The sequence below is a fragment of the Nicotiana sylvestris genome, chromosome 1, assembly GCF_000393655.2.
Source record: "Nicotiana sylvestris chromosome 1, ASM39365v2, whole genome shotgun sequence".
NCBI classification, from domain to species: Eukaryota; Viridiplantae; Streptophyta; class Magnoliopsida; order Solanales; family Solanaceae; genus Nicotiana; species Nicotiana sylvestris.
The window spans coordinates 113,716,855-113,788,943 of record NC_091057.1 but is presented as its reverse complement, the minus strand read 5'-3'; the positions used below and the strand labels follow the sequence as shown (position 1 = coordinate 113,788,943).

Sequence of the window (72,089 nt, the reverse complement as noted above, 5' to 3'; positions counted from 1 at the left end):
ATAAGGCAGAGGGGGCAGGCCTATTTTGGGGGGTTATATATAGAGTCATTTTTAGACAGAAGAGGAAGTTTTTTGGACAGAGTATAAGGGGCTGGTTTTGGGAGCAAAAAATCAGTTCTTTTTCAAGATTTTGGGTCTGGTCTGGCTTTTCATTTGGGCAAATTTTAGAAGAGAAAAAAAGCAAGTCTGAAAATAGGGAGTTTCTGAGAGTTCTTTTGAAAGGCAGTCTGGTTTAGTGTGGTCAAAACTTCCATAAGGTTTTTTTTTGGTTTAGTTTTGAGGGTAGTGTGGTACAGTCAGGTCTGTTTGGGTATCTGCTGTTTTGTTGTTCTACAATTCATTTCGGGGTAAAATTTAAGTGTGTTGAGTTCACTTCTGGGTTGAGACTGGTTTGTTGTTGCTATTTGAGTTCTGGTTGCTGATACCTGTTGAAAACTGTTGCTGATTCCTGTTGCTGTTGCTGTTTGACTGACCCCCTCATTTTTGGTTTATACTTCAACTTCCAGGTATATATTTTGAGCCTATGTCGATGTAGCTCCATCTGTTGGAAACATGAAATGAAACTGAAGTTGAATATCTGTCGTAGTTCTATTTTGATAATTTTGTTATGTTAGGTAGTTCTCTGTATAGTGATTGAGTGCCTATTGTAATAAAAATAGGGCTATTTTGAATGGTGAATCTAGGATTGTTAGCTTAAGGATTGTTAAACTAATTAGAGAAGTGTGTTGAATCCGGAGTTAGCAGTTTATTTTGGTCTAGCTGTTGTTATAAATGTAGTGCAATTTGGATATGTATGAGGAATAGTTTTGCAATTGGACATTGAATTAATAATCAACAGACGCTAGGGCGATAAGCAGTTCTAATAGTCTTCAGTAATCCATTTCTAAATTCATGATTCCTTTAAGTATTGAGTGTTGGTTTAATATTGTTAGTTTGAGTTAGTAATTACTGTTGCTCAAATCCAATCATGCTTCCCGTCGGATTTCCCTTTATAGTGATAATTAGGAACGCACTAATAGATAAGCAAGTGAGGTAATCTTCATAATCATCGAGTGCATGTTGAATAATTTGTAGCATCTCAGTGTATGTGTATTTAACTCGAATTAAAACTTGGTCTGATTTAACAATTAAAGGCTTAACAGTCTACTAAGCGGACAGTTTGGGGCTTCAGTGTCCTTCTCAGACAGCCCAGACTTCATACTCGTAGCAACTTGTCAAGGCAGGTTGGCCATTTCGTTCCTAGGCAGACCCTGAGGCCCCAAAACCGCTGAGAGTTTGACTTAGTTGGAAGTCATAGGTTCAAAAGTAATAGCTCCTAAATAATGCTAATTGATTAGGATTTTTCTTTATTCTTAGAGACCAATAAATAGAAAATCAAAGTCGCTTTAGGATATCCTTGAATAAAAATGAGATGAGCCTCGCTGAATAAAAAATACAAAAATTGCGGGGCCCTAAATAAATATTTGTTTTAAAATACTTAGACTTAGGGACGGGCCGTTTAGCGAATTTCACGGCCTTCCCCAAAAGATAATAACGCGCAAGTCACTTCCGGCGCGCTTTAAATAATTTACTCTCTTAAACTCGGGTGCACATTTATGTGACCCAAATCCAAATCTCCACAAAGTCGAAATGTGTCGCTAATCACAGGTACATTGATTGTGACGTGGTTCAAGATGCATTTCCACGACGTTGCAAATTCCTTTTAAAAATAATGAATGAGACGAGCCTCGACAAACAAAAATACACAAGCTGCGGGGCCCTCTATACGTGTTGGTAAAATTACTTAGACTTCGGGATGGGCCGTTTAGCAAAATTTCACGGCCCTACCCAAAATAATGATATGCTAGTCGTTTTAGGCGCGTATTTAATAATGTTATCTTCTTAAACTCGGGTGCATATATATGTGACCCAAATCCAAATCTCAACAGAGTTGAAATATGTCAATAACCACGGTTGCATTGATGTGACGTGGTTCGAAATGTATTTTCACGATGTTGCAATTCTCGGTAAAAAAATAATAATAATAATAATAAAAGCGGTACACAGTTAAAATTTGCACATAGGTTCAACATGTATTAAAATCAGATAAATAAGCCGAATATGACAGTTGAGCGACCGTGCTAGAACCACGGAACTCGGGAATGCCTAACACCTTCTCCCGGGTTAACAGAATTCCTTACTTGGATTTCTGGTTCGCGGACTGTAATACAGAGTCAATCTTTTCCTCGATTCGGGATTCAACCGGTGACTTGGGACACCATAAATCTCCTAAGTGGCGACTCTGAAATAAATAAATAAATCTCGTTTCGATTGTCCTTTAATTGAAAAAACTCCCTCTGCGCCTTTGCGGGCGCAGGATGAAAAAGGAGGTGTGACAGCTCTGGCGACTCTGCTGGGGACTGTAACCCAGAATCTCTAGTTCAGGGTTCATGAATTTGAGCTTGGAATAATTGTTATAATTGGCTTTGTTTATTATCTTATTTTTACATGTTTGGGCCTAATGTGCTAAATTCCGCTTTTACCGCTTTGATATTGTCTGAACTGTATATAAACTGTGCCGAAACCCTTCTCTTCTTACCTCCGGGGATGTGCTTGTTGGTTGAGACTCCCTATTCTGTTAGTGTCATACCCTGAAATAAGAAAGAGGCCAGACAAGTTACAAAGCCGGACGATCTCGCGGGTCCCCGGTACGTAGCCCCATCCTCGACTCGAGTTGTCCGCTCGGGTACACAGTCTAGAACAAATACCCAGGTTACGAATCTAGAATAACTCAGCTTCATGCCGGATCCCTAGTAGGAACATTTGTTTGCATCATGTGCATTTGACTTTGGAGGCTCAATACAGGGGTTGGGTTTGTCTAGGACAGGTGTACCAAAACGACAAAAGACCATCCTGATGCATCCAACTTGCTACCTGTGCATTTGTTTGTTTCGGACTCGCATGCTAACCGACTTTTGAATACTTTGAGGAAAGAGATATAGAGGTAGTTAATCGACTGTTTTGAAAAAAATCAATGTCCAAATAGCGTCGAAACTCTGTCGTATTTTTGAGAAAATGAAAAAAAAGAAAAAAAGAAAAAAAAGGGGTTTTGTTTATGAGAAATGGTTTTATTTGTCATTGGAAAGAGTCTTGTTTTCAAAAGAAGTTTGTTTTATCTGCTCGAACTACGCCGGTTTGATTCTCACAGGGTGCGGGATACGTAGGCAACCCTTATCGGGTCCAACCTCCCTTTTACAAAAATGTCAAAATCTTTGTCATAAATAAGTCGAGTGACGCCATTCTTGCTTAAAATAAGCCGAATGTCCCCAAAAGGGCACCGGAAGACTATTTTCGCAAGAACAGCCGCCCTAAGTCATTTTTTTAAATGGTTTGCGGGCACAGTCTTAAAATCTTCCTCCCGGAAGCGCTGAAAGGCCGTGTTTTCAACCGGGTCTTTTTATTTCAATTTGAAAAAAAAAGAAGAGAAAACAGTCAACAATAAATCGAGTAACGTCGTTTTTGGCAAAAATAGCCGAATGTTCCCGAAAGGGACGCCGGAAGGCTGACTTTGCGTAAACGGCCACTTTTAGTCATTTCTGGACTTTTGACCGGTTGACTCACCTAGCTTAAAATCTTTGTTCCCGAAGTGCTGAAAAGCCGTGTGCGGAACCGGGTCTTCCTTTTAATCGGTGAAAAATTAAAAATAGTCAATTTGTTGGGTAAAATAAATTTTATTTTTTTAATCACCTTAATAAATGTGCAGGATGAGCACGATGCAAAACAAACCTTTTTCAATAATAACTAAAATCCCTTTCAAGTTGCGGCTATGGTGGGATGATTTAGGTGGTGAAGGGCAAGATGAGGTCAAGAAATATCTAAAAGGTCTTACTGGTTTATTGCAAATCCAGTCTCGGGGGGATATCATAAGAGCTTTGGTCACTTGTTGTGACCCGACACACAATGTCTTCCACTTCTCCGATTTTGAACTCACTCCGACTTTGGAGGAAATAGCCGGGTACATCAAAAATGTTGAAGTTCCGTTGAGGCAAAAATACCTGGTTGCTCCAAGAGCTGTCACTGTGCATCGGTTTTTAGATTCGTTAAAGATACCCAGGAAGTTCCATAACCCAGATTTAGCCGCAGGTTTTTGTAATCCGTGCTTTATATACGACAGATACGGTCATGTCGGAGGATTCAACAACCCGGGTAACAAGTTATGCAGCAAAAGTAACCATCAGAAGTGGGACGAGCATAGACGAGTGGCTTTTATGATAACCTTTTTGGGCCTTTTGGTATTTCCAAGGAAAGACAGAAACATTGATCTGAAAATAGCCGGGGTCATCAGTACCTTGCTCACTCAAGATGAAAACACTCTTGCGCCTATGATAGTATCTGATATCTTCCGAGCTCTCACAGCCTGCAAAGCCAGAGGGAACTTTTTCGAGGGGTGTAACTTGTTGTTACAAATATGGATGACTGAGCATCTCTGCCACCGTTCCCAGCTCATGAGTTATGGTTCCTCGAAGAAAGCTTGCATAGAAGAGTTCTACACAAGAATCAAGGGGGTCAGTCTACCCGAGGGAGTTACGACGTGGACATCATTCTTTCGGACCCTCACCGCCAGCCAAATACAATGGACACTAGGATGGTTGCCCGTTGACGAGGTCATCCATATGCCGGCAGCTAGGACCTACTTTTTATTGATGGGGCTCAAGAGCATTCAGTCTTATGCGCCATATTGAGTTTTGAGACAACTCGGGAGATGCCAAACAGTGCCACAGGAGGAAGATCTTAGTGCTCAAGTAATTGAGATTAGCCCTGATGGATAATTCCCTGAAGCAAGAGTCCGTCAGATCTGGAGTGAATGCCAATATTTAAAAGCAAATACTTGCGTGCAGGATCAGGCCAAAGGCGAAGTGGCGCCAGGATACCTTGCTTGGTACATGACGGAACTTGAGCACGAAAGGCCAACTAAAAGACCCCATCTTCAGGAATTCGTCAAGGCGTCGCAAGAACAGTGGGATTGGCTGGCTAAAGAGCACAAATACAGGGTTACAATAGGCAAGTTGGAGAAGCAAGTTATAGATTTGAAATTTAAGAAAGATTTGCATATCGTTGTAGATGAGGGAGAAAAGAGAAAACTAGCTCAAGAAAATGAGGCGTTGAAAGCCCAAATCCGACAAATGAGGAGAGATGCTGACAAACAACAAAGGTGTCGGTCAGGTGAGCGGTTAATAAAAGGGTTAAAAAAGGAAATCGGCAAGTGCCGGGATGATTTGAAGAAATCTGAGGATACCATAGCACAACTCTGGGCACAATGGGCAAAGAGAACGAAAGAGCGCACACAGTACTTATAGCAGGCAAGGAAAGATCATGAAAAGAGCATTGTCAGTCTAAAAAGGAAGGTGACCACCCTAGAGAACGAGGCGGCTAAACAAGCCAAGGCTTTTGAAACTGAGAGTAAACACTGCTATAATCTGATGGAAGATGAAATACAGTAGTTACGGAAACAACATCTGCATGATTCTCGGGTTTTGAAGGCTAGAGGGGATCAAATAGAATGCCTACTCCTAGAGAAAGACCGAACCAGGAACAAGATTCTGACTATTGCTCGTGCTATCACCAGGAAATGTCGGGAGCGTGAAAACATGACCCGTACTACCTTATTCTCGGCGGTGATGATATTTGTGAAGCAAATCATGTATGAATTGGAACAGCTAGAAAGGAACCTTACACCTAAACCTGTGGCGAGGCCGAATGACGCCCCACAGGCACCCAAATTTGAAACTTTAATGTGTTCATAGTTTGAGTCTGTATTTTCCTTGTCTTCAGAGTCTGTTGTCCGTCGGAGTTTGTATTTCCCTTTTTGGCATAAAGTCTGTAGTCTGTATCAAGTCTGTCAATTTCCTTTCAAAAATGTTTTGCCTTGTAATAAAACGTTTTGCTAGTAAAGGTTGAAAAATCCAAAAATGGTGTCTTTATTTTCCGCACTTGTGGCAGAACTACGCACGGTCTGATTTATGCGGGGACATGATACGTAGGCAATCTACATAAGATTCGACCACCATTAAAAAGGAAAAGAGAAAAAGGCTAAGTGAATAAAAGAAAGGAAAAGAAAGAAATAAAAAGAGAGATAAAGAAAGTTTCGGAAACACTTAAACGAGGCACAAACAAAGTAAGCCAGAATGACGCATGCAGTCGAAGCAAAGACATGTTAGAAATGGTTAAACTACCTAGGAACATTGTATCCCCCAACGTGAAATTGCAATATGTGTTAAACTCTAACGCTAACAAGTTTGTTGTTTATTCTAGAGATTTCGAACCAGTTAGTTTGTTAGAACGTTCTGGCAGATTACCATTACCAAACAAGATCCAAAGGGCCCGTACTAAAAAATATGACTAGTTCAGACCAAAGTGTCGAGGATGAAAGGACGGAGAATCAAATACTGAAGGAGGAAATAGATAAGATGAGACGGGAGATGAAAGAAATGCAGTTGGCTTTAGCTAGGGTACAAAAAGCGCCTGGCCCTCCCGTTACTCCCACTCTCCCACCAGGACACACGCCGGAATACCCTGCCCCCAGCCCTTCGACAAGCTTCCCCAGTCACCAATACTATCAGGGAAGAAATGCCTATGATCCCCAAGCTTCACAACCCAATCAGAACTCTCCTCCACCAAATGTTCCTGTTTTCATGGCACCCCCACCAGCCACGCTGCAAAGATCATCCAGCGAGCTGTTGTTTCAGGCTCACGATAACCAATATTACCCCCCTAAACTAACCTTCAAAGCACCCGAGCCTCATACTTATAATACTCACTTCGAGATACCGATAGAGGCTGAAAAGCCGGCTAAGAGCCCAGAGCAAGACGAAGTGCTTCGAAAATTTAAAAGCCTGGAGCAGTCTTTCAGGAATATCCATGGGTTAGGCAACCAAGTCAGTGTGGCCTACAAAGATCTGTGCACATTCCCCGACATTCAACTGCCGGCAAGGTTCAAGATGCCAAAGTTTGATCTATACGAGGGGCACAGTGATCCAATGGCACATCTGCGAGGGTTTTGCAGCAAGATGAGAGGAGCAGGTGGTAAAGATGAGCTGCTAATAGCTTACTTTAGTCAAAGTCTAAGCGGTCTGCACTGGAATGGTACACAAGACAAGATCCGAGCAGGTGGTACACCTGGGACGATCTAACACAAGCATTCGCAGGTCACTTCCAGTATAACCTTAAGATCGTCCCTGACCGTCTCACATTGCTGAAACTTGAGAAGAAGCCGGGAGAGAGCTTTAGAGAATTTGGGTTCCGGTGAAAAGAACAGGCAGCAAGAGTTGATCCTCCGATGAGAGAGGGGGAAATGGTGGACTACTTTCTACAGACTCTAGAGCCAACTTACTTTGGTCACTTGGTGACGTCAGTTGGCAAATATTTCAACGAAGTAGTAAAACTGGGTGGTATTATTGAAGAAGTACTTAAGTCCAACAAAATCCTGAGCTATTCGGCGATTAAAGCAACCACACAGGCCATCCAGAGTGACACGAGAGGTGCGCTCGGAAAGATGAAAAGGGAAGATGTCGCAACAGTCGAGACAAGTACTTGGTCCAGATCCAGAGGTTCCCCCCTCACTACCAACTTAGACCCCATCACTCAAATTACCCACACATTCCATATGGCCTTCCACTGCCCTACTACCCACCACAAGAGCCACATTTCTCTGTCCATCACGCCCAAACTTATACCCAGCCTCCGGCTCGCCCACAATGGCGTGCGCTGGCTCCCCAGAATACATATCCATCTCCACAAAATATATATCCACCCCCACAAAATGCATATCCACCTCCACAAAATACATATCCACCACCAAGGGCCTACAGGAATCCTTTTGGACCAGGTTTCCGTGGGAGTCAGACTTCCAGGAATGAAAGGGTGTAGAGGCAGAGAACATTCACTCCACTGGGAGAAACCTATACTACTCTGTTTCACAAATTGAGGCAGTTAGGCCTATTGAGTCCTGTGGAGCCCAAATTGCCAAATCCCCTCCCCAAAAATCTGGACCACTCGGTAAGCTGTGAATATTGTTCGGGGGCTCCCGGGCATGATACTGAGAAGTGTTGGAAGTTGAAGACTGTCATACAAGATCTTATTGACACAAATAGGATCGAGGTCCAGGAGCCAGAGGCACCTAACAACAATCAGAACCCGTTGTCGGCACACCATGAAACCCACATGATCGAACTAGTGCACGAAGGAGGGAAACTCAAGAAGCCCTCACAAGTGGTAATGATGATCCGTGCCAGTCCAAAGGAAAAGTTAATCAGTGGAAAAGCGGTAGTATAATCGGAAAGGGTAGAAGGCGAGCCAGTGGTGGTGATAGGGAAGAGTTCGTCTGATGTTGCCAAGAATCCAGAGCCGGTCAAAGTAACGGTGTAAGGGATATCAAGCAAGCCAGTAGCCGTGAAGGAGGCATGCATAGGACCAGTTGTTATCAGGCCAGTAATGCAGTTGCCGATAACAAGTTAGAAAGTTGTGCCATGGAGTTACAGTCAAGTGACGGTGATGCATAAGGGGAAGGAGGTTGTGGAAGAAGTATGCGAGGCCCAGGAGTTAACTCGTTCGGGAAGGTGTTTTGCTCCCGCAGAATTGAGAAGGGCCAATCCAATAACAATAAAAAAGCCAGTGACGGAGGAAGAAGCAGAGGAGTTTTTGAAGAAGATGAAGGCGCAAGATTACTCCATTGTGGAGCAGTTGAGGAAGACCCCGACACACATCTCATTGTTATCTTTGTTGATCCATTCATATGAGCATCGCCAGGTATTGATGAAACTCCTGAACGAAGCCCATGTTCTGGATAAGATCTCTGTGAACCATCTGGAGAAAATAGCAAACAAGATTTTTGAGGTCAACAGGGTAACTTTTTCAGACAATGAGTTGCCCGTGGAAGGTACAGAACATAATAGGGCCCTCTATTTGACTGTGAAGTGTGAAGACTCGGTAGTCACCCGAGTACTGATTGATAATGGCTCCAGTGCCAATATATGTCCTTTGGTCACATTGAACAAACTGAAGGTCGATGGTGACCTGATTCACAAGAACAACATCTATGTTCGAGGGTTTGATGGTGGTGGTACAGACACAGTAGGTGACATCATACTTGAGTTAACAATTGGTCCAGTTGAGTTCACCATGGAGTTTCAAGTGTTAGATGTGGTGGTGTCGTATAATCTTCTGTTGGGATGACCCTGGATCCACGCCGCCAAAGCAGTGCCTTCTACATTACATCAGATGGTCAAATTTGAATAGGATAGGCAAGAGATCATAGTACATGAGGAAGACAATGCAAACACTGTAAGTGATGCCATCGTGCCCTTCATAGAGACTGATGATGATAAGGGACCGTGGGTTTACCAGGTGTTCGATACGGTTTCAGTGGGTAAAATTTCTGAAGGCGAGGACCTTCCACTTCCCAGGATCGCAGCTGCGACTGTCATGGTAGCCTCAAAGATGTTGAAGAACGGGTTTGTACCAGGCAAATGTTTAGGGGCTGATCTTCAAGGTATTGTTCAGCCGGTTTCTTTGCCCAAAAATCTGGACACCTTTGGGTTGGGGTTCAAGCCTACAGCGGCGGATGTGAGACGAGCCCGCAAGTTGAAGAAAAGAGTCTGGGTCCTTCCCAAGCCAATCCCACGCCTGTCCAGATCTTTTGTCAGGCCAAGCATCAAAAAGCAATTGCTGTCCAAAAGTTCTCGGACCACTGATTGGGTCGGATGAAGATTTGAATGAAGGCTTTGAAAAGCTGTTCACTGATGTCAACATGATAGAAGCTGGAGAAGGTTCCAGTAAAGCAGACATACAGTTTGTGGGGCATATGACCAATATCAATAATTGGATGACTACTCCTCTTCCTACTCGAAGGGAGTCTTGGTAGTGGGCTCTGATTTTTCTTTCTTGTCTTTGGATTATTCCAGGGTTGTAATCCAGATTTATTTTTATTGTGTTCATCAAAGTGTGAAACCTTGTTATCCCGTAATTCAATAAAATAAAAAAGTTTCTTCTTCATTCCTTATTTTATTTTAATTTTGGTTTTCTTCTTTTCGTTTTCTGTACAGTTCTCTTTATACTGGTCTTAATAACATGGCGTGCATAAGGAATTCTCAGCCCAGTCTTAAAAATCAATCTGATTCCGAAATGATAGTTCAAGAAGTAGATTGCGATTACGAATCAGAGTATGATGATGAAGATGAAGCGTTCGAAGAAATTAGTAAGGAGTTAATTTACTTCAAAGAAAAACCCAAACCCAATCTGAATGACACAGAAGCCGTCAATGTAGGGGACACAGACAATATCCGAGAGACTAAAATAAGTGTCCACATCGAGCCAAAAATCCGGGAAGAGTTAATCAAAACACTCATTGAGTACAAATATGTTTTTGCGTGGTCATATGACGACATGCCAGGGTTAAGCACTGATTTAGTGGTCCACAAATTGCCCACTGATCCAGCGTTCCCTCCCGTCAAGCAAAAGTTTAGGAAATTCAAAACTGATATAAGTGTGAAGATTAAAGAAGAGGTTACCAAACAGTTGGATGCAAAGGTTATCCGGGTCACCCGATATCCTATTTGGTTGGCTAATGTCGTTCCTGTGCCAAAGAAGGATGGCAAGATCAGAGTATGCATTGATTACCGCAATCTCAACAAAGCAAGTCCGAAGGATAACTTCCCACTGCCCAATATCCATATTTTGATCGATAATTGCGCCAAGCATGAGATCGGATCTTTTGTGGATTGCTATGCCGGGTATCATCGGGTTCTAATGGATGAAGACGATGCAGAAAAGACGACATTCATCACACCCTGGGGAACTTATTGCTACCGGGTAATGCCATTTGGTTTAAAGAATGCTGGGGCAACCTATATAAGGGCAATGACTAATGTGTTTCACGATATGATACACAAGGAGATTGAGGTATATGTAGATGATGTGATCATAAAATCAAAGCATCCGTCCGACCACGTCAGGGATTTGAGGAAATTCTTCCAGAGGCTTCGTAGGTACAACCTCAAGCTCAACCTCGCCAAGTGTGCATTTGGTGTTCCATCCGGAAAACTGTTGGGATTCATAGTCAGTCGGCGAGGCATCGAGTTGGACCCATCAAAGATCAAAGCCATACAAGATTTTCCCCCTCCGAGGAACAAGACGGAAGTGATGAGTCTGTTAGGAAGGCTGAACTACATCAGCAGGTTTATTGCTCAGCTCACGACAACTTATGAGCCTATTTTCAAGTTGTTGAGGAAGGACGCTGCAATCAAGTGGACTGATGAGTGCCAAGAAGCGTTTGACAAGATAAAAGGTTACTTGACAAACCCATCTGTGCTGGTTCCGCTAGAACCAGGGAGGCCTTTGATTCTTTACTTGACAGTTTTGGAAAATTTATTTGGATGTGTACTGGGGTAGCATGACGTCACCGGCAGGAAGGAGCAGGACATCTATTATCTTAGCAAGAAGTTCACAGCTTATGAGGTTAAGTACACTCACCTGAAAAGGACATGTTGCGCCTTAACTTGGGTGGCACAGAAGTTGAAACATTATTTGTCATCCTACACTACTTACCTCATTTCACGCTTGGATCCATTGAAGTATATCTTTCAAAAGCCTATGCCGACAGGCAGACTTGCAAAATGGCAGATTTTGCTCACAGAGTTTGACATAATCTATGTGACTCGGACTGGGATGAAAGCTCAGGCATTGGCCGATCATTTGGCCAAGAACCCAGTCGATGAAGAGTATGAGCCACTGAGGACTTATTTTCCCGATGAAGAGGCGATGCACATTGATGAACTAGAACAGGCCGAAAAACTAGGTTGGAAGCTCTTCTTTGATGGAGCCGCGAATGCGAAAGGAGTTGGAATAGGAGCGGTACTTATATTTGAAACAGGACACCATTATCCTGTTACGGCTCTGCTACGTTTCTATTATACCAATAACATGGCTGAATATGAGGCATGCATTTTAGGTTTAAGGTTAGCTGCAGACATGGATGTCCAGGACGTCTTGGTCTTGGGAGACTCGGACCTCCTGGTGCATCAGATTCAGGGTGAATGGGAAACAAGGGATTTGAAGCTCATACCATATCGACAATGTTTGCACGATCTGAGCAAGCGATTTCGATCAGTGGAGTTCAGACACATCCCAAGAGTTCATAATGAGGTTGCCGATGCTTTGGCCACTTTAGCATCGATGTTGCATCACCCAGACAAAATTCATGTTGACCTATTGCATATTCAAGTTCATGATCATCATGCTTATTGCAACATGATAGAGGAAGAAATGGATGGCAAACCATGGTTTTATGATGTCAAGGAATACCTCAGGATGGGGATATACCCGGAACAGGCCACTAGAGATCAAAAGAGAGCCATTCGGCGATTGGCAAATGGATTCTTCCTCAGTGGAGGAGTGTTGTACAAAAGAACCCCAGATTTGGGATTACTGAGATGTATACATGCCAGTCAAGCCACGACAGTTATGACAGAGGTACATGCTGGAATTTGTGGGCCACATATGAGCAGATATGTGTTGGCAAAGAAGATTCTTCGAGCAGGATACTATTGGCTCACTATGGAGCGTGATTGTATCAATTTCATGCGAAAATGTCATCAGTGTCAGATACACGGAGATTTGATTCATTCTCCGCCGACAGAATTGCATACAATGTAGCACCATGGCCATTTGTCGCTTGGGGTATGGATGTCATTGGACCTATTGAACCGGCGGCTACCAACGGTCATAGGTTCATTCTGGTAACCATCGACTATTTCACCAAATGGGTTGAAGCTAAGACTTTCAAGTCGGTAACCAAGAAGGCAGTGGTAGATTTTGTTCATTCCCATATCATCTGTAGATTCGGAATCCCATATCATCTGTGATCATCACAGATAATGGTGCTAATCTTAACAGCAATTTGATAAAAGAGGTATGTCAGCAGTTTAATATTACACACCGTAATTCCACACCATATCGTCCCAAGGCGAATGGAGCAGTTGAGGCAGCCAACAAGAACATAAAGAAGATACCGAGGAAGATGGTAGAAGGATCCAGACAATGTCATGAAAAATTACCATTTGCATTGTTGGGTTATCGCACTACTGTCCGTACTTCAGTAGGTGCAACTCCTTATTTGTTAGTATACGGAACTGAAGCAGTAATACCGGCGGAAGTTGAAATTCTATCCCTTCGGATTATCGCTGAGGCTGATATTGATGATGATGAATGGGCCAAAGCCCGATTGGAGCAGTTGAACTTGATTGATGAAAGAAAATTGGCAGCAGTATGCCATGACCAACTGTATCAAAGGAGAATGGCAAGAGCCTACAACAAGAAGGTGCACCCCAGAAAATTTGAAGTAGGACAGCAGGTGCTGAAACGAATCTTGCCACATCAGGCCGAAGCAAAAGGCAAGTTCGCCCCGAACTGGCAAGGGCCATTCATTATAACCAGAGTGTTGTCCAATTGCGCTTTTTGTTTAACAGATATCGAAGGGAGATGCGTCGACATGGCTATCAATTCTGACGCAGTTAAGAGATATTATATATGATTTCTTTTAATTGTAATTATTGTTTGTTTATTTGTACTTGGCATTTATCGGAGAATGAAATGAATTCTTTCTTCTATCCAAACACTTTAACCTTTGCTTCCCCTTTTGAGCCTTATTTATTCTTTCATACCCCTCTTTTGGAATCAGTAATGAAAATGAAAGAAAAAGAGAAGAGAAAAATAATGATAATAAAGACAAAAGAAAAGTCACAAGAAAAACAAAGGAATTGGGAACTACGTTTGACCTGATTCCTCAAAAAAGGATACGTAGGCGCCTCATGGCTCGGTCATAGCGTAACATAGTGTGCATAGTGTAACATAGTGTAACAAAAAACAAAAATCCCCAAGCAAGAAAAACTAGGGCAAAAGTTTGTGATTATAATGTGGGGAAAGAAAGTTGATTCCAAGAGTTGTAATGTTTTACCCATAAAAATTATTTTGAACCTTTTGATACCCCTTTTCCTTTTAGCCATACACAAAAAACCATATTGATGTCCAAAAAAGACCTCCCGATCAGCCTCCAAGAAGTGCCAAGTCAAGCAAACGGAAGTCGGAAATGAAACTCTGATCCCCAGCAGAGAAAAGGATCGTAAACTGGAAATGAATTGATAGCCGAAAAGAATCCCCGGCAGAGAGAGTCATATCGGCAGCACTCCGATCCCCAGCTGAAAATAAAATAAAATGAGAGAGTCTTATCGGTGAAAACCTTCACAGGCACCATAAGGCGACGGAAGATGAGAAAAATAAAACGAGAGAGTCTTATCGGTGAAAACCTTCACAGGCACCATAAGACGACGAGAGTTGAGAGAAATGAGAGAGTCTTATTAGTGAAACCCCCCCGAAGGGCACTATGAGGCGACAAGGCAAGATTGGCGGAAAGGGTCCGCATTTGGCAAAGAGTTGAGTGCTTGTTTATCCCCAGCAAGATGAGGCCGTCGAAAGATTGATTGATACGAATAGACTGGGTTGATTAATCCGGAATGCACGACATGATCGTTGGGATCGGTTATATCATTCAGATAAGTTCTTGTCTTTCTTTTTCCCCAGCATTTGTTCAGAAAGACTTCTTCTTTTTCTATTCTTTGAAATCATCACTTTTTCATTTCTTAGTTTAAAGACTTTACCTCCCCAGCAGTTTGTTTTTGAAAAAGGATTTTCAGAGCTTACTACCAATTGCCAAAATGGTGCAAAACAAAATGCGAATAGGACAGGCCAAAGATAAGGCGACAAAGCAAAAAGAAGTTGGTCGCAAGACCAAATGATGAATGGGTCTAGATCCCAAGAGGACCAAATTTCAAGGGGAAATTGGAGAAAACCGGAAAAGCAACAGTTAAAGGGTTATGAGGATCCCCAGCAGATTTGCGAGATACAGGAATGACTCCGACAGATTCTCGACCAAGTTCCGCAATGGTCGGACAACACATAGCGGGGAAGGAAGAGAAAAGAAAAACCATCCCCAGCAAATAATATCATCCCCAGCAAGTTTTGTGATAAAGCAGGGAAAGGAAATATTATCATCCCCAGCAGAAGTGGCACGACCACTCACTACGTTTTAAACTAACAAATTTTTCTTTGATTTGAAGCAGGAAAATGAAATATTATTGACAGCAGGAAGACATGGCCAAAAAGAAGATTATCAAACTGGGGCAGAAAATTTTCTCTCATTGTGAAAAGTTTCTCGAAAATCAGATAGCCACTTGGGGAAGAGGGAAGATAACACAAATTTTGGAGGAAGTGAAATCCCCAGCAGTATACGAGAGAAAGCGATACAAGTTTTAAAGAAAGAAATCTTGGAAGAAGCAAGATAACCCGAGTTTTAAGGGTAGTGGTCCGTGAATCAGTGCCATCCCCACCATTGTTAAAGGGAGGAAAGCAACTAATCTTAAAGAAGAAAGATAATTCCCCAGTAGTGTTATTCCCGGCAAGTTTCAGAGAAGTGAAAACACCAGTTGGAGGGAAGTAATTCCAGTGGAAAGAAAGCGCCAGCTTTAAAGGAAGTAGTCTTTGAAGTGGGAAAATGACATATTTTTGAATAAAACACCGGTGTTATCCCCAGCAGTTTTCGGAGGAATAAGACACCATTTTTGAGGGAAGTAGTTGAAAGAAGATGATTCAAGTTAAAGGAGTCAGGAGCCCGCCTGGAGAATGGAGGCTGAATTATTTTTAAGGAGTTGTTGAAGTCAGGAGCCCGCCTGGAGAATGGAGGTGTTACATTTTAAAAAAAGTTATTGAAGTCAGGAGCCCGCCTGGAGAATGGAGGCTGAATTATTTTTAAAAAAAGTTGTTGAAGTCAGAAGCCCGCCTGGAGAATGGAGGTGTTACATTTTTAAGTTGTTGATGAAGTCAGGAGCCCGCCTGGAGAATGGAGGCTGAATTATTTTTAAGTTGTTGTTGGAGTCAGGAGCCCGCCTGGAGAATGGAGGCTGAATTATTTTAAAGTTGTTGATGAAGTTAGGAGCCCGCCTGGAGAATGGAGGATGATTTATTTTCAAAGTTGCTGATGAAGTCAGGAGCCCAGCCTGGAGAATAGAGGCTGAATTATTTTTAAGAAGTTGTTGAAGTCAGGAGCCCGCCTGGAGAATGAAGGATGAATTATTTTGAAGAAGTTGTTGAAATCAGGAGCCCGCCTGGAGAATGGAGGTGTTATATTTTGAAGAAGTTATTGAAGTCAGGAGCCCTCCTGGAGAATGGAGGTGTTATATTTTAAGAAGTAATTGATAAAGCAGCGGGAAACAAAAAAAAATACCCAGCGGGAAGCAACAAAAAATTCCCAGCAGAGGAAGGCAGTTCAAGATTCGAAGGAAAATAACGCGAAGCTCACAAGAAGGAAATAAACAGTTCGAGATCGGCGACCAAGGGAGAATACAAGTCAAGTCAGAAGAAAAAGTAACATCAGAGGAAACACAAGGCAACGAGGCAACACCAGTCACATGACCAAGTTTGAGAATAAAATTTTGTAATGCATAGATCATAGCTTAGTATAACTTCTTTATCTTTCAGCAATGGTGTAATAAGGAGGTCGAAAAGCAGTAGCAACAGCATGCAGCAGCAGTAACAGCAAAAGGCAGTCCCATGGTAGTCCCAGCTACCAAAATTTTCCAAACTACATTGACCTGATTCCCTTTTAGCCATGGATATGTAGGAAACCTTTGAAGCAGAGGTTCGGTCAAATCTTTCAAAAAATGCTTCACACGGAGTAGCCGAACGAGCAAAAATCGCTCGTATCTGCTCACTTTATCTTTGCCCAAAAACATTTTATTTTTTCAGACAAAGAGGGGCAGCTGTGAGCACGTGATTTTTGCCCTATGAGAACTATTCCCAGAAAATTCAAAATAAAATAAATTTTGTGTTATTTTCAATTGTTGTGAACTTTTGTATTGTTTGCATTCGTTCGTGCCTGTTTATTTGTTAAGTTAAGAATAAAATCACAAAAAATAATGTACTTTGCATTTTATGCATTTAAGGTCTAGTTGTGTGATCTTATATTTTAATTGGTACTTAATCATGTTTGATAATTATTATTAAGATCTAATTAATATTTTAAAAAGTTAAGTTAATTTATAATTCAACTTAGAATTTTAGTTTTTAAAAGAAAAAGAAAATAAAAGAAAGAAGAAAACAAGAAAAATTTCGGATTGGGCCAGCTTCACAAGAAAACAGTCCAGGCCCAATGTCACCCCCCCAATCCAGCCTGTCTCCAGCCTCAACCAAACGACGCCGTTTCAGGCACTTCCATCGGGACCGTTGATCTCAACTGATCAAATGGTCCCAAAGCCTTGACCAAACCCGACCCCGACCCGTCACTCCAATACCCGGACTGCCCCAGTACTACCCCAAACGACACTGTTTGAGTTAAGTAAACTGATCTGGACCCTCGATCTCTCTTGATCGAACGACCAAGATCATACCACCCCCCACTATATAAATGAAACCCTCATACCCAGCCACCCCCCAGTCCAAACCCATGTTCATCATCGTCTCAGAGACGAAGCCCTTCCCTCAAAACCCTAGCCGCCATGGCATTCCTTCGCCTGAAACCCGGTGGCAACGACGCCGCCGGCCACCAAAATAACACCCCTGAACCTCCTAACCACCCCAATCCAAATCCAGTACCCGTTTGTTTCGAATCATCCTCAAACTTCTCGAATCTTCATTTGAAGATTCGAGCAAAGCCTGGACCTACCCCAATCCGCCTTAAACTCACACCAAGTCACTCCCTGACCTCCGTAGTCACCAAACCACCGTTGGTTTGGTTCGAATCTGGCTAGAAACACTCGAACCCCAAATCGAAAAAAATAGAACCCTAGAAAAACCAAAACTGGTTTCTGTCCGAATTTTAAGAGGTTTTTGGTGTTTAACTGACCTTAGTCGAAGTGTTCCCAGTTGAGAACACTCGATTATGGTCCATTTGACCTCAAAAGAAGTTCAAATTCGAGTCGATTCAAGTCCGTCTGTTCTTTGTTCTATATAAGGTATTGTTCCTTTTTCTTTTATTCTATTTTCTGATGTTTGAAGTGTCTGTTTATGTGTTTAGTATTGTTATATGAATTTTTTAGTTTTATCGATTATTCTTTCCTTCTCTATCAGACCTTTTTATTTGGTCGAATTTGTTTCTGTTCTTTGTTGTGAATAATTATAGGTTGTGTAATCGATTCGAATAAGTTCGTCGATTAGTTGTTTTAAACCTCTGTTCTTGTCAATGCCAATTGAAATTGCCTGATTATCTATTTTCAGATTGATTGTTATCAATTGTTATAGGTAATCGGTTAATTAGTTCTCGTCGATTAATTCGTTCTTGTTTGTAAACCAATAAGTTCGTTAAATGGTTGTTGTGTATGCTTGATCTGTGGACATTTAACTTCAGGGCATTGTCAATAGGCATACAATGAACCTGCATTCATGTTACCTGCATTCATGTTCATTTTTTGGTTCAGTTTCAATTTCAGTTTTTATGATTCTGTTGAGTTCTGTGTTATGTTAGTTTGGTTTTGATTTAAATTCAGTATAGTTTGAATTTATAGCTGTTAGTCCATAAATGTTAGTTTTGAACAGATTTTTTTAATAAATGTTGATTCTATTAGTTTTTAATAAATGTTCAGTTGAATTCAGTTTTTAATGTTAGTTTAGGAGAATTGGCTATAGCTGTTAGTCAGATTTAGTTTTAAATCATTATTAGTTTGAACATATTTTAGAATTAAAATTTTTAATACAGTTGAATAATTGTATTAGGGGCAGTAATATTAAGGGGTTTCAGGGGTGATTTGGGAATGAAATAGTTAGGATAATATTTTAATGTTAGTGTTTTGTTAGTGGGATATTAGTGTCTTTAAATTAATATGGTAATGGGAAACAAAAGAGAATGGGGGGCTGAAAATAAGGAAAAGTTTTCCTTAGTGGGTTTTAAAGTGGAAAAATTCAGATTTTTAGTGGAAAAGGGGGGTAAGCCAGTAAGTGGAAATGAGGGCAGGTCTGTATAAGAGGGCAGAATGAGGTCTCTAGAAAAGGAGGAGACGGGATTGAATTGAAAAAGCTGAAAAACTTGAAAAAAAGTAGCTATTTTTTTATTTGCTTGGCTTAGGATCTGAAATAGCTAGAACTTTCTTCCTTTTACTTCTGCTCTATACTTGGGGAAGTTTATAGCTGCTGGTTATTTGTTGCTGCACTGCTGTTGCAACTTCTGTTTGCTACTACTGCTGCTGCTAACTCTCTTCTTCTTCTTCTTCTTCTTCTTGTCCTGTTTTTTTTCCAATCCAGGTACACTTTTTGAAATCGCCTTGATATAGCTCTTTGAAAGTTGAAAAATGGAAGTATTCACAGATTTGTGTTCATTTGTAGGCTGCCTGTTGTTTACAATTAGATGAATTGTTAGTTAATTATACCTAGTCGGTATTGGATATGTGTTTTGTATTATGTGAACAGTGGAGACATACGAATTGTAATTAAGAGCTAACTAAACTGCTATGCTCATGTTGACATGCTATTAGTTTACAAATTTGAGCTGCTAGGTTGTCAGTTCGCCTCGCCTAAACATGATTTGAGTTAGAGTTTGTGGTTATAACTGCTGCGCCGGTATTTTAGGAGTGAGTTTACTTAAAAGATGATTTTGTAATTGTTGGCATTAGAACGTATTCAGCCATTGTTTAGCGTATCTGTTTATTGGTGATCTTAAGGTAGAACTCAATTGTTATAAGGTTTTTTTTGGCCTTCTTGATTAGTTGGAAGTTTGATTCCTATTATGGCTCTACCTTGGTGACTGATTGAAATATGTTTGTGATTTATTTCTTATTGCTAATTGACAAAGGGTACAATCTATTGCTTCTATTTCTATACCATGTTCTTTCCAGAAGTCCAGGCAACAAAATCCATTAAAAAGGAAATATAACAACCCACTTCTTTATGCTTGAATACTAGTTGATTATTGTTACAAAAAAGGCTTATGTCTAAATAACGACGAAAACAGAGGCGAACGAACTTGAGATTTTGAATGATGTCATATAATATTTGTTTGGTTGTGCTTATTTTGGTTCCGAATTATTCTGTTAATGAGCCGTTTCGATAATTGTTTAAGCCATAAGGCCATTGTGAAACAAGGAATATATAGCCTTGCAACTCATTTGGGCCAGCTGCCAGCCCAATGCCATTTCAGCTGAACGCTTAGCTTCAATTTAACACAAGCCCAATAGTTATTAAGTTAGCTTGAACATTAGCCTAAAATAATTAGAATTCCTTTAAGCTCTCCTTAATTAATTAGGCTCTTGCGATTGGTTTGAGATGTGCCATATTAGCCAAGCCAACAATTATGGCCCTCACTTAATTAACTTTAATCCTTTAGAAATCGTGGTGTGCCATTTAGTGAATTTTTCATGGCCTCGCAAAGTTAAAAATGCGTAGTGGCTTTTAAGGGCAATATTTTAATAAAGTTATTTTTGTAAATTTGGGTGCACATTTATGTGACCCAAATCCAAATCTCAACAAAGTCGAAATGTGTCGCTAATCACGGGTACATCGATTGTGACGTGGTTCGAGATGCATTTCCATGACATTGCAAATTCCTTTAAAAATAATGAATGAGACGAGCCTCGACAAACAAGAATACACAAACTGCGGGGCCCTCAACAGACAGTTATTTTAAATGCTTAGATTTCGAGACAGGCCGCATAGCAAACTTTACGGCTTTTTCTCAAAAATAACAACGCGTTAGTATCTTTAGGCGCGTATTTAATAACATTATCTTCCTAAACCCGGGTGCACATTTTTGTGACCCAAATCCAAATCTCAACAAAGTTGGAACGTATCGAAAATTGCGGGTACATTTATGTGGCGCAATTCGAGAGGCATTCTCACGACGTTGCAATTCTTCGAATAAATAATAACAAAAGCGGTAAACAATTAAAATTGGCACATAGGTTCATAATTGTATAAAATCAGATAATTAAGCCGAATATGACAGTTGAACGACCGTGCTAGAACTATGGAACTCGGGAATGCCTAACACTTTCTCCCGGGTTAATAGAATTCCTTATCCGGATTTCTGGTGCGCAGACTGTTAAACAGAGTCATTCTTTTCCTCGATTCGGGATTAAATCGGTGACTTGGGACACCATAAATCTCCCAAGTGGAGACTCTGAAATAAATAAATAAATCCTGTTTCGATTGTCCTTTAATTGGAAAAACTCCCTTTACGTCCCTTAGCGGGGGTGTAACGGAAAAATGAGGTGTGACAATTGTCATGGTAGCCTCGGAGATATTGAAGAACGGGTTTGTGCCAGGTAAAGGTTTAGGAGCTGTTCTTCAGGGTATTGTTCAGCCGGTTTCTTTGCCCAAAAATTTGGATACCTTTGGGTTGGGGTTCAAGCCTACTACGGCGGATGTGAGACGGACCCGCAAGTTGAAGAAAAGAGTCTGGGTCCTTCCCAATCCAATCTCGCGCCTATCCAGATCATTTGTTAGAGCAGGTATCAGAAAGTTGTCGGTCCCAAAAGTTCTCGGACCACTGATTGGGCCAGATGGAGATTTGAATGATAGCTTTGAAAGGCTGTTCGCCGATGTCAACATGATAGAAGCTGGAGAAGGGTCCAGTAGGTTAGATGTACAATTTGTGGGGCTTAGGGCAAATATCAACAATTGGATGGCTACTCCCGTTCCTACCCGGAGGGAGTCTTGGTAGTGGGCTCTGATTTTTCTTTCTTGTTTTTGGATTATTCCAGGGTTGTAATCCAGTTTTGTTTTGTATTCGGCAAAGTATGAAACTCTGTTATCCCGTATTTTAATGAAGTGAAAGCTTTTCTTTTCTTATTTTGTTCTAATTTTGTTTTCTTCTTTTCTCTTAAAGAACAGTTCTCTTTATGTTGGTTCTAATTGTCACACCTCCTTTTTACATACCCGCGAGGGTACAAGGGAGTTTTTTCCAATTAAAGGACAATCGAAACGGGATTCGTTTATTTATTTCAGAGTCGCCACTTGGGAGATTTAGGGTGTCCCAAGTCACCAATTTTAATCCCGAATCGAGGAAAAGAATGACTCCATATTACAGTCTGCGCACCAGAAATCCGGATAAGGAATTCTGTTAACCCGGGAGAAGGTGTTAGGCATTCCCGAGTTCCGTGGTTCTAGCACGGTCGCTCAACTGTTATATTCGGCTTGATTATCTGATTTTATACAAATATGAACTTATGTGCAAAATTTTATCTTTTTACCGCTTTCTTACTTATTGTTATTATTTTACGAGAATTGCAACGTCGTGGAAACATATCTCGAACCACGTTACATCAATGCACCCGTAGTTGTTTGGCATATCTCGACTCGGTTGAGATTTGGATTTGGGTCACATAAATGTGCACCCGAGTTAAGGAAAATAAATTATTAAAGGCGCGCCTAAAGCAACTAGCGTCTTGTTATTTTGGGGAAGGCCGTAAAATTCGCTAAACGGCCTGTCCTCGAATTCTAAGTATTTTAATATATACATTTAGAGGGCCCCGCAGCTTGTGCATTTTTTGTTTGTCGAGGCTCGTCTCATTCATTATTAAAAAGAATTTGCAATGTCATGGAAATACATCTCAGACCACGTCACAATCAATGTACCCGTGATTAGAGACACATTTCGATTTCGTTGAGATTTGGATTTGGGTCACATAAATGTGCACCCGAGTTTAAGGAGATAACATTATTAAATACGCGCCTAAAGCGACTAGCGCAGGGTTATTTTGAGAAAAGGCCGTGAAGTTCGCTAAGCGGCCGATCCCGAGTTCTAAGTAATTAACACATACATTTGTGAGGGCCCCGCAATCTATATATTTTACTAGGCGAGGCTCATCTCATTTATTTTAAATGGACAAATCCTAAAGCGACTACATCTTTTCTATTAAAATTAGTCTCTAAAATAAATAAAGAAAATCCTAATTAATTACGAGCTTTTTTTTATTTAAGAAAGCATGGCATACTAATTGCTATATTAATACAAATATTGATGAACAAGAATTTTACTAAAAAAATTCGAAATTATAAATAAAATAAAAATTTGACAACTAATATTCAAAAGAATCAAATATAGTTAGATTGAAGCTCGCATTGTTATATATAAAAAAAACTATTGGAATTAATTATTCACAACCATTTGAAACTGGATTTAACCATAATTACTAAAGCTTAATAGAAAGTTTATTAGACTTAAACGTTCTTCTAATTTTGTTTGAACTCAAATCATGCCTTAATACCTAATTCACGAAATTTAGTTCAAATTCATGCCTTAGCTAAATTTAAGTACTTGTTCACAATTAACCTACTGTTGATAATCTTAGAACCTTCATAGCTAGTGAATTAACCCGTTTTGCCAAGCCGATTCATTAAAGACTAACTTATGTTATTTTCTCTTATTCCAATTATTATTCAATAATACATAAAATAGCCTAAATACAATCAATAAAAGGAACAGAGAAAAAGCGAAATTAAAACTTCAAAATTCGATTCTTCATATGTATTCATGCTTCCACATTTTTAGCTTGCAATAACTAGTATTACATTCGTGTACCTGGTATTGGAAAACAAGAGAAGATGAAGCTGAGAAGCAGCAACAGTAGTAACAATGTAGCACAACAACGACAGTCCAGCAACACAGGAATAGACCAGTAACAGTAGGAATAGTAGAAAACCCAGGAGACTATAAACGACTCCAAGTATAGAGAAGAAGTAAAAGGCAGGAAGGTTCTGACTATTTCAGATCTTAAGCGAGGCAATGAAACAGTAACTATTCTTTTTCAACTTCAAAACTCTCCAAAATGAATTCTGCCCCTGTATATTCAGTGTATCCAGAATGTATATCGGGTGTATACTTCTCACTCCGCCCCCTCTTTTTTTCTTCTCTCTATCTAGTTTTTCCTCTTTTTTTTCCACCCCTTCTTCCTAAATTTTCTCTTCTATTTATAGCAAAATTTTCGAAATTTTCAGATTTGTTTTTTTATTATTTTATTATTTTTTTAATTAAAAGAAATCCCACTTACAAATTGCTTTTATTTTTTTAGAAAAAGAAATCCCACCTTTATTTACTTTTATTTTTAAAATTCCAACTTTAATTACTTTATCTTATTTAAAATCCCACTTTTTATTTTTTTAAAAGAGAATCTCACTTTATTTAACTTTTCTTTAAAAAACAAACCACTATCTTTTCTTTTTCTTTTAAAAATGCTACTTTCAATTACTTTAAATTTTTTAAATTTTCAGATACCTTTATATTTATTTTTTAATTCCAACCTTATTTTACTTTTAAATTTTTTAAAACTTTTTACTTTTTTTAAATTTTCTACATTCTTTTACTTTTTTTTATTTTTTTATTTTTTATTTTTTTAAAATCATTTCCGAAATTACTATATATATATATTTTTTAAAATAAAAATAATAAATAAAATAAAATATTTTCGGATTTTTTTTATATATTTTTTGTTTTTTTTATATATAAAAAAACAAAAAATAAAACTATTAATAGTGATAATTCACTTTTTATTTTTTATTTTTTCGGTTTTGTTTTGTGTTGGACAAAAATGAAGAAGGGGTGTTGGGTTAATGGAGCGGACCGGATCGACCCGGTTTGAAACGGACCGGGTCATGGGGAAAGTTGGGCAATTATTTGGGCCTGTGGTTTGAAATTGAAGAAGTGGCCCAATCCGATTTTTCTTTGTATTTTTGTTCTCTTTTCTTCTTTTATTTTTCTAAAACTAAATTATAAAAGTACTTAAATTATTATTAAGAACTAAATTAAGTTATAAAAGCGCAAATTAACTTCCAATAACAATTAACGCACAATTAAGTAATAATTAAGCATAAAATTGTTCATTTGGACATTAAATGCTAAAAATGCAAAAGATGCCTATTTTTGTATTTTTTATTAATTTAACAAATAAACATGCATAGACAAACATACAAATAGTTACACAAAATATCACAAAAATTGCACACCAAGAAAAATTATTTTATTTTTGAATTTTTTGGGAGTAATTCTCATATAGGGCAAAAATCACGTGCTTACAGCTGCCCCTCTTTGCCCGAAGACACGAAGGGTTTTCGTGCAAAGATAAAGCGAGCGATTTTTGCCCATCCGAGTACTCCGTGTGAAGCATTTTTTTGAAAAAGATTTGACCGAACCTTTGCTTCAAAGGTTTCCTACATATCCTGGGCTAAACAGGAATCAGGTCAATGTAGTTCGGGAAGTTTTGGTAGCTGGGACTACCGTGGGACTGCAATGTTACTGTTGTTGCATGCTATTACCACTGCTTACCGATCTCTTTGTTACACCGTGCTTAAAAGAAAACAAGAAGCTAGGCTAGACTGCAACTTGTTCTTGTTGCCTTCCTTTCTTGTCGGCTTGTGTTTCCTCCGGTGCTTTTCTTCCGTGAATTTGGGGATGACACTGGCCCTTTGCTTTTCTGAATACCAGTTTTCATCATTTTGTTTGGTCCGCTGGGGACATGACTTCCTTCATTAAGCTTTTTGGCGGTTCCTATGGGGATACGACTCTCTTCATCAGATCTGTTATGCTGGGCATAATTTAATGTTCACAGGCCGCTTCTTTCAAGACGCGTCTTTTCTTCCTTTTGACTCATGCGTTTGAACTTGTGTTGGGACCTATTGTTGCAACTTTCTGCTTTCCGGTGCTGGGGATTTTTATTGTTTCCTGCTGGGGATTCCTGTTGTAACCTTCTACCTTCCGGTGGGTTACTGATTTCAAGATTTGCAGTATAAGACTCAAAAGTATTCCTCTTGTTATACAGGTGGGTGCCTGAATGCAAAAATATGAAATGTATGCCCGCATTATACTGGTGGGCGACCTAGAACAGAAATGAAAAGACAGAAATGTATTCCCGCATTATACTGGTGGGCGACCTAGAATAGAAATGAAGAGACAGAAAATGTATTCCCGCATTATACTGGTGGGCGACCTAGAACTGAAAGTATTCCCGCATTTTACTGGTGGGCGACCTAGAGCTGAAAAGTATTCCCGCATTTTACTGGTGGGCGACCTAGAACTGAAAAGTATTCCCGCATTTTACTGGTGGGCGACCTAGAGCTGAAAAGTATTCCCGCATTTTACTGGTGGGCGACCTAGAACTGAAAAGTATTCCCGCATTTTACTGGTGGGCGACCTAGAACTGAAAAGTATTCCCGCATTTTACTGGTGGGCGACCTAGAACTGAAAAGTATTCCCGCATTTTACTGGTGGGCGACCTAGAACTGAAAGTATTCCCGCATTTTACTGGTGGGCGACCTAGAACTGAAAGTATTCCCGCATTTTACTGGTGGGCGACCTAGAGCTGAAAGGTATTCCCGCATTTTACTGGTGGGCGACCTAGAACTGAAAGTATTCCCGCATTTTACTGGTGGGCGACCTAGAACTGAAAAGTATTCCCGCATTTTACTGGTGGGCGACCTAGAACTGAAAGTATTCCCGCATTTTACTGGTGGGCGACCTAGAGCTGAAAAGTATTCCCGCATTTTACTGGTGGGCGACCTAGAGCTGAAAAGTATTCCCGCATTTTACTGGTGGGCGACCTAGAACTGAAAAGTATTCCCGCATTTTACTGGTGGGCGACCTAGAACTGAAAAGTATTCCCGCATTTTACTGGTGGACGACCTAGAACTGAAAAGTATTCCCGCATTTTACTGGTGGGCGACCTAGAACTGAAAGTATTCCCGCATTTTACTGGTGGGCGACCTAGAACTGAAAGTATTCCCGCATTTTACTGGTGGGCGACCTAGAGCTGAAAAGTATTCCCGCATTTTACTGGTGGGCGACCTAGAACTGAAAGTATTCCCGCATTTTACTGGTGGGCGACCTAGAGCTGAAAAGTATTCCCGCATTTTACTGGTGGGCGACCTAGAGCTGAAAAGTATTCCCGCATTTTACTGGTGGGCGACCTAGAACTGAAAGTATTCCCGCATTTTACTGGTGGGCGACCTAGAGCTGAAAAGTATTCCCGCATTTTACTGGTGGGCGACCTAGAGCTGAAAAGTATTCCCGCATTTTACTGGTGGGCGACCTAGAGCTGAAAAGTATTCCCGCATTTTACTAGTGGGCGACCTAGAGCTGAAAGTATTCCCGCATTTTACTGGTGGGCGACCTAGAACTGAAAAGTATTCCCGCATTTTACTGGTGGGCGACCTAGAACTGAAAGTATTCCCGTATTTTACTGGTGGGCGACCTAGAACTGAAAAGTATTCCCGCATTTTACTGGTGGGCGACCTAGAGCTGAAAAGTATTCCTGCATTTTACTGGTGGGCGACCTAGAGCTGAAAAGTATTCCCGCATTTTACTGGTGGGCGACCTAGAGCTGAAAAGTATTCCCGCATTTTACTGGTGGGCGACCTAGAGCTGAAAGTATTCCCGCATTTTACTGGTGGGCGACCTAGAACTGAAAGTATTCCCGCATTTTTCCTCGTTCTTCCGAGAAAATTTTTGACAATCGGCAGAAAATTTTCTGCCCCGGTTTTGGTGATTTCCCTGGCATCGCGTCCTGCTGCCATCATCAATCCTTCGCTTTCCTGCAGCAGACAAAAGGATTTAGTTAGTTTTAATCATGGTGGGAGGAGGTGCCTTTCCGGTGGATGATTTTTCCTCTCTTTCCCTTTTCTTGCTCTGTGCCCCCATAACTGGTTGGTGGACAAAGTTGCTTGCTGGGGGTTTCCGGCCTGCTGGGGATTGGTTTTCAATTTATCCCCTTTTCTGCTTTCTCTTTACAGTACATGCCGTGGGAGTCTGCTTTTACTCCCGGAAACACTCCCTTTAGGAGTTTACTTCCTCCAAAACTGCAGGGCACAACATTGCATTGCCTGGGGCTAGCCTTTAGGACTGTTGGGGTTACCCTGCATCGGATGAATCCCTCTTCGGTCTCTGGTAGTAAGCTTTAAAAAATCCTTTTCAAGACAAATTTTTAGAAAGAGAAATAAAAAGATAGAAAAGGAGAAAATCTTTCTGAACCAATACTTGGCGGGAAAAGAAATTCAGAAGAACTTATCTGGATGACATGACTGGTCCCCGTGATCATGACGTGCACCATAGATTCCCGACCCAGTCTATTTGTATTAATCAACTTGCCCGATGGTCTTACTTGCTGGGGATAAATGAGTGTCCATTTCTTTGCGAATGTGGACCCTTTTGTTGATCTGTCTTGTCGCCTCATAGTGCCCTTCGAGGGGTTTTCACTAATGAGACTCTCTCTTTTCTCTCAACTCCCGGCGCCTTATGGTGCCTGTGAAGGTTTTCACCGATAAGACTCTCTCATTTTATATCTCTCATCTTATGTCGCCTTTCGGTGCCTATGAAGGTTTTCACCGATAAGACTCTCTCATTTTATTTCTTCATCGAGGAATCGGGGTGTTGTCGATGTGACTCTCTCTTCTGGAGATCCCTTTGGACTATCAATTCATTTCCAATTTCATGATCCTCTTCTTTGCTGGGGATCGGCGTATTATTCTCGGCTTTATTTGCATGACTTGGCACCTCTTGGATATTGATCGGGAGGTCTTTTGGACGTCGATGTTGGTTTTGGTGTGGGGCTAAAGCAAGGCTATCAAAATGAAATAATTTGATGGGTGATCTGCTACAACTTTTGGAATCTAACCTTTGTTGGAATTTTTAAAACATAACCTCTGCCCCAGTTTTCTTGCTTGGGGGATTTTATTTTTACTCTAGGTTGAGCTACGTGTGTTATGCACACTGTGCCTATTATGCATACTTATGGACATTATGCACACTATGACCGAGCCGTGAGGCGCCTACGTATCCTCTTCGACGAATCAGGTCAAACGTAGTTCCCACGGTTTTGTATTTCTTATGATTTTTATCTTCTTTTTCTTTTCTTTCTCCTTTTTTTTCATTTTCCTTTAATGATTTTTTCTCTTTTTTTTCTTTTTCTTTCATATCTTTTCCATTAGTGATTCCAAAAGAGGGGTATGAAAGAATAACTTAAGGCTCAAAAGGGGAAACAAGGGTTAAAAGTGTTTGGATAGAAGAAAGAACTGCCTCTGTCATTTCATTATCCAATAAGCACCAAGGACAAACAAACGAACCGATAATTGCCATAATTAAAGAAATTACGCATAATATCTCTTGACTGCATCAGAATTGATAGCCATGTCGACACATCTCCCCTCGATATCTGTCAAACACACAGCACCGTTGGACAATACTCTGGTCACAATATAAGGCCCTTGCCAATTTGGGGCGAACTTGCCTTTTGCCTCGACCTGATGCGGGAGGATCTTCTTTAACACCTGCTGCCCTACTTCAAACTTCCTGGGGCGTACCTTCTTATTGTATGTTCTCGCCATTCTCTTCTGATACAGCTGACCATGGCACACTGCTGCCAATCTTTTCTCATCTATCAAGCTCAACTGTTCCAATCGAGCTCTGACCCATTCATCATCATCAATCTCGGCTTCAGCGACAATCCGGAGGGACGGAATTTCGACCTCCGCCGGTATTACGGCCTCAGTTCCGTACACCAACAAATAAGGAGTTGCACCTATGGAGGTCCGGACGGTAGTGCGATAACCCAACAGAGCAAAGGGTAATCTCTCGTGCCATTGTCTAGATCCTTCCACCATCTTTCGCAGTATCTTCTTGATGTTTTTATTGGCTGCTTCGACCGCTCCATTCGCCTTGGGACGATATGGGGTGGAATTGCGGTGTGTAATCTTGAATTGTTGGCATACCTCTCTCATCAGGCTGCTGTTAAGATTCGCACCGTTATCCGTGATGATTACTTTTGGGATCCCAAATCTGCAGATGATATGGGAGTGCACAAAATCCACCACCGCCTTTTTAGTTACCGACTTGAAGGTTTTAGCCTCAACCCATTTGGTGAAGTAGTCAATGGTTACTAAAATGAACCTATGACCGTTGGACGCTGCTGGCTCGATAGGTCCAATGACATCCATGCCCCATGCCACAAACGGCCAGGGTGCTGACATCGTATGTAACTCTGTTGGCGGAGAATGAATCAGATCTCCATGTATCTGACACTGATGGCATTTCCTTACGAAAGTGATACAGTCGTGTTCCATGGTGAGCCAATGATACCCTGCCCTGAGGATCTTCCTTGCCAATACATATCCGCTCATATGTGGCCCGCAAACTCCAGCATGTACCTCTGCCATAACCGTCGTGGCTTGACCGGCATCTATACATCTCAACAATCCCAAATCCGGGGTTCTTTTGTACAAAACTCCTCCGCTGAGGAAGAAACCATTCGACAAATGCCGAAGGGCTCTTTTTGGTCTCCAGTGGCCTGTTCCGGATATATCCCCATTCTGAGGTATTCCTTGATATCATGAAACCAGGGCTCGCCATCTGCCTCCTTTTCTACGGCGTTGCAATAAGCGTGCTGATCACGGACCTGGATGTGCAAAGGATCAACATACATTTTGTCAGGGTGGTGCAACATTGATGCTAAGGTGGCCAATGCATCCGCTACCTCGTTATGAATTCTCGGGATATGTTTGAATTTCACCGATCGAAATCGCTTGCTCAAATCGTGCAAGCATTGTCGATAGGGTATGAGTTTCAGATCCCGTGTTTCCCATTCACCCTGAATCTGATGTACCAAGAGGTCCGAGTCTCCCAAGACCAAAACGTCTTGGACATCCATGTCCGCAGCCAATCGCAGACCCAAAATGCAAGCTTCATACTCAGCCATATTGTTGGTGCAATAGAAGCGTAGTTGAGCCGTAACAGGGTAATGGCGTCCTGTTTCAGAAATGAGTACTGCTCCTATTCCAACCCCTTTCGCGTTTGCAGCTCCATCGAAGAAAAGCTTCCAATCTGGTTCCTCGGGTAACTCCAGCTCATTTGTATGCATTACCTCTTCGTCGGGAAAATATGTTCTTAAAGGCTCGTATTTTTCATCAACTGGATTCTCTGCCAAATGGTCGGCCAGCGCCTGGGCTTTCATGGCTGTCCTGGTCACATAGACAATATCAAACTCTGTGAGCAGAATTTGCCATTTGGCCAACCTTCCTGTGGGCATAGGTTTCTGAAAGATATACTTCAATGGGTCCAAACGGGATATGAGATAAGTAGTATATGACGACAGGTAGTGTTTCAACTTCTGAGCTACCCAAGTTAGGGCGCAACATGTTTTCTCGAGTTGAGTGTACTTGACTTCATATACTATGAATTTCTTGCTAAGATAGTAGATGGCCTGCTGCCTGCTCCTTCCTTCCTGTGTCATCATGTTGCCCTAGTACACAACCAAATGAATTTTCCAGGACCGTCAGATAAAGAATCAAGGGCTTCCCTGGCTTAGGCGGGACCAATACGGGTGGATTAGACAGATACCCTTTGATTTGGTCGAAAGCCTCTTGACACTCTGCCGTCCAACTTACCGCAGCATCCTTTCTCAGCAGCCGAAATATGGGCTCACAAGTTGCTGTGAGTTGAGCGATGAACCTGCTGATGTAATTGAGTCTACCCAGCAAACTCATTACCTCTGTTTTGTTCTTTGGCGGTGGCAAATCTCGGATGGATTCGATTTTGGATGGGTCTAACTCAATCCCCCGTCGACTGACGATGAATCCTAACAGCTTTCCTGACGGAACCCCGAATGCGCATTTGGCCGGGTTAAGCTTGATATCATACCTTCGGAGTCTTTGGAAGAATCTCCTTAGGTCTGCTATATGGTCTTCCTGACGCCAAGACTTTATGATCACATCATCTACGTACACCTCAATTTCTTTGTGTATCATGTCGTGAAACACAGCAGTCATTGCTCGCATGTACGTTGCCCCGACATTCTTCAGTCCGAACGGCATTACCCGATAGCAGTAAGTTCCCCATGGCGTGATAAATGCTGTCTTTTCCGCATCTTCCTCGTCCATTAGGATCTGATGATATCCCGCATAGCAATCCACAAAGGATCCGATCTCGCGCCCAGCGCAATTATCGATCAGGATATGAATGTTGGGCAACGGAAAATTGTCCTTGGGACTTGCTTTGTTGAGGTTGCGATAGTCGACGCACACCCTGATTTTTCCCATCCTTCTTTGGAACTGGTACCACATTGGCCAACCACTCGGGATATCGAGTGACCCGAATGACCTTCGCCTGCAACTGCTTAATCACCTCTTCTTTGATCTTTACACTCATTTCTGTTTTAAATTTCCTTAGCTTTTGCTTGACCGGAGGGTATGCCGGGTCAGTGGGCAATTTGTGAACCACTAAATTGGTGCTTAATCCCGGCATATCATCATATGACCATGCAAAAACATCTTTGAATTCCACGAGGGTTTTGATCAATTCTTCCCTGACATTCGGCTCAATATGGATGCTGATTTTGGTTTCTCGGACATTATCAGCGTCTCCTAGATTCACAGCCTCAGTGTCATTTAGGTTAGGTTTGGGTTTTTCTTCAAATTGGCACAGTTCTCGGTTTATCTCTTCGAAGGCTTTATCTTCGTCATATTCAGATTCATCGTCACAAACGACCTCTTGCATCATTGAGTCGGATTCAGATTGATTTATTAGACTAGGTCGAAGATCCGCTGTGCATGCCATGTCATTAGAACCAGTAAAAAGAGAACTGTTCAGAAAGAAAAAGAACAAAACAAAATTAAAATGGGACAAAAGAAGAGAACTTTATTAAACTTGCGGGATAAAAGGGTTCACACTTTTACAAAACAAAAGTAAAATTTGGATTACACCCTGGAATAATCCGAACAAAACAAAACAAACAAAACATAAATCAAAGCCTACTACCAAGACTCCCCTCGGACAGGAAGAGGAGTAACTGTCCAATTGTTGGTTTTGGCCTCAGGCCCCACAAACTGTATCTCTGCTCTGCTGGAACCTTCTCCAGCTTCTACCATACTGACATCAGCGAATAGCCGCTCGAAACTCTGATTCAGGTCCCCATCCATACCAATCAATGGTCCTAGAATCTTTGGGACCGGTGGCCTTTTGGCGCTTGCTCTGACAAAAGATCTTGAGAGACGTGGCACGGGTTTGGGAAGATACCAGACTTTCTTCTTCATTTTCCGCGCTTGCTTTACATCTGCTGCGGTTGGTTTGAACCCCAATCCGAAAGTTTCTAGATTTTTAGGCAGGGAGACAGGTTGGACAATCCCCTGAAGCTCGACTCCCAGGCCCTTTCCCGGCACAAATCCATTACCCAGCATTTCCGAGACCATCATGACTGTCGCGGCGGCTACCCTAGGGTGCGGGATGATTTCTCCTTCAGAAATTTTATTTGCCGACACTGTATCGAAAATCTGGTAGACCCAAGGACCTTTGTCATCATAGGTCTCTATGAAGGGCACAATGGCGCCACCCATGGTGCATGCCGTGTCCTCGCCGTGTAGTACGACCTCCTGCCTATCCCACTCGAACTTCACCATATGATGTAGGGTGGAGGGCACTGCTTTGGCTACATGAATCCATGGTCGTCCTAATAGAAGGTTATAAGATACTGTGGCATCTAATACCTGGAACTCCATGGTGAACAGGACAGGACCGATGATCAATTCAAGTACAACATCCCCTACAGTAGCTGTTCCATTTCCGTCAAATCCTCGGACACAAATGCTATTCTTGTGGATTCTTCCGTGGTCGATCTTTAACTGGTTCGGGGTGGATAATGGACAAATATTGGCACTTGACCCGTTATCCACTAATACCCGAGTAACTACCGCGTTTTCACATTTGACAGTCAGATAGAGAGCTTTATTATGCTCCGTACCTTCCACTGGCAGATCATCATCTGAGAACGTTACCCTGTTCACTTCGAAAATCTTGTTGGCAATGGTTTCCAGGTGGTTTACAGAAATCTCGTTGGGTACATGAGCTTCGTTCAGTATTTTCATCAGGGCCCGGCGATGTTCCTCAGAATGGATCAGTAATGATAGCAGCGAGATCTGTGCTGGTGTTTTCCTCAGCTGCTCGACCACGGAGTAGTCCTGCACTTTCATCTTCCTCAAGAACTCCTCAACCTCTTCTTCGGACACAGGTTTCTTGGTTGTAGCGGGGTTGGTTCTTCTTAGCTCCACCGGAGTAAAACACCGACCTGATCGAGTCAGTCCTTGCGTTTCACAACTAACTTCCTCCACTTGTTTTCCTTTGTACATCACCACTGCCCTCTCGTATTTCCAAGGCACAGCCTTACTATCAACCATCGGCAACTGAACTGCGGGCTTTATTGTGACCAGTTCCCTGTATACCCCTTTTAACACAACTGCAGGTGTGGGCGGAGTCCCTGATATTACCAACTTGTTTGGCTCGGGTTTGCTTGTTATGGCGGACGGTCTCTTCCCCAATATCACTACCGGCTTGACGCCTTCTCCCTGGGACTGTACCCCTGTTCCTCCACTGGTCGGTCCTTCTTTCGGAGCGGCCTGGATCATCATCACTGTTTGTGAGGGTTTTCTCAATTCTCCTCCCTCATACACCAACTCAATCATGTGAGTCTCGTGGTGCGCTGGCAATGGGTTCTGGTTGATGTTAGGAGCTTCCGGTGTCTGGACCTCGATCTTATTGGTATCAATAAGATCCTGTATGGCATGCCTCAATTTCCAACACTTTTCGGTATCATGCCCCAGCATCCCTGAGCAGTACTCACAACTTATTGATCGGTCCAAATTCTGGGGTGGGGGATTTGGTTCTCGAGTCTGGACAGGACTAACCAAACCCAACTGCCTCAATTTGTGGAACAAAACGGTGTAGGTTTCTCCCAACTCTGTGAAAGTTCTGTGCTTCCGCAGCCTGTCATTCCTAGCATCTGGATTTCCCCGAAAGCCTGCCCCTGGAGGGTTTCTATATGCCCTTGGTGGAGGATAGGTGTTTTGGGGTGGTGCATATGTGTTCTGGGGAGCCGGCGCGCGCCATTGCGGGCGAACCGGAGGCTGAGTGTATGTCTGGGCTTGGTGTATGGAGAAATGTGGTTCTCGGTGTGGATAGTAGTGCTGTGGTAGGCTGTATGGGTAGTTTGGCCCGTGGGGCCTAGGTTTATTGTAGTGGGGTTTGCCAGACCTGGCCCAATTGCTTGCCTCAATCGTGGCAATTTCTTATTTCTTTCTTCTTCCCAACGCACCTCCCGTGCCACTCTGAATAGCCTGGGTCGTAGCCTTGAGTGCCGAGTAATTCAGGATTTTGTCAGACCTCAGACCCTCTTCTATCATGACCCCTATCTTCACTACCTCGTTGAAGGATTTTCCGACTGTTGTCACCAAGTGACCAAAGTAGGTTGGATCCAGTGTTTGCAAGAAGTAGTCCACCATTTCTCCCTCTCTCATGGGAGGATCCACTCTAGCTGCTTGCTCTCTCCAGCGGAACCCGTACTCGCGAAAACTTTCCCCGGGCTTCTTCCCGGTCCTCAATAATGTGAGACGGTCAGGGACTATCTCGAGATTGTATTGGAAATGACCTGCGAAAGCCTGCGCCAGGTCATCCCAAGTGTACCATCTGCTGGAATCCTGCCTGGTATACCATTCTAGCGCAGATCCGCTCAGACTTTGGCCGAAATAAGCTATCAGCAGCTCATCTTTGCCGCCTGCCCCTCTCATTTTGCTACAGAATCCCCGCAAATGCGCCATGGGATCACCGTGCCCTTCATATAAATCAAACTTAGGCATCTTGAACCCAGCCGGGAGTTGGACGTCCGGGAAAGGGCATAGATCTTTGTAAGCCACGCTGACTTGGTTGCCCAATCCGTGTAGGTTCCTGAAGGACTGCTCCAGGCTTTTGAACTTCCTCAATACCTCATCCTGTTCAGGGGCTTTAACCGGCTTTTCAATCTCTGCCGGTACCTCCAAGTGCGGGTTGTAGGCCTGTGGTTCGGGGGCATGGAATGTAGGCTCAGGGGGATAGTATTGCGTATCGGGAGCCTGAAACAATGGCTCGCTGGTTGATCTTTGCAGGGTGGCTGATGTGGGTCCCATAAAAGTGGGAACATTTGGTGTTGGGAGAGGTTGATGGGGTGGTGGAGCTTGGGAATCATGTGGGCTTCTTTCCTGATGATAACGGGGATTCGGGAGGCTTGTTGAAGGGCCGGAGTGAGGGTATTCCGGCATGTGCCCCAGTGGCTCAGGGCTCTTTTGTGCTTTGGCTAGAGCTAGCTGCATTGCATTCATCTCTAGTCCCATCCTTTCAATCTTTTCCATTGCTTCTTTTAACAACTGGCTCATCGGCCTTTCTTCCTCGTTACTATTCTCTGAAGTAGTCATGCTTGTTGCTACTGGTCCTTTGGATCTGGTTTGGTAAGAGTGTGTTGCCAGAATTCTTTAACAACTAACTTGTCTGGAAACAGACAACAACAAACTTTGTTAGCGTTAGATTTTAACAGATTTGATCACAACACATAGAGGATGCAATGTTCCTAGGCAGTTAACCGTTTCTACATGCTTTGCTTCAAACAACATGCGTCATCCCGGCTTACTCATTTGTCCCTTTTTTAAAGTACTTTGGGAAACCCTGTATTTTATTTTATTTCTCCTTTTTTTCTTTCTTAAAAGCGGTCGAATCTTATGGGGATTGCCTACGTATCACGTCCCCGCGCGAATCAGACCAGGCGTAGTTCTGCCATAAGGTAAAGACACACAAAATTCTTTTTGGAATCATTAAGTTCATCATCAAAATTTGCTATTACAAATTACTTCCAATAAAGAATAGCAACAGTACAGACTCCACAGTTTTTAACTTGATTTGGCTAAAAGAAAAGAAAACAACACATGGGAAAGCACAAAGCCTGAACAGGACTCGACCGAAGATTAATTTCCCAACTTAGGGGCCCACGAGGCATCATTCGGCCTTTTCGCGACTCTAGGTGTGAGGTCTCTCTGCAAACTTTTCAATTCATTCATGATCTGATGGACGCAGCCCATGATGGAAACAAGGAGGGTTTTCCGAGGCATTTGCTCACATGCTAGGCATCTCATGTAGATGTAGTGCCCAATCTCGTCGATCCTTCCTCGAATGTTGTCCCTTTCAACGAACAATTGCCTTATTTGTCGGTTTTTTAATCCTAGTGCTTGCGCATTGTCGGCAAGCTGATCCTGGAACATCTCCATTTGTCTTTCCATGCAGGCCATTGCATCGTAACAACGTCTTCTGTCAGCCTGGGCATCTCGTGCTTGTTTGCTGATCCGATCATGCAGAGTGGAGATCGTTTTCCTTAATATCCCGATGCTCATTTCATAATCCCTTATGACTTGTTGCAGGTGCTGCCTCCGGGCCATGGTACTTTTTGCCCACTTGGTTCGTAATCTTGTTGTGCTAGCCTTGGCTCTTTCCAAGTCTTCCTGGCTTTCCGCAACCTGATTTTTTAACCCTGCTATCAATCTTTTATCCGCCCGGCTTCTCATTTGGTTGTCGGCCTCCCTTTTCATCTTCCGGATCTGAGCTTTGAGGATCTCGCCTTCTCTGATTAATCTGTTCTTTTCTCCCTTGTGGGTAGCGGACTGTAATTGGCTTTCAAACTTCATATCCTGAACTTGTTGCTTCAGTTTGCCTGTCTCGGCAAGATATTCCCGCTCTTTGGCCAACCAGTCCCACTGCTCTTGTGAGGATCTGGCAAACTCTTGCAGGTGCGGTCTTTTAGTCGGCCTTGCGGATGACGTTTCCCCTTTGTACCAAGCCTGATATCCGGGTGAAACTTCCCCTTTTGTCCGATTCAATACACAAGTATTTGCCTCTAAGTATTGGCATTGGCCCCACATTTGGCGAACCCTTGCTTCAGGAAACTGGCCATCGGGACTGATCTCAATCACCTGGGTCCTTAAATCCTCATCTTTTGGCACTATTTGACATCTCCCAAGTTGCCTTAAAACCCGATGCGGCGCATAAGGTTGAATGCTCTTAAGTACCATTAAGAGAAAATGGGGCCTGGCTGCTGGCATGTATATAACTTCGTCGATCGGTAACCAACCCAGCGTCCACTGTATTTGACTGGCGTTGAGGGCACGGAAATATGAGGTCCATGCCGAAACTCCTTTAGGTAGGTAGGCCTCATTAACTCTGGTATAGAACTCCTCTATGCAGGTCCTGTCAGCGGATCCATGGCTCAGAAACTGAGCTCGGTGACATAGGTGTTCAGTCATCCACATTTGCAACAACAAGTTGCAACCTTCGAAAAAGTTTCCTCCGGCCTTGCAGGACGTGAGAGCCCGGAATATATCGGATACAATCATGGGCGCCAGCGTGCTATCTTTCTGTGTGAGCAAAGTACTGACGACCCCCGCTATCTTTATGTCGATATTCCCGTCTTTTCTTGGGAACACTAAGAGCCCTAAGAAAGTTATCATAAAAGCAACCCGTCTATGTTCATCCCACTTTCGACGGTTACTTTTGCTGCACAACTGGTTTTCTGGTTTGTCGAATCCTCCTATGTGACCATATCTTTGGTATATGAAACTCACAGTGCAAAAACCTTTTGCCAAGTCAGGGTTACGAATTGTTCTGACTATCTTTAATGAGTCCAGAAACCGGTGTACTGCCACAGCTCTTGGAGCAACCAGGTATTTATGCCTCAATGGAGCCTCAGCACTGCCGATATACCCTGCTATTTCTTCTAAAGTTGGGGTAAGTTCAAAGTCCGAGAAGTGGAAGACATTGTGCGCAGGATCCCAGTGAGGGACTAGTGCCCTTATGATATCTCCCCGTGGCCTGATATCCAACAAACTCGTGAGGCCTTTCAGATATTTCTTGATTTCGTCATGCCCTTCTTTGCCTAAATCATTCCACCAAAGCCGCAATTGGAGGGGAATTTTATTCATGATTGCAAAGGGTTCATTTGGAGTCGTGCTCATTCTGCACATTTATTAATAAGATTTTAACAAACAAAACTTATTTTGATCAAAACAAAAAAACATATGCTCACTTTCCTCAAGAGGATTTCTGAACACGACCTCTCAGCACTTCAGGGACGAAGATTTTTAAGGTTGTGTGAAAAAACAAGAGGTGGCCGTTTGTACAAAGGCAGCCTTCCGGGTTCCTTTTGGGAACATTTGGCTGTTTTTAATATAAATGGCGTCACCCGACCCTATGAAAGAAAAATACACTTTTGGCGTTTTTGCTACTTTATTAATTTTCAAAAAAATGGGAGGTTGGACCCGGCGGGGGTTGCCTACGTATCTCACATCCGGTGAGAATCAAACCCGCGTAGTTCGGGCAATCAAGAATAAGTAGATGAACTAACTTCCTTTTTTGAATTTGTGAAAGAACTACTTTAAAAGGAGAAAGGAAATATTTTTGATTGATTTTCTTTTTAAAAGAAAGACTTCTAAGATATATATATTTTTTTAATTTCCATTTGTTTTTTTTTCTTATTCTAAAGGAAGAAGAAAATATTTTTCGGAATTTTACCTTTAATAAAAGAAATGCTTCTAAAAAATATTTTTTTTTGAATTTTGAGTTTTCTTTTCAATTTTGAAAGAAGAAAAATATTTTCGGATTTTTTTCTATCTTATTATACATTTTTTTAAAAAAAAATAAATAGTTAAAAGACTTTCTAAAGAAGTTAATAATGGAAAATATTTTTGGATTTTTTTTTGTTTTTGAAAATTGGGGGTCTAAAAACCTTTCTAGACTTTTTGGCAAGACAAATATTTTTGCAACAAATAAGGACATATATATATTTTTTGGAAATAAAAACTTTTGGATATATATATATATACATGTATATATTTGTGACAAATAATGAAAGACTCTTTTTTTATTATTATTATTATTATTATTATTATTTTTTGAATTTTCATAAAACCCCATTTTAAAAAAGTAAGACTCTTTTTAATTTTTATTTTTATGACAAGACAAACTATATATTTCTATATATATTTTTTTTGAAAAACAAAACAGAACAACAATTTTTTTTCTATTTTTCCTTTGCTTTTAATAAAACAAACTAATAAGACGTTTTTTTTCTTTCCAAAATTTCGGCAGAGTTTTGACAGTATTTGGGTATTGGTTTTTTTCAAAAATAAACAATCAATTCCCTAACCGCTATTTCCTTTTTTTCAATTTCACAATATTCATAATATTCAAACACCGGTCAGCATGCGGGCATGAGACAAATAAATGCACGGAAAACAAATAGGATGCATCAGGATGGCCTTTTCATATCAGGTTGCTAGTCCTAGACGGACCCAACCCCTGTGTTGAGTCCCCTAAGTCAAATGCAACATGATGCAAATAAGCGTTCCTACTAGGGATCCGGCATGAAGTCACGTTATTCTATGTTCAAAACCTGGGTCGGTGTTCTAGACAGTGTACCCGAGCGGACCACTCGAGTTGAGGAAGGAGCTCCTGTCCGGGAACCAAAAGGCCAACCGGCTTAGAAACTTTCCGAGCCTCTTTTATTTAGGGTATGACACTAACAGAATAGGGAGTCTTAACCAGTAAGCACATCCCCGGAGGTAAGAAGAGTAGGTTTCGGCACAGTTTATATACAGTTCAGATAATATCAAAGCGGTAAAGGCAACATTTAGCACATTAGGCTCAAAACATGTAAAAATCAGATAAAGCCAAATATAACAATTTATCTAAGCTCGAATTTCTAACCCTGAACCAGTGGTTCTGGGTCAAAGTATTCCCCAGCAGAGTCGCCAGAGCTGTCACACCTCCTTTTTACATACCCGCGAGGGTACAAGGGAGTTTTTTCCAATTAAAGGACAATCGAAACGGGATTCGTTTATTTATTTCAGAGTCGCCACTTGGGAGATTTAGGGTGTCCCAAGTCACCAATTTTAATCCCGAATCGAGGAAAAGAATGACTCCATATTACAGTCTGCGCACCAGAAATCCGGATAAGGAATTCTGTTAACCCGGGAGAAGGTGTTAGGCATTCCCGAGTTCCGTGGTTCTAGCACGGTCGCTCAACTGTTATATTCGGCTTGATTATCTGATTTTATACAAATATGAACTTATGTGCAAAATTTTATCTTTTTACCGCTTTCTTACTTATTGTTATTATTTTACGAGAATTGCAACGTCGTGGAAACATATCTCGAACCACGTTACATCAATGCACCCGTAGTTGTTTGGCATATCTCGACTCGGTTGAGATTTGGATTTGGGTCACATAAATGTGCACCCGAGTTAAGGAAAATAAATTATTAAAGGCGCGCCTAAAGCAACTAGCGTCTTGTTATTTTGGGGAAGGCCGTAAAATTCGCTAAACGGCCTGTCCTCGAATTCTAAGTATTTTAATATATACATTTAGAGGGCCCCGCAGCTTGTGCATTTTTTGTTTGTCGAGGCTCGTCTCATTCATTATTAAAAAGAATTTGCAATGTCATGGAAATACATCTCAGACCACGTCACAATCAATGTACCCGTGATTAGAGACACATTTCGATTTCGTTGAGATTTGGATTTGGGTCACATAAATGTGCACCCGAGTTTAAGGAGATAACATTATTAAATACGCGCCTAAAGCGACTAGCGCAGGGTTATTTTGAGAAAAGGCCGTGAAGTTCGCTAAGCGGCCGATCCCGAGTTCTAAGTAATTAACACATACATTTGTGAGGGCCCCGCAATCTATATATTTTACTAGGCGAGGCTCATCTCATTTATTTTAAATGGACAAATCCTAAAGCGACTACATCTTTTCTATTAAAATTAGTCTCTAAAATAAATAAAGAAAATCCTAATTAATTACGAGCTTTTTTTTATTTAAGAAAGCATGGCATACTAATTGCTATATTAATACAAATATTGATGAACAAGAATTTTACTAAAAAAATTCGAAATTATAAATAAAATAAAAATTTGACAACTAATATTCAAAAGAATCAAATATAGTTAGATTGAAGCTCGCATTGTTATATATATAAAAAAACTATTGGAATTAATTATTCACAACCATTTGAAACTGGATTTAACCATAATTACTAAAGCTTAATAGAAAGTTTATTAGACTTAAACGTTCTTCTAATTTTGTTTGAACTCAAATCATGCCTTAATACCTAATTCACGAAATTTAGTTCAAATTCATGTCTTAGCTAAATTTAAGTACTTGTTCACAATTAACCTACTGTTGATAATCTTAGAACCTTCATAGCTAGTGAATTAACCCGTTTTGCCAAGCCGATTCATTAAAGACTAACTTATGTTATTTTCTCTTATTCCAATTATTATTCAATAATACATAAAATAGCCTAAATACAATCAATAAAAGGAACAGAGAAAAAGCGAAATTAAAACTTCAAAATTCGATTCTTCATATGTATTCATGCTTCCACATTTTTAGCTTGCAATAACTAGTATTACATTCGTGTACCTGGTATTGGAAAACAAGAGAAGATGAAGCTGAGAAGCAGCAACAGTAGTAACAATGTAGCACAACAACGACAGTCCAGCAACACAGGAATAGACCAGTAACAGTAGGAATAGTAGAAAACCCAGGAGACTATAAACGACTCCAAGTATAGAGAAGAAGTAAAAGGCAGGAAGGTTCTGACTATTTCAGATCTTAAGCGAGGCAATGAAACAGTAACTATTCTTTTTCAACTTCAAAACTCTCCAAAATGAATTCTGCCCCTGTATATTCAGTGTATCCAGAATGTATATCGGGTGTATACTTCTCACTCCGCCCCCTCTTTTTTTCTTCTCTCTATCTAGTTTTTCCTCTTTTTTTTCCACCCCTTCTTCCTAAATTTTCTCTTCTATTTATAGCAAAATTTTCGAAATTTTCAGATTTGTTTTTTTATTATTTTATTATTTTTTTAATTAAAAGAAATCCCACTTACAAATTGCTTTTATTTTTTTAGAAAAAGAAATCCCACCTTTATTTACTTTTATTTTTAAAATTCCAACTTTAATTACTTTATCTTATTTAAAATCCCACTTTTTATTTTTTTAAAAGAGAATCTCACTTTATTTAACTTTTCTTTAAAAAACAAACCACTATCTTTTCTTTTTCTTTTAAAAATGCTACTTTCAATTACTTTAAATTTTTTAAATTTTCAGATACCTTTATATTTATTTTTTAATTCCAACCTTATTTTACTTTTAAATTTTTTAAAACTTTTTACTTTTTTTAAATTTTCTACATTCTTTTACTTTTTTATTTTTTTTGTTTTTTATTTTTTTAAAATCATTTCCGAAATTACTATATATATATATATTTTAAAATAAAAATAATAAATAAAATAAAATATTTTCGGATTTTTTTTATATATAAAAAAAACAAAAAATAAAACTATTAATAGTGATAATTCACTTTTTATTTTTTATTTTTTCGGTTTTGTTTTGTGTTGGACAAAAATGAAGAAGGGGTGTTGGGTTAATGGAGCGGACCGGATCGACCCGGTTTGAAACGGACCGGGTCATGGGGAAAGTTGGGCAATTATTTGGGCCTGTGGTTTGAAATTGAAGAAGTGGCCCAATCCGATTTTTCTTTGTATTTTTGTTCTCTTTTCTTCTTTTATTTTTCTAAAACTAAATTATAAAAGTACTTAAATTATTATTAAGAACTAAATTAAGTTATAAAAGCGCAAATTAACTTCCAATAACAATTAATGCACAATTAAGTAATAATTAAGCATAAAATTGTTCATTTGGACATTAAATGCTAAAAATGCAAAAGATGCCTATTTTTGTATTTTTTATTAATTTAACAAATAAACATGCATAGACAAACATACAAATAGTTACACAAAATATCACAAAAATTGCACACCAAGAAAAATTATTTTATTTTTGAATTTTTTGGGAGTAATTCTCATATAGGGCAAAAATCACGTGCTTACACTAATGACATGGCATGCACAACGGATCTTCAACCCAGTCTAAAAAATCAATCTGATTCCGAACTAATTGTACAAGAGGTCGATTATGATGATGAATCGGAATACGATGAGGATGAAGCCTTCGAAGAGATAAATAGAGAGTTAAGCCAGTTTGAAGAGAAATCCAAGCCCAACTTAAATGACACAGAAGCCATCAATTTAGAGGATGCAGATGATATCAGGGAAACTAAAATAAGCATCCACATTGCACCGAATATCAGGGAAGAACTAATCAAAGCACTTATTGAATTCAAAGATGTTTTTGCATAGTCGTACGATGACATGCCGGGCTTAAGCACCGATCTAGTGGTTCACAAATTGCCCACTGACCCGGCGTGCCCTCCCGTCAAGCAGAAATTGAGGAAATTCAAGACATATATGAGTGTGAAGATTAAAGAAGAAGTCACCAAGCAGCTGCATGCAAAGGTTATTCGGGTCACTCGATATCCTGATTGGTTGGATAATGTGGTGCCAGTGCCGAAGAAAGATGGGAAGATCAGAGTGTGTGTCGATTACCGCAATTTGAATAGGGCAAGCCCCAAGGACAACTTTCCATTACCCAACATCCATATCTTGATCGATAATTATGCCGGATGTGAGATCGGGTCTTTTGTAGATTGCTATGCTAGGTATTATCAGATTCTGATGGATGAAGAAGATGCGGAAAAGACGGCATTCATTAGGCCGTGAGGGACTTATTGCTACCGGGTAATGCCTTTTGGCTTGAAGAACGCTGGGGCAACGTACATGAGAGCAATGACTACTGTGTTTCATGACATGATACACAAAGAAATTGAGGTATACGTGGACGATGTGATCATAAAATCCAAGCATCAGGAAGACCACGTAGCAGACCTAATGAAGTTTTTCCAAAGACTTTGAAGGTACAATATTAAGCTCAACCCGGCCAAATGTGCATTTGATGTTCCATCTGGAAAGCTGTTGGGATTCATGGTCAGTCGGCGAGGCATTGAGTTGGACCCGTCAAAGATCAAATCCATCCAAGATTTGCCACCGCCGATGAACAAGACAGAGGTAATGAGTATGTTGGGAAGGTTGAATTATATCAGCAGGTTTATTGCTCAACTCGCAGCAACCTGTGAACCCATTTTTCGGCTACTGAAGAAAGATGCTGCGGTAGAATGGACGACAGAATGTCAGGAAGCATTTGACAAATCAAAGGATATTTGTCAAATCCACCTGTGTTGGTTCCACCTAAGCCGGGAAGACCATTAATTCTTTATCTGACGGTCCTGGAAAATTCGTTTGGCTGCGTACTGGGGCAACACGACATTACGGGAAGGAAGGAGCAAGCCATCTACTATCTCAGCAAGAAGTTTACAAGCTATGAGGTTAAGTACACTCAACTCGAGAAGACATGTTGTGCCCTAACTTGGGTGGCCCAGAAATTGAAGCATTATCTGTCATCATATACTACTTATCTCATTTCACGCATGGATCCACTGAAGTATATTTTCCAGAAGCCTATGCCCACAGGGAAATTGGCGAAATGGCAGATATTACTCACATAATTCGACATCGTCTATGTGATGAGGACGACCACGAAGGCCCAAGCATTGGCTGATCACTTGGCCGAGAATCCTGTTGATGAAAAATACGAGCCCTTGAGGACGTATTTTCCTGATGAAGAAGTGATGCATATAGATGAGTTGGAAATGACCAAGGAACCAGGATGGAAGCTTTTTTCGATGGAGCCGCAAATGCGAAGGGAGTTGGAATAAGAGCAGTACTTATTTCTGAAACAGGACATCATTATCCTGTTACGGCTCAGCTGCGTTTCTATTGTACCAACAACATGGATGAGTATGAGGCATGCATTTTGGGTCTACGGCTAGCTGCAGACATGGATGTCCAGGACGTCTTGGTCTTGGGAGACTCGGACCTCCTGGTGCATCAGATTCAGGGTGAATGGGAAACAAAAGATTTGAAGCTCATACCATATCGACAATGCTTGCTTGATCTGAGTAAACGATTTCGATCAGTGGAGTTCAGACACATCCCAAGAGTTCATAATGAGGTTGCCGATGCTTTGGCCACTTTAGCATCGATGTTGCACCACCCGGACAAAATTCATGTTGACCCATTGCATATCCAGGTTCGTGATCAGCATGCTTATTACAACATGTTAGAGGAAGAACTGGATGGTGAACCATGGTTTTATGATGTCAAGGAATACCTCAGGATGGGGATATACCCGGAGCAGGCCACCGGAGATCAAAAGAGAGCCATTCGGCGATTGGCAAATGGATTTTTCCTCAGTGGAGGAGTTTTGTACAAAAGAACACCAGATTTGGGATTGCTGAGATGTATAGATGCTAGTCAAGCCACGACAGTTATTACAGAGGTACATGCTGGAGTTTGTGGGCCACATATGAGCGGATATGTATTGGCAAAGAAGATTCTTCGAGTAGGGTACTGTTGGCTCACTATGGAGCACGATTGTATCAGTTTTGTGCGGAAATGCCATCAGTGTCAGATACACGGAGATCTGTTTCATTCTCCGCCGACAGAATTACATACAATGTCAGCACCATGGACATTTGTTGTCTGGGGCATAGATGTCATTTGACCTATTGAGCCGGCAGCTACCAACGGTCATAGGTTCATTCTAGTGACCATCGATTATTTCACTAAGTGGGTTGAAGCTAAAACTTTCAAGTCGGTAACCAAGAAGGCAATGTTAGATTTTGTTCATTCCCATATCATCTGTAGATTTGGGATCCCCAAAGTGATTATCACGGATAATGGCGCTAATCTTAACAGCAGTCTGATGAAAGAAGTATGTCAACAGTTCAAGATTACACACCGCAATTCCACCCTATATCGTCCCAAGGTGAATGAAGCAGTTGAGGCATCCAACAAAAACATAAAGAAGATACTTTGGAAGATGATAGAAGGTTCGAGGCAATGGCATGAAAAATTACCATTTGCATTGTTGGGTTATCGCACCACTGTTCGTACTTCAGTAGGTGCAACTCCTTATTTGTTGGTATATGGAACCGAAGCAGTGATACCGGCGGAAGTTGAAATTCCATCCCTTCGGATTGTCGCTGAAGCTGAGATTGATGATGATGAATGGGTCAAAGCCCGATTGGAGCAGTTGAGCTTGATTGATGAAAAGAGATTGGCAGCTGTGTGTCATGGCCAGTTATATCAAAAGAGAATGGCAAGAGCATACAATAAAAATGTGCGTCCCCGGAAGTTTGAAGTGGTCCAGCAAGTGTTGAAATGCATCCTCCCACATCAGGCTGAGGCAAAGGGCAAGTTCGCCCCGAATTGGCAAGGGTCATGCATTGTAACCAGAGTGTTGTCCAATGGCGCTTTATGTTTAATAGATATCGAAGGGAAATGCGTCGACATGGCTATCAATTCTGACGCAGTTAAGAGATATTATGTATGATTTCTTTTAATTGTAATTGTTGTTTGTTTGCATTTGGCATGGTATCGGAGAATGAAATGACGGAGGCAATTTGTTATTCCATCCAAACACTTCAACCTTTGCCTCCCCTTTTGAGCCTTATTTATTCTTTCATACCCCTCTTTTGGAATCAGTAATGAAAATGAAAGAAAAAGAGAAGAGAAAAATAATGATAATAAAGACAAAAAGAAAAGTCACAAGAAAAACAAAGGAATTGGGAACTACGTTTGACCTGATTCCTCAAACAAGGATACGTAGGCGCCTCACGGCTTGGTCATAGTGTAACAAAAAATAAAAATCCCCAAGAAAGAAAAACTGGGGCAGAAGTTTGTGTTTGTAATTTTGGAAAGGAAGTTTGATTCCAAAAGTTGTAATGTTTTACCCATTAAATTATTTTGAACCTTTTGATACCCCTTTTCTTTTAGCCATACACGAAAACCCATATTGATTTCCAAAAAAGACCTCCCGATCAGTCACCGAGAAGTGCCAAGTCATGTAAATGGAAATCAGGAATAACACTCTGATCCCCAGCAGAGAAGAGGATCATAAGCTGGAAATGAATTGATAGTCGGAAGAATGCCCAGCAGAGAGAGTCATATCGGTAACACTCCAATCCCCAGCTGGAAAAAATAAAATAAAATGAGAGAGTCTTATCGGTGAAAACCTCCACAGGCACCATAAGGCAACGTAAGTTGAGAGAAATAAAATGAGAGAGTCTTATCGGTGAAAACCTTCACAGGCGCCATAAGGCGATGAGAGTTGAGAGAAATGAGAGAGTCTTAGTAGTGAAAACCCCTCGAAGGGCACTATGAGGCGACAAGACAAGATTGGCGGAAAGGATCTACATTTGGCAAAGAGTTGAGTGCCTGTTTATCCCCAGCAAGATGAGTCCGTCCGAAAGATTGATTGATACAAATAAACTGGGTTGATTAATCCAGAATGCACGACATGATCGTTGGGATCAGTTATATCATTCAGATAAGTTCTTTTCTTTCCTTTTCCCTAGCATTTGTTCAGAAAGACTTCTTTTTTTTCTATCTTTTGAAATCATCACTTTTTCATTCTTAGTTTAAAGACTTTACCTCCCCAGCAGTTTGTTTTTGAAAAGGATTTTCAGAGCTTATTACCAGTTGCCAAGATTGTGTAAAAACACAATGTGGAGAGGACGGGCCAAAGATAATGCAATGGAATGAGAAAGACGCTCGTTGCAAGACCAAAGGATGGATTGGTCTAGAATTTCGGGGAGAATATGGAGAAAAGTGGGAAGCAACAACTGGTTAATAAAGAATCATCAAGAAACAAGAGCATCCTTGGCAGATTATCGACCAAGTTCCAAGAGTGTCGGACAACACGGAGCGGGGAAAGAAGAAGGGGAAAACCATCCCCAGCAGGGATATGATCGCCAGCAGGAATATCATCCCCAACAAATAATCTCATCCCCAACAAGCTTTGGTGATGTAATGGAACACGAAGCAGGGAAAGGAGAAAAGAGAAAACCATCCCCAGCAGGATTGGCACGACCATTCACCACGTTTTAAACTAACAAAATTTTCTTTGATTTGAAGCACAGACATGAAATGGTATAGATGATGAAAAGATATCATGATACAAGAAAAATTGTCAAACTAGGGCAGAAAATTTTCTTTCATTTTGAAAGGTTTCTGGAGGTCCGGTACCCACTTGGGGAAGAAGCAAGATAACACAAGTTTGGGGAAAAATGGTATCCCCAGCAGTTCTCGGAAGAAGGACAAACAAGTTCTAAAGGAAGCAATTTCGGAAGGAAGATAACATAAGTCTTAAGGGAAGTAGCTTTCGGAGGAAGGAAAGCACCAGCTTTAAGGGAAGTAGTCGTTGAATGAGGGAAATAACATATTTTTTGAATAAAACACCGGTGTTATCCCCAGTGGTTTTTAGAGGAATGAAACACCAGTTTTGAGGGAAGCAGTTCTGAAGGAAGATGATTCAAGTTAGAAGGAAAATGGTTCGGAAGGCAGGAAGGAACAACAGCAATAAAACGTATTGTTTAAAAAGAAGTTTGAAGTCAGGAACCCGCCTGGAGAATGGAGGTGTTATATTTTTTAAGTCATAATTGAAGTCAGGAGCCTGCCTGGAGAATGGAGGTATTATATTTTTAAGAAGATGTTGAAGTCAGGAGCCCGCCTGGAGAATGGAGGTGTTATATTTTAAGAAGTTATTGCAGTCAGGAGCCCGCCTGAAGAATGGAGGTGTTATATATTTTAAGTCATAATTGAAGTCAGGAGCCCGCCTGGAGAATGTGGGTATTATATTTTTAAGAAGCTGTTGAAGTCAGGAGCCCGCCTAGAGAATGGAGGTGTTATATTTTAAGAAGTTATTGCAGTCAGGAGCCCGCCTGGAGAATAGAGGTGTTATATCTTTAAGTTGCAGTCGGAGTAAGGATCCCGCCTGAAGAATGGAGGTGTTATATCTCAAATTATAGTTGAAGTCAGGAGCCCGCCTGGAGAATGGAGGTGTTATATTCTAAGGTTTATTGAAGTCAGGAGCTCGCCTGGAGAATGGAAGTATTATATTTTACGAAATAGTTGAGGTCAGGAGCCCTCATGTAGAATGGAGGTTGTTAAATTTTAAGTTGATGAAGTCAGGAGCCCGCCTGTAGAATGGAGGTTGTTAAATTTTAAGTTGATGAAGTCAGGAGCCCGCCTGTAGAATGGAGGTTGTTAAATTTTAAGCTGATGAAGTCAGGAACCCGCCTGGAGAATGGAGGCATTACATTTTAAGTGGAAGTTGAAGTCAGGAGCCCGCCTGGAGAATGGAGGTGTTATATTTTAAGAAGTTATTGAAGTCAGGAGCCCGCCTCTAGAACGGAGGTTGTTATATTTTAAGTTGAAGAAGTCAGGAACCCGCCTGAAGAACGGAGGGGTTACATTTTAAGTTGAAGTTGAAGTCAGGAGCCCGCCTGGAGAATGGAGGTGTTATATTTTAAGAAGTTATTGAAGTCAGGAGCCCGCTTGGAGAATGGAGGTTGTTGTCATTTCAAGTTGCAGTTGAAGTCAGGAACCCGCCTGAAAAATAGAGGTTGTTATATTCTCAAGTTGTAGTCAAAGTCAGGAGCCCGCCTGGAGGATGAAGATGTTATCTTTAAATTGTTTATTGAAGTCAGGAGCCCGCCTGTAGAATGGAGGTTGTTAAATTTTAAGTTGTTAAAGTTAGGAGCCCGACTGCAGAACAGAGGAATACATTTCAAGATTAAATCAGAGGTCAGTAATGCGGAGGGTTACAACAAAATACCCCCAGCATGAATCCCATCGCAGAAGTCAGAAAGAAGACTACAAGAACAAGTCGGAGATAGATAAGATTTTGTAATTCCTAGTTTTAGTCTAGCTTCTTGTTTTCTTTTGGCACGGTGTAATAAGGAGGTCGAAAAGCAGTAGCAACAGCATGCAGTAGTAGTAACAGCAAAAATGCAATCCCATAGTAGTCCCAGCTACCAAAACTTTCCGAACTACATTAACCTGATTCCCTTTTAGCCAGAGATATGTAGGAAACCTGTGAAGCAAAGGTTCGGTTAAATCTTTTCAAAAATGCTTCACACAGAGTATTCCAACGGGCAAAAATCGCTCGTATCCGCTCACTTTATCTTTGCACGAAAACTCTTTGTGTTTTCGGATAAAGAGGGGCAGCTGTGAGCAAGTGATTTTTGCTTCACGAAAAATACTCCAAAAGAAATCGAAAAAAAATAAAACAAATTTCCGTGCTGTACAATTTTTAGAATTCTTGTGGCATTTTGGGACAATTATTTGTGTTTTTGTCTGTGAACGCTTAGCCTGTTTTAATTAATTAAAATACAAAAAAAAAAACACGTTGCATGTGCACTTAAGATTTTATTTTTCACAATTAGGAATTAATTAACCCTAGTTTTTTTGAGAAAATGAAAAATCACAAAAAAATAATTTACTTCGCATTTTAAGCATTTAATGTCAAAGTGTGTGATTATCTTTGTATTTAATCTTGTGTGATAATTGTTATTAAGGATTAATTAGTATTTTTGAGTTGATTTTGGCTTTACAACTTATTTGACAAATTTTTGGTAATTAGGAATTAAAAAGAAAATAGAAGAAAAAGAAGAAACAAGAGAAGAAAATCGGACTGGGCCAATTTTAAAAGACAGTTCAGGCCCAGTCCAAATACCCTTTTACCCGGTCCAATCCAACCAGTCTTGGGGACGGGTGGAACGACGCCGTTCGGGCATGAAAAATCTGGGTCGTTGATCTCACTCGATCGAACGGTCCAGTCCATCTCCAGATATATCCAAACGACGTCGTATATAGCCAATAGATCCAGGCCATTCATTTCATTTGATCCAACGCCTCAGAACAATCCCCACAACCCGACCCATTTGCCCCCGGATCGACCCAGTCCCCCAACGAAACCAAACGTCACCGTTTCCTTTAAGTGAATTGATCCAGGCCGTTGATCGTGCTTGATCCAACGGCCAGGATTAAACCACCCCCTCCGTATATAAATCCAACCTCTCACCTCGCACCCCCTAAGCCATACCCCCTATTCATCATCTCTTTCAGAGACAAACCAAACAACCCCTGAAACCTTAGCCACCCTGAAACCCTTTCGCCTGAAAGCCGGCGGCAACAACGCCGCTGACCATGAAACTAACACCCCTAGAGCACCTAACCACCCTCTCCACGAATCCCTTGCCCGTTTTGCTCGAATCAGCCTGTAGCTTCTCGAATCTTCAATCGAAGATTCGAGCAAAACTTGAAATCAACCCCAACCAGTCCCAAACTCACCCCACGGCACCCCCTGACCACCCTCGTTATGGACCCCAACCAATCCCAAACTCATACCGGACATCTCTCTGACCTCCCTCGTCACCAAACCACCGTTGGTTTGGTTCGAATCAGACCGGAACCGTTCGAACCCCAAATCAAACCCCAAGAACCCTAAAAAACCAAAAACTGGAGTTGGTCCGAAATAGAGGAATTTGGGCGTCCAATGGACCTTAGTCGAAGTGTTCTCAGTGGAGAACACTCTATTAAGGTCCGTTCAACCTCAAAAAGTTCGAGTCAAGGGTTCGACCTGGGTTCCTCTAGTTTCTGTTTTGTCAAGGTACCTTTTTCTCCTTTCTTGTTCTATTTTGTTATGGATAATTGTGTTTAGTTAGTTATAATCCAGTCTTGTTCATTGTTCTTTCTTCTTCTCCATCAGACCTTTTATTTGGTCCAATTTTATCATTGCTTCTGTTTGTTGTCGATTGTTATATGCTATAATTTGTGTAATCGATTGAATAAGTGTCGTCGATTAGTCTGGTATGCTTGAATGTTAGATTAGCATGATAATAGTCTAATTTTTGGTTCATTCTTGTCTGTTTCCCTTCCTGCCTCGTTTGTGTTCTAAAGTTTGTATTAAAATGTGCTCGTTGGTATATTTGAACTTAGAACTGAGCCTGTTGGTATATTCAGTTCATTGAACTGAATTTATTGGTCATTTGTTATCCTGAATCTGTCGATCCCCTTAAGGCTCTTCTGGCTGTTTTTTCTTTTGTATTCCAATCTGATTAAGGCATATGCTCGTCTAGTTGATTTCAGTTCATCTGTTGCTGAGCTAAATATGATTGGTTCCCCAATATAGTTAGTTCAATATGTGCTGCCCTGAACCCTTAGTCTTCATTTTAATGCCATCTTGAATTACTAACTGATTTGAATTGGTTATAGCTGTTGTAGTTTGTTGGATTCAGCTTAGTTAGTTGGTAGGTTTGAATAGGTTAGAGTTGAAAGGTTCAATGCAGAGTGAAAGGGATTGGGTAGGATAGTAATTTCAGGGGCTTTTAGGAGGGTAATTTGGGAATTGAGAAGTTTAAAAATGGCTAGTTTAAGTGGGCTGTCAGTAAAACACTTAATTAACATTAAACTAATGTATTTGTTTAGTGCTAATGGGGGACAAAACATGATGGTGAGGAAGGTCTAAAGGAAATGGATTAAGAAATAGGTGCTCATACCTGTTTGAACAATTAAATAATGAAAAGACAAGGGTAGTGGGGAACAAGTGAATTAAAAAGAGAACAAAACATGTAATAGTAGTGGAGGAATATCATGGGCAGAAAATCTGATAAGGCAGAGGGGGCAGGCCTGTTTTGGGGGTTAAATATAGAGTCATTTTTAGACAGAAGAGGAGGTTTTTTGGACAGAGTATAGGGGGTTGGTTTTGGGAGAAGAAAATCAATTCTTTTTCAAGCTTTTGGGTCTGGTCTGGCTTTTCCTTTGGGCAGATTTTAGAAGAGAAAAAAAAGCAAGTGTGAAAATAGGGAGTTTCTGAGAGTTATTTTGAAAGGCAGTCTGGTTTAGTGTGGTCAAAGCTTTAGAAAGTTTTTTTTTTGGTTTAGTTTTGAGGGTAGTGTGGCACAGTCAGGTCTGTTTGGGTATCTGTTGTTGTTGTTGTTCTACAATTCATTCCGGGGTAAAATTTAAGTGTGTTGAGTTCACTTCTGGGTTGAGACTGGTTTGTTGTTGCTATTTGAGTTCTGGTTGCTGATACCTGTTGAAAACTGTTGCTGATTCCTGTTGTTGTTGCTGTTTGACTGACCCCCTCATTTTTGGTTTATACTTCAACTTCCAGGTACATATTTCGAGCCTATGTCGATGTAGCTCCATCTGTTGGAAACATGAAATGAAACTGAAGTTGAATATCTGTCGTAGTTCTATTTTGATAATTTTGTTATGTTAGGTAGTTCTCTGTATAGTGATTGAGTGCCTATTGTAATAAAAATAGAGCTATTTTGAATGGTGAATCTAGGATTGTTAGCTTAAGAATTGTTAAACTAATTAGAGAAGTGTGTTGAATCCGGAGTTAGCAGTTTTGTTTTGGTCTAGCTATTGTTATCAATGTAGTGCAATTTGGATATGTATGAGGAATAGTTTTGCAATTGGACATTGAATTAATAATCAACAGATGCTAGGGCGATAAGCAGTTCTAATAGTCTTCAGTAATCCATTTCTAAATTCATGATTCCTTTAAGTATTGAGTGTTGGTTAAATATTGTTAGTTTGAGTTAGTAATTACTGTTGCTCAAATCCAATCATGCTTCCCGTCGGATTTCCCTTTATAGTGATAATTAGGAACTCACTAATAGATAAGCAAGTGAGGTAATCTTCATAATCATCGAGTGCATGTTGAATAATTTGTAGCATATCAGTGTATGTGTATTTAACTCGAATTAAAACTTGGTCTGATTTAACAATTAAAGGCTTAACAGTCTACTAAACGGACAGTTTGGGGCTTCAGTGTCCTTCTCAGACAGCCCAGACTTCATACTCGTAGCAACTTGTCAAGGCAGGTTGACCATTTCGTTCCTGGGCAGACCCTGAGGCCCCAAAACCGCTGAGAGTTTGACTTAGTTGGAAGTCATAGGTTCAAAAGTAATAGCTCCTAAATAATGCTAATTGATTAGGATTTTTCTTTATTCTTAGAGACCAATAAATAGAAAATCATAGTCGCTTTAGGATATCCTTGAATAAAAATGAGATGAGCCTCGCCGAATAAAAAATACAAAAATTGTGGGGCCCTCAATAAATATTTGTTTTAAAATACTTAGACTTAGGGACGGGCCGTTTAGCGAATTTCACAGCCTTCCCCAAAAGATAATAACGCGCAAGTCACTTCCGGCGCGCTTTAAATAATTTACTCTCTTAAACTCGGGTGCACATATATGTGACCCAAATCCAAATCTCCACGAAGTCGAAATGTATCGCTAATCACGGGTACATTGATTGTGACGTGGTTCGAGATGCATTTCCACGACGTTGCAAATTCCTTTTAAAAATAATGAATGAGACGAGCCTCGACAAACAAAAATACACAAGCTGCGGGGCCCTCTATACGTGTTGGTAAAATTACTTAGACTTCGGGATGGGCCGTTTAGCAAAATTTCACGGCCCTACCCAAAATAATGATATGCTAGTCGCTTTAGGCGCGTATTTAATAATGTTATCTTCTTAAACTCGGGTGCACATTTATGTGATCCAAATCCAAATCTCAACAAAGTTGAAATGTGTCAATAACCACAGGTGCATTGATGTGACGTGGTTCGAAATGTATTTTCACGATGTTGCAATTCTCGGTAAAAAAATAATAATAATAAAAGCGGTACACAGTTAAAATTTGCACATAGGTTCAACATGTATGAAAATCAGATAAATAAGCCGAATATGACAGTTGAGCGATCGTGCTAGAACGACGGAACTCGGGAATGCCTAACACCTTCTCCCGGGTTAAAAGAATTATTTACTTGGATTTCTGGTTCGCGGACTGTAATACAGAGTCAATCTTTTCCTCGATTCGGGATTCAACCGGTGACTTGGGACACTATAAATCTCCTAAGTGGCGACTCTGAAATAAATAAATAAATCCCGTTTCGATTGTCCTTTAATTGGAAAAACTCCCTCTGCGCCTTTGCGGGCACATGATGAAAAAGAAGGTGTGACAACGGGCCTTGTACCACTTAGCATGTTCAAGATTTCGTCGTTACATCGTTTGGAAACCTTCCTGTCAATATATGCTCGTATCTCCCAGAAGTACTCATGGTACTTGCACTGTCTAACAATGAATTTGATGGACAAAGTCCTTTGGACATCGACAAATGCTCAAACCTTCAAATTTTGTCATTATCATTCAATAGGTTCACTGGAGTGATACCTAGAAATCTCTGTAATCTAGAGATACTAGATGTGCATAACTGTAGGCTAAGTGGTCCTTTACCATCTTCTATAAGTAACATAACTTCACTTCGATTGCTCAATGATGGATATAAATTATTCTTATATTTTAATAAAAAAATATAATATTTTAGATATAAAACATGATCAATTTATATTCTATTTTTGCACTTTTCTAACAATTCTTGCAAGAAAAAAAATACATGAAAAAAGAAAAAAAGAAATAACCTACAGTTCAAGGAAGAAGTATATATCCGTGATAATTTCATCTAAGAATACATAAAGTCAAGAGATATAAAAGTTATGGCAAATTCTCACCAAAATTTCATGACAATTTGCCATGTCAATTTCTCATCAAGGCCATATGATATATTGATATTATCTTGCAAATTCACACCAAGGTCTTGTAGAAATTTTCCTATAAATAGGCATATGTTTGTAGAAGAAAGAACATCTCACTTTGTATCCAATTTCCTATTTAGTTTTTCTTAAGTTCAAAAGAGAAAGAGAAGAGTTCTTGGTCTCTTTCTCTAATCTCTCTCGGTAGTAAAATATTCTTAGTCTTTTGAAAGTATTTTTTTTAGCTTTTCTTACTCCATAGTGGAGTAATTTCTTTTTGTTGGGATAGTTGATGAAGCTTGATATAATTATAATACTATCTCAGTTTCAATACATTATTGGTCTGAAACTCTATTTACATTTCATATTGTGATGGAATGATGATTTTTTAATCATTATTATCACATCTATATATTTTATATCTAAGTTATTCTTATATTAATTTTATAATTCTCACGGAGCAAAATTAATATATAATAACTGATGAATAGAATATTAGAGTGAAAGTAATTTTTAGTAAGATTATTATTTCAAGTTTGTAATCTTGCTTTCCTCAGTTTTAATTCTCACGGAGGAATTGTTGAAGGCAAGATTATTGATTTTCTAGTAAAAATATTCTCACGAAGTTTTTACTACACTTGAGCACATAATATTAGAGTCAAAGTAATTTTTAGTAAGATTATTGTTTCAAGTCTGTAATCTTGCTTTCCTCAGTTTTAATTCTCACGGAGAAATTGTTGAAGGCAAGATTATTGATTTTCTAGTAAAAATATTCTCACGACCTTGAGCACAATTCAGGCAAGATATTTCAGTTTAATCGTCACTAGTTTTAAATCAATTAATTGACATAACCTCACGGAGTGTTAATTATTTATTTATTTCTTAGTGTAAAAATACAATTGAATTAGCAATAAGCAATTATTCTTTATAGAAATACGTATGAAACTGAGATTTTATTGAAATGATATATCAAGTGAATTCAACGATTCCCAACTCTTTTTAAATATAAACTTTTCAGAAGAAATTTGTCTTAATTTATAATTTCAAACACACCTTTCATTAATTTGGTTCTCTCAAATAGTAGTCAAAATATTACAAGTTTGTAGCTTAGATTGTCCAATCTCTGTAGGACGATATCATAAACTATACTAGAATTTGACAGAGTATGAGCAGAAAATCCTATACACACAAGCTTCGTCAATTTTTGGCGTCGTTACCGGGGATTGACACACATCTACTTTAGATTAAATATTTTATTACTAATTTGAGAATTTATTATTATTATTGTTAATTTTCCCTTCAAAATATTATCTCCTACATACTACTATCATAATGTTACTATTATTAGGAGCAATTCTATTTAATATTGTAAAAAAGCATATAAAAAAATGAAAAAAGAAATCCCTCATAGTTAGCACTTCAACCTACTCTATTTTATATTTTATTATTATATTATTATTGTTAATACTAACATCTATATAATAGTATAATATATTAGTTTTGTGATTCACAATTTCATTTTTTTATTTGTCATTTTTAAGTATATTTTATTATTATTATTATAATTGTAAATACTTGTTTTTACTATTCTAGTTCTAAAAGTATCCTTTGTACTATTCTATATTACTATTATAACTATTACTTTTACTATATTTTTAGAAAATAATATTTTATTCAACTTTTTTTAATTGATAGTACTTTAATCCTTCAACATACTTGATTTATTATTGATTTTTTTTTCATATAATATAATTAGTATTATATTATTTCTTTTGATGGTTAGTTACAACTTACTGTTTTAGTTAACTATAATATTACCGTACTATTTTTTTAATTCATTTTTAAAACTATCTTTTACTATTTTAGGAACTGTCTTTATTTTACTTTAATTTCAGATAGTTTATGACCCGCTCTTCTGCAAAAGAGTTGTCCAATTACGATCCTGAAATAGAAAAAACTTTGCGATTGTGCAAGAAAGAACAAATTTCGTCTCAAAACATAACTTGTAACCGAATGGAGCATCAATTAGAAGATGATAACAATCCACTACAAATTCCACCACCAGCTCATGCAGAGGAGCAGTTTGATGAAGTGGCGCCAAGACCAGCAAATAGAATCCTAAGGGATTATGCTAGACCTGATCGCTTTAATTGTGAATCTAGTATCAGGAAACCTCCAGTAGCAACCAATAACTTTGAAATCAGGACATGCCTGATTCAAACAATTCAACAATCTTGCATTTTCACTGGTGATCTAAGTGAAGTTCCACATAGTCATTTAATTGACTTTTTAGAATTAGTTGAAACCACAAAGTATAATGGAGTACCTCCTGAAGCAATTAAGTTAAGGCTATTTCCTTTTTCTTTAAAAGGAGAGGCCAAAACTTGGTTACGAAATTTGCCGCAAGGGTCTATTACCACATGAGACCAAATGACTCAGAAATTTTTAAATAAATATTTTTCCCCTGATAAAACAACAAAGTTAAGACAGGATATATCTAACTTCTTGCAGACTGACACTGAGTCAGTTTATCAAGCTTGGAAAAGATTGAAAATAATGTTAAGGAAATGTCCACATCATGACATTCCTGAACATATGCAGTTGTACATTTTTTATCATCGTTTGAAACCATTTTCTAGAAATGTAATAGTTGCAGCTGCAGGAAGTTCCATAATGGGAAAAACCACAGAAGAAGCATTGCAATTGCTTAATGAAATTTCTGAAAATGCCATACAGTGGCTATCTGAGCGTGTAATCATTAAGAAAACTGTTACAGTAAATCAGGTGGATGCTTTAAATACACTAACACAACAGATTGTTTCTTTGGCACAAAAAATTGAATCTTTTCAAGTAAATACACAACAACCAAGCCAGTCTGAGGCTTGTGACTTGTGTGGAGGAAACTATCTAAACCACGAATGTCAAGCAACCAATCAAAATGATGAACATGTCAATGTCATCGGATACAAGCTGTATCCTTTTGGAAGTCCATTAGCACAAAAACATCCAGGATTTCAATGGAGCAATGTAAATGATGCTGAAAACTCTCAAAACTACCAAAAGCAACAAGTACAGAGTCCACCCGGATATCAAAATCAAAATCGTGGACAACAAAATTTCAGGCCTTATCAGCAAGCAACTCCATATCAACAAAGGCCTCAACAAGGTCATCCAAGTCTTGATGACCTTTTGTACAAGTACATTAAGGTTACTAATGAAAAAATGGAAAGTCAAAATTCAGCTCTAAAAAATCTTGAAATTTAGTTAAGCTAATTGACAACTCTTGTGTCTAAAAAGATTCAAGGTCCTTTACCGAGCAATACAGAGAAAAATCCAAAGAACACCTTAAGGCCATTGCCTTACGGTCAGGTATGACTCTTGATGAACCCTATGCAAACAAACAAGAAAAGAATCAATCAGAACAACAGGTAGGCAAGGGTGAGAATGTTGAGACACCCTCTCAACCATCAGAAGAGAAAGAAGCCAAGAAAAAAGAAGAAAAAAATACTAAAAATTTGACTTCTTTCCCTGTTACAATTCCCTTCCCACAAAAGATGAAAAGAGAAAAGTTGGGTAATCAATTTGCAAAGTTTTTGGAAATTTTAAAACAAATTCACAGTAACATTCCTTTTACTGATGCTTTATTGCAAATGCCTTCATATGCCAAATTTTTGAAAGAAATTTTATCAAGCAAAAGGAAATTGGAAGAAGTTTCTGTGGTAATGCTTACTGAAAAATGCAGTGATATACTTCAAAATAAGCTACCACAAAAACTCGGTGACCCAGGTAGTTTTATCATTCCATGTACTCTAGGAGGAGTATACATTGAAAAAGCACTTTGTGATTCTGGAGCTTCAATAAATTTGATGTCATTTTTTATTTTTAAAAAATTAGATCTTGGTGAAATGAAAGACACACTTCAATTTGCGAATCAAAGTACCAAGAGTAAATAAATAATTGAAATTGTGCTTGGGTCATTTAGACAAATGATGACTTGGGAACTCTTCCCCTAATAATTTCTTGGCTCAAATATTTTAAAGACAGATTTCGACCCATACAGGATCAGCATTAGACAATGGGGCATATATGTATGCATATGTTATGTATATGCATATATATCCAGAACATGGGAAACACTATGTTATTACCGAGTGACCTTTGGCTTGGGGAACTTAGAACGAGAAACCTAAATGGCTTCATGGGGACACTAAACAATACAAAGAAACTTAAATGGCTTGCCTTCATCCATCCCATAAAAATCCAAAAACCCAAAAATCTATATGTTCTGTATCTACACGTGAATCCCTCTACTGACAGTTGTATTATTCATCTATTTTGGCACTCCTTCTATGTTTACAGCTAACTCAATTACAATAATAACAAATTTTTTAATATTTCATTTGTTCCGTCACATTTTTTCTTATTAATCGGTTTTTAAAAAGATACAATTTTATACTTTAAATTCATATCACTTTACTTAATAATATGCTCTTATGGTTATGGAAATATCATGATATATATAAGACTATAATTTCTATGAATATTTTTCGAACCGTTATGTAAAATGAACGGGAGTACCATCTTTAAAATTAATGAATATCAATTATGAAAAAAATAGGATGAAGTAGAAGAAAATTCAAGAAAGAAAAGGAAACCCCCAAAATCATGCAACTTGGCGCTTGACACATTGCCATCTCTTAATTCACTTAAGTGTGGTAAGAGGGAGTATAAAATAAAGAAATTTTTATGTAGAAATATAGTGGATAGGTACATTACACAAACATCACCTCCTCCATTTTCTCTTCATCTCCTCTTTTTTGGTACTACCATTTCTTGAATCATATTACTCTCCTGCTTCCTACATTCTGACCACCTTTTACTTGATTCTTTGTTTTTTTTTTTTTTTAATTTCCAAGAATTCACTACAATTACCCAATAAAATACTTTTTACACAATGGTACTTGTATTTTTCATTGTAATTTTTAGCTATCTAGCAGGGATCTCACAAGGCCAACTAAGAGTTGGTTTTTATGAAAGCACATGTCCTAATGTTGAGCCCGTTGTTAGTGCTGTTGTCCGTGAAGTTGCTGCCTCCAACCAAAATATTGCTCCTGTCTTGCTTAGGCTTCATTTCCATGATTGTTTTGTTCAGGTCATCATTTCTAATAAATTCTAGCAAATTAGAGTCAGTAGGTTCATAATAAACAGAATTCTTTTTACATATGTGTAAGTGATCCGAGACGAAAGTTGTGAAACTATTGTTATTGTTGATGATGAACAGGGGTGTGATGGATCAATATTGATAGATAATGGAGAAAATGCAGAGAGGCATGCATTTGGACATCAAGGGGTAGGAGGTTTTGAAGTGATAGAAAGAGCCAAAGCACAAGTAGAAGCAATGTGTCCTGGTGTTGTGTCTTGTGCTGATATTGTTGCTTTGGCTGCTAGGGATGCTGTTGTTTTGGTAAATTATTTTTTTAATTGAATTGTCTCATCAGTTATGTTTCAGTTCATTAACTACACTATTGAACAAATTAAATTTGTAGCTTTTCTACATTTTTTTATACTAACATATGTGGTGGCAACAGGCAAATGGACCTTCATATGAGGTGGAAACAGGAAGAAGAGATGGAGTGATATCAAATTTATCATTAGCAGAAAATATGCCGGACGTCAGCGATTCCATTCAGATATTAAAAGCTAAGTTCTCGGATAAAGGCCTTTCTGAGAAAGACCTTGTTGTGCTCAGTGGTATACTCTCTCTTATTCGTCTACTAATTTCATTTTTTATTGAGGGCGCTCGTTCATGTTGTTTTAATTGAACTTATTACTTCCATATACACGTGTGCAAACAAGAAAATGTCAACATATAGTAATACCATATGAATTCTGAAGTTACTAAATTTTGAATTTGTTTTTGCTCAGCACTGACCTGAAAAAAACGAGAGAAAACACCATAAACACGCGCACACGCACACAACACAACACAACATAGCACAAATAGTCACACTGAGTAATGCATTTGTACATGCAGAGATTGTGGGTTTTGTAGGTTGGTAGACATTGAAGGGATGTGAACTTATATTGTCATTAGCTAAGCCACGGTTTTGGAGCTTTCTATTTAAATAGAAGTACCATATTTTGGGTTTCTTAATTACATCCTTAAGCCAGATTTTAAGGTAATTATGACTTTCACCTTTGTCTTATATACGTACCATTCAATTCATTTTAATACTAAATTCACATGGAATATGAATTATTATAATTATAAGTAGATTAAGTCAATGCAATCAGATGAAATTCTTCACCCTTGGTCAGTAAATGCGACAAAAATAAGAAAAAAGAAAGGCATCTTTCCTTTCTGAGCGGTGAAATTTGGATATAGCTAGTGTTCAGTAATTGAAGTTCACGAGATCGCTTAATTAGGAAATGGGCCACCTAAAAAAAATTACACATGATTCTTAATATCCAGAATACTAAATTGAATCACCAATTATTTACACATGCATGATTCTTATGTTGCTTTGATTTCATTACGCTATTATAAACAGTTTTATCCAATTAATTATCATAATTAAGAGAAATAATGAATTTGCAGCTGCACATACAATTGGTACTACAGCATGTTTCTTCATGACCAAAAGGCTTTACAATTTCTTCCCTGGAGGAGGTTCTGATCCATCAATAAATCCCAGTCTCCTACCAGAATTAATGGCTACTTGCCCACAGAATGGTAACGTTAATGTCCGATTACCGATAGATGAAGGCAGCAGCGACGCATTTGACAACCAAATTTTGCAGAATATTAGGAGTGGTTTTGCTGTGTTACGATCTGATGCTAGCTTATATGAAGATGTGGTAACAAGGAGTGTTGTGGATTCTTACTTTGGGATGTTTAGCCCATTTTTGGGGATATCATTTGAGGCTGATTTTGCCAATGCAATGGTGAAAATGGGTAGAATTGATGTGCTAACTGGATTTCAAGGAACAATTAGACGTGTATGTTCAGCTTTTTGATTGATATAATTGTAATTACTAGTTGTACCTTCTCACTAGGTCTTGCTTAAGCATTTTACTTTGTGTGTCGTACAAACTTAATGGTGCATTTTGGAGTGTGCAATATCAGAATCCAAGAATCTGAGAAGAGAAGTAAAGAACTACTAATTTTGATATATAGGGTGTGTTTGGTATAACGGAAAATGTTTTCTTGGAAAACAAGTATAGTAATCTTATTCATTTTCCGATGTTTGGTACGCGAATTAAGAAAAATGACTTCTCAAGAGTATTCATAAATAATTTAGATATAATAAACATGAAGCCATAAACTTTCAAACCAACAACCTTCCGAACCCACAAATTTCATAAACTTTCGAAATGCTAAACTTTCAAAACCACGAAATTTCGAATCCTAAACTTTATAATTTCTAAACCCGTAAACTTCCAAACACATAAACCTCCGAACTCATAATTTTGGAACTTGTAAAATTTTGAACCTTTAAACCGATAAATTAAAAAATTAGAAACTGAAAAATATATTTAAAAAATATTTTTTTGGGGGGGAGGGGGAGGGCGTGGAGGGGGTAGTAGTCTGGGTGGTAACGAAAAAACTAAAATTTGAAAAAAAAAGCCTTTTTTGGAGAGGGGGTGAGGTGGGTTGGTGAGGGTGGGGAAGGTTGAGAAAGAGTTTTGGAAAATGTTTTCTCTTCTCTTGATAAGGAAAGCATTAATGAGTTCATAAGGAAAATATTTTCCAAAACATTTAAGCCCACCAAATATGAGAAAATTGGAAAATATTTTCCGAAAAATATTTTCCTTCATACCAAACACACCCATAGACTTTCAAGTTTTCGATCCGATGATTAGCCGCTAAAACCACATAAAGACACTAATTTCACAACAAATAAAGTTTAATTTCTTTTTTTGTGTGTGGTTCTTGACCCTATATCTTATCTAATTAAACTATTTCATTGATTTGATGATGAATTTCGCTTAGCCCTTAAGCTTCAATCTAGAAGGTTGAAAGCTGAGGCAGATTCATAATTTAAACCTTATGTGTTTAACCTATGGAGCATTGAACTCACTATATTCTCAAAGTTATGGGTTTATATCTATTATAGTAATTTTATTGAATTTTTATACATAAGATTGTACTCCACATCGAAAGTAATGAGTTCATATCAACCCGGTGCAGGATCTGCCCCTGCTTGAAAGCCTTTTAGTCAATAAGTACGGATGTATAGACTGGCATCTTAGAGTAAGAAAAGATTGTTCCAGATCAAGAATTTGCAAAATAATCTGTGGTAAAACCAGGATAATTTTTTAATTTGTACTGAGGCTCGTGGCAAAGTTCTTTATGCAACTTATACATGTGACATAAACTTGTTTTTATTCCTGCAGTCATATGTAATTCTGCCCAATGTTCTACCGTGGAATTCTGGATGTAAATTGAAGTGAATTCACGAGAAGCTTAGTTTCTACACTCTGTCTTTACCTTTCTGTAACAAGTAGAGGCGGATTCAGGATCTGAACATGAGGGGTTCAACTTTTAAAAATTTAAGCACTGAATTTATCACACTTTTGAATAGGTTCATACTATATTGTTTTTAAAATGCTAGTATGTATATATATATATATATATATATATATATATATATATATTCTGTTCTATATCGAAAATATTGGGTTTGGTTGAACCTCTACCTAATATAAGCTACACGGCCACAGGTAATAACATCAACATGCCACGAATTCTTCGAAACTCTCTATTGAACGGTCAAGAGTTTTGTCCTAAACAATAAAGGTCTATACAATTACAACTTAGATTGAGCTGGCAATTCTTCCAAGATTAATATGATTAGGATGCGGTTGGAACACAACTTGAGCCAAAAAAGTTTTCTGGTTGGAAACAAAATTCTGTTAGCTTTTTAATTTGTTATTGTCCACATTAGTAAACACAACCAAATTGACAGCACCTTTTTTTTTTGGTTTCTTTGTTACATTATGTTTCACATGAATGTCCTATTGGAGAGTGAAATCATCTTCAATTTGCACACGCTTCTTTAGGAAATCTTAATAAGCATTTCAAAAAGAAGAAGAAAAACAAAGACAAAAAGCACTTCAAGACTAGATCTTCTTCAGCAAATTGACAAAACTTTCTTTGTGTGTTTGTCATATCTCTTATGTTTTATTTGAGAGTGAACTCGTTCTCAAATTGCATACGATTCTTTAGAAAATCCTAATAAGTTCTTCAAAAGAAGAAGAAATAAAGACAAAATAAAAGCACTTCAATACAATTGCTTTCGTCATCAAAAGAGTTTATTTTTTCAAGCTCAATTTAAATTTTGTCTTCACTCATACAAAATGTCCTACGATAATCGCTCAGATTAAAATTGATAAAAAAAATATCCTTACACATCACTACACCGAACAAATAATATATTGCTTATTTTTTCTATTCTTTTTAGGGTGTAAGAGATTGTTTGCAGTATACTGTAATTATTTGATTCTGTTATTTGCTTGACACGAATAATTTAGCTTTTACCTATAAAGCACTAGAAGTTTGTATCAGGTTTTTCTGGGTTAGGTAGTTCTTAAAATATTTAGAAAGAAACTACTCTGAAGCTCTTCAACCGGCTCACGAGGGAACTACTCAGGTAAAGCAGTCCAAAATAGATATGCTTACAACTGAGTATGAACTCTTTAAAATGAAAGAGGATGAGTCCATTCAAGAGATGCATACCTGTTTCACCTCAATAATCAATGAGCTTCATTCACTTGGTGAAATCATTCCAACCAACAAGCTGGTCCGAAAGATACTCAGTGTTCTACCAGGTTCTTGGGAGAACAAGGTTAATGATATCACTAAAGCCAAAGACCTACAGAAGCTAACTATTGATAAGCTTATTGGAAATCTCAAAACTTATGAGATGAAGAGAAAATAAGATCTTGAAAGAAGAGAGTGCAAGAAGGAGAAGGACATGGTTCTCAAGGATGCCAACAACGACTCATGTAGTAATGAATCTGACATGGAGTATCTCACTCGAAGATTCCAAAAGTTGATTCGAAAAAATGGTGGAATTCTAAAGAAGAAAGTTCCAACAGGAATTTCAAAGGAAATGATTGCTGCCATAAGTGTGGAAATTCTGGATACTTCATTAAAGACTGTCCTCTTCATAAGCAGGATCATTACAAAAACAACACTGATAAGGCGGCTAAGAGGAACCAAGTCCATGACAGGAAGTTCAATAGAAGAGATGCTGCTGACAACATGGTGAAGCAAGCTTTGGCTGACTGGGGAGATTCCTTCAGTGAATCTGAAGGTGAGAATGACCAAGGAAATGCATATATGATGGTTGCTGACAAAGGATCTTCAGAATATGAGTCAATCATTGCACTCATGGCCAAATATGATGATGATGAGGACAAGGAGGAAGATGAGGTAAGTTTTCTTGATGTTCAAAGAAATTTGAAAACTTACTCTAAGAAAAAATTGATGTCCTTAGCAAATGTATTGATTAATGCCTAGCATAGCCTCATTAATGATAAAAATGCTTTAATAGAAGAAATTGGTGACATAGAACAAGAGAGGGATGATATGGTTTCTATTGTGGACTTGAAGGAACAAGTGGAAAAAGTAACTAGAGAAAATAACTTGTTGAAAAACCAAACAAAAAAATGGATGGACAACACTAATAGTAAAGAAGTGGCTAGTGAGGCTCAACTTGAGCTTGAGAGTGAGCTTAAGAAAGTAACAACAAGTCTTGTTGTTGAGCTTGAAAAGAATATACAACTTCAGGAGGATTTGAAAAGGGTTAAAAATGATCTTGATAAGTCACTTAAATATACATGGTCCTCTGATGTAATAACGTCTATGTGCAAGAGTAATGGTGGAAACAAGCAAGGAATGAGATTCCAAAAGGCTAAAACCCCATATAATCCCTATAGGAAGTATGTAACTGTGGGTAATAATTGGTTGTGTACTCACTGTGGTCAAACAGGTCATTACAAGGACTCTTGTGAAACTAGAATTCAGTCTTTGCAGAAAAACAAAGTTTTTGTTGAAAAAAGGCATAGCCTGCATGGACAAAAAGAAGTTTGATCTTCCCGTTCTATAATTACAAGGGACCCAAGCTGGCTTGGCTTCCTAAGTTTAATCATTGATTTCGTGTGTAGGCTGGAATGAGAGGTAGCAATAAAAAAATGGTAAATGGATATTAGCGGCTGCTCTAAAAATATGACTAGAAGAATGGATGATTTCCTCTCACTCTAAGCTTTCCAAGGTGGGAGTGTGTCCTTTGAAAATGGCAAGAAGGGCTATAATCTTGGTGTTGGCAAAATTGGCAAAACACTCTCCCATGCAATTGTAAATATATGTACCATGTGAGTGGCTTAAAATATAGCTTGTTGAGTGTGTCTCAAATTTGTGATAAGGAAAAATAAAGTGAAGTTCTTGTCCAAATCTTACACTTTCACCAATCTCAAAACTGGTGAAATGGTGTTGATAGCCAAAAGGTTCAAGAACATCTATGCTGCAGACCTTGATTCACTGAATGGTGGTGATCTAACACGCCTAAGTGTCGTTGATGATGATGCTAAGTTATGGCGCAGATGACTGGGGCATGCAAGTTTTTATTTGATAAAAAAGTTGGTTATAGAGGACCTGGTTCGTAGGCTGAAGCAGTCAACACCACCTGCTACTTGATTAAAAAGTGTATGATCAGGTCCCTTCTCGAGAAGTCTCTCTGTGAACTGCTCAATAGGAGAAACCCAGGCTATCTTACCTGAGAGCATTTGGATGCAAAATATTTTGTTCTCAACAATAGTGGCAAGGGGTCACATAAAAAAGAAGATGAAGATGGAGAATTTACAAATGCTCCTTGTGAAGCTATAGATATTGCAAATGGAAAGACTGATTTGATGTGTCAAGTCAGCAGAGCGATGAAGAAAATACAGCAGAATCTCCAAAAAGCACAGAGGAACCTGGTCCCTCTACCACCTCGAGTAGATAGCTCTGCTTCGTAAGGGGAATATTGTTGATAGCATGTTAATTATAGGTCTGATCCGCAGGGGAACATATCAGGAATCTGGTTCTCAAGGGGAACATCAATTTTGGGTTTGTCATCATCAAAAAGGGGGCTCTAAGTTACGATTTTCATGTTTTGATGATTTGCCAAACGTTCTCAAGGAACCAGGTACGGACCAGATATGATCAGTACATGTAAGGAATCTAATTCTCAAAGGGAATATCAATTTTGGGTTTGTCATCATCAAAAAAGGGGAAAATTAATAAGTTATGGTATCTTGTGTTTTGATGATTTGCCAAACAGTCTCGAGGAACCAGTTATGATCAGTTCCTTAGGTTTGGTTCTTAATGTAAATATTGTTGATCCGTAGGGGGAACAATGTGGATATTTGGTTCTCAGGGGGAATATCAATTCTAAGTTTGTCATCATCAAAAAGAGGGAAATTGATAAGTTATGCGTCTTTTGTTTTTATAATTTGACAAACTTCATGAGAGAACCAGATAAGGAATTTGATACAATTAGTTCTCTTGTGTTCAGGGTAACTAGTCAGATGTCTGGTTCAATTCTCAATGAAATCAGATAAGGGAATAGTAGAGAGAATAGATATGGATCATTTCCCCTGATCGTCGTACAGTCAACTCTACAGTTGTAAAAGCTGTTGCACTGTACCATCTGACAACAATACAGCAACACAACTGTAGCTTGCTAAAGCCAAACTAAAGGACTTTATTGCATCATCCTTGATAACAACACACACATATATTATCAACATGAGGCAAGGGATTTCTTCTCTTCAAGACTTGCAAATCAAAAGATAATATTCTCTCAAGTGCTAGCACAACCTCTCTCAAGAACAAAGTTGCTGCAACCTTAAAGACCAAATCCAAAGATTGAAGATATCTTAAGTCCTTAGGCTTGTTGAGTCTTGGTTATTTGTTCTTCATTTTTAGCTCCTACTTAGCTTAGTTAGAAGCATTGTGTAGGAAACCCTTTGTAAATCATAAACCCTTGTGTTTGTGTCTTCGCTAGTATAGTCGAGTTGTAAAGTCTTTGTAATAGAGTTATTACAAAGTGGCTTGTAATAGAGTTGTTATAAGTTAATGAGGGATTAAGAGGTTAATTCCTAGGTTACAATATGTTGCAATCTAAAGTTTGCTCATTAGTGAAGTTGAAATCCTACAAGGGTAGGTCGTGGTTTTTAATCCCATGAGCTGGGAGTTTTTCACGTAAATATCGTGTGTTCTTTATTTACTGTCGATTTACTGTGGGAGTAGATAGAGAACCTGGTTCCCTATATTTTTTAGTTTTATAGTCTGTTGCTTATTGTGGGAACTGATAGAGAACCTGGTTCTCTATAGAGTTTGGTGGACCCTTAAATTCTATAAGACAAAAAACTTAATCAATTCTTTTTATAAATTCATCATATAAAAAGAAGTATTTTTTAAGTTGAAAAATTCTCAATATAGTATTAAGTCTCAAATTGATAAAAGTGCTAATTTGACGTAACAATGATGAAATAGTAGAGACAAAATATATCCTAAGTGAGTTGTTATTAATTCTTATTTTTACATTCAGCCTAACAAATAACAACTTGTTGTACTATTAACTCAACATTAGTAACTTTTAGGCTTCACATTTTTATTTTATCAATTTTTTTCTATGAGCTATACCACCTCTTATTCACAAATCTTTAAAAAATCAAAAGATTTAATTTTCAATCTAGAGTTACGAAAAAAGCTCAAATATGCTATCAAACTTTAAGAAATGGCATATTTACGCCACCCGTTAAAAATGTGATGTATTTATGCCACTGACATTACGCTATTAGCTCATTTGTGCTATTATCCACTAACGATTCTCACACTCGATATTTATATTCCAAATTCTGTTTTTTAAACCTTACACTTGCCATGTGTCATTTAATTAGACCCCTTCCCATAACTCAACCCTACATCATAATAAAAATATAGTTGATCATGTTTGTATCTTCTCGAATGAACTTGAGTACAGCTTTCCAAAAAATATTTGCACAAAAACTCTTAAATATTCAAGGACTATGTTTCTTTGCTAAATTAAAAGGGAATAATTCGATAACTTGTGAAATTGAAGCAATAAAATTTTAAAAATGACACAAAGTTTAAGGAGACTAAATTGAATGGTGATTGAGGACTTCTATGTAGGGGTGTACATGGACCGGGTTGGTTCGATTTTTATTAAAACCAAACCAACTATATCAGTTTGGATTGGTTCGATTTTGTCGGATTTTTCGGATTTTTTTGTTATATGAATGTTAGCCTAATCTTACTTTGTTAAATTTTTCATAAGTATATGTTTAGTAAATATTTAAAAAATTGACAAACATATGATCTATTAAAATAATTTTATGGGAGAATTTTGTTAATAACACATGATAGTTATTTTTTTAGTCGCCTGACAATATGTAACACCCCGTAAATTCGGCTCAGGTATGAATGAGTTAAAGGAGTAGTAAGGTTATATTTTGGGCATGTAAAGTCCCATCGGGATGATTATGGGTGAAAATAGTTATTTCAAAATCAAGATGGAAAGTGAGGTACATAAGATTTGACAAAATCGACTAAGTTTGTAGAAGGTTCGTATTCCAGCAGGTTTTAGTGAAACTGAGTAAGGAATATGGGAAAACTCAAATCATAAAAGTTGTAGGACTTTGAAATAGCTTTCCAACGATATATTATAGAGCCTGAACGGATCTCTGTGCAAAACGTTTTGCGCGTTTTAAAGAACAGTATGCGATATGCGTGCCGGTAGCGCCGGCCGCGCTAATTTTAAGGCAGTGTTACTGCCGTTTAGCGCGGTCAGTAGTGCGGGCAGGCCTCCAGATGTGCGGGCGCGCTGGTGGGGGGGGGGGTCGTTTTAAAGCTATATTTCGTCCCCCACAGCCCCAAAACATAAAAACGTGCTCTAGAAAGGAGAACTCTCAAAAACCTAACTCCCTAAGGGTCCTTCCACCACCCAAGGTAAGTTCTAATGGTGATTCTAAGTTAATTTCAATATCCCAATATCTTATTAACATGGGTAAACCCTCCATATCATTAGATATTCGTTTGGGGCATCATTGTTGAGAGAAGAAACCCTAGAACTCGAATTCAAGAAGATTGAACGTCAAAAAGGTAATGTCTTCACCCTCTAATTGATTCTAGCATTGGATTAATGATTATTGACTCAAGTTCATGAGATATGAGTTGATGGGTTTGATAGAAAAGCATGAACAATTATAGGTTTGGCTTGTTGATTCTTGATTATTGGTTAAGGGTGTTGTTTACCTTATGGGTGATAAAGAATAATGTTGATTATAACTATTTGAGACTTTAGAATTTATCTATAAGCAAGAGAATGAGTTATTGGGTGTAGAGACACCATTAATAAGGACTATGAAGCTTTATGCCACCAAGTGTTTGAGAAAATGCCTAAGTGACCAAAACATGAGTATTATTGCTAATACGGAATACCTTTGACTTGTATTGATATAGATTGAAGTTGAAGGGGTTGGCGAATGTTGTATTATGCTCAAGAGCAGGAAGTTACAGTATGCGAGGCCAACTCTCTATGTTTGGAAATATTAATGATTCTCCCTACACTACGTTTCTTTTACGACGTATCAATTGCCTCAAAAATATAGTCAAGCCTAGTTCCTTGAATAGTTGTAGAACTTATATTCTCTAGCTTTATAACTCGTTCATGACTTTCATTCTGAACGTTGTGAGCTCGGTGTGTATTCAATAT

The 72,089-nt window shown here is 39.2% G+C and overlaps 2 protein-coding genes and 1 non-coding gene across 4 annotated transcripts; 2 read left to right on the top strand and 1 right to left on the bottom strand.

The window, feature by feature from the left end:
- Positions 1-58,317: 58,317 nt before the first annotated feature.
- LOC138873458 (uncharacterized) lies at positions 58,318-58,728 on the top strand. Its single transcript, XM_070151928.1, has one exon. The coding sequence runs from the start codon at positions 58,318-58,320 to the stop codon at positions 58,726-58,728; it is 411 nt and encodes a 136-aa protein (XP_070008029.1).
- A 54-nt stretch (positions 58,729-58,782) lies between these two features.
- Positions 58,783-58,889, bottom strand: LOC138881942 (small nucleolar RNA R71). Its single transcript, XR_011403400.1, has one exon. It is a non-coding gene; the product is annotated as a small nucleolar RNA R71 (small nucleolar RNA).
- A 2,196-nt stretch (positions 58,890-61,085) lies between these two features.
- On the top strand, positions 61,086-63,431 carry LOC104248986 (peroxidase 43-like). 2 transcript variants are annotated; one of them, XM_009805349.2, is made up of 4 exons: positions 61,086-61,456; positions 61,586-61,768; positions 61,893-62,052; positions 62,903-63,431. In XM_009805349.2, the coding sequence occupies exons 1-4, from the start codon at positions 61,259-61,261 to the stop codon at positions 63,319-63,321; spliced, it is 960 nt and encodes a 319-aa protein (XP_009803651.1). In that variant the 5' UTR covers positions 61,086-61,258; the 3' UTR covers positions 63,322-63,431. The 2 variants fall into 2 exon arrangements, with proteins under 2 accessions (XP_009803651.1, XP_009803650.1); XM_009805348.2 differs by having other exon boundaries at positions 61,893-62,055.
- Positions 63,432-72,089: the final 8,658 nt, after the last annotated feature.

Excerpts from the sequence above, each read along its gene's own strand:
- LOC138873458 (XM_070151928.1), top strand. The coding sequence starts at position 58,318 with ATGGAGCATCAATTAGAAGATGATAACAATCCACTACAAATTCCACCA.
- LOC104248986 (XM_009805348.2), top strand. The coding sequence starts at position 61,259 with ATGGTACTTGTATTTTTCATTGTAATTTTTAGCTATCTAGCAGGGATC. Across the intron at positions 61,769-61,892 it reads CTAGGGATGCTGTTGTTTTG|GCAAATGGACCTTCATATGA; the intron begins GTAAATTATTTT and ends TGGTGGCAACAG. Across the intron at positions 62,056-62,902 it reads AGACCTTGTTGTGCTCAGTG|CTGCACATACAATTGGTACT; the intron begins GTATACTCTCTC and ends ATGAATTTGCAG.